This window comes from Monodon monoceros, unplaced genomic scaffold, assembly GCF_005190385.1.
Source record: "Monodon monoceros isolate NGI ecotype Baffin Bay Population unplaced genomic scaffold, NGI_Narwhal_1 Super_Scaffold_11, whole genome shotgun sequence".
Taxonomy (NCBI): Eukaryota; Metazoa; Chordata; class Mammalia; order Artiodactyla; family Monodontidae; genus Monodon; species Monodon monoceros.
Window position 1 is genome coordinate 45,518,239 of NW_021703767.1, and position 72,089 is coordinate 45,590,327.

The window sequence follows — 72,089 nt, forward strand, 5'->3', positions numbered from 1 at the left end:
AAACTCCAAGGACAGGAGAACCTTCATTTTTCATATATCTAAATCAAATTTTATATTTAGTTAGGCATTATTAACTTTGAAGATAAATGTCCTTGTTCTCATTGGTTAAATATGAGCTTTCATGGCAAGCAATATTGATGTGAACATTACTATACAAGTTTTTCTATGTTTATAGATCATCATCCTTAGAACAGTCTTAATTTGCCTTTGTTCTTGAAAGACCAAATATCATTTAACTTTTTGAAATCCTGTTAGATGGAGTGAACAGTGCTAAATCATAAAGATGAATAAACAATACACTTTCAAGATTTTTACCTAATTTAAAATGTCCTCTTCTATTGCTTTTATAATAAATTAAAAGTCTCTCTTCCACATTTAGTAATTTGTAGAATGATATCTATGCATTTAGATAGCAATTGTTTTTCTAAAATTTTCACGTAAACACATCTTCACTCAGAGAGAAGCCAGAATATAATTAATTACATTAGTTCAGTTTTCAAAGTAGTAACTGATGCTCTTTTTAGAATTATTTACCCAGTATTATCATTTTTTAAGTTGTAATGAAGTTTTTACTTAACTGTGCATGTTTTATTTATTGCCACATAGTAATGCTTAAATAAATCTGCTTAAAATTGTTGTCTTTAGAAGCTCTATGACAAAATTAATGACCACTCATTTGATAACAGACTTGTAACTGAACAAGCTATTTTATGTTGATGTGATTGATGTGAGCATTGTTAAAACCAATTTGTTTGAAAATCCATTGGTATTTTATCTAGAGCTATTATTGCAGTATCTTCAAGAGTATCTTTAAAATAATAGTGACAATAATAATATTCGTGGACAATATAAAAATAAACAGTGACTGAGGCTTTTTAAAATTTCTGCACTGCTTGGAAAATAAGGTTTAACTTGCATAAATGTTTGTCATGCAAGTTTTTAATTTGCTTTAATGTGATGTTGTTCTCCCTATGCCATATGTATGTATTTAAAGAAAATTGTATTAATATATTTATACAATGCAAAAATCTCATTTTCTTCTTACAGATATGGAGTTTTGATATAATTTTAGGTGTTTTAGGCCTCCAAGAGAAAAAAATCAAAATGTGAGATGGGAGCATTTTTGTTTTTGGTGGGGCACAATACCTGAGTGTTCCTGACAAACATGAATATGGGTAACACTGGACTTTAAAGATTACTATATGTGCTTTATTTATGATACATTATTAATAATTTTGTTAATCATACTTCATCGTTAGATTGTGTCATTGGAAATTTGAATAACTTTGCACATTTTTCACAAACTATACTTAGGTTTAATTTTGTGTGCAGTATAAACTTTGACAGCTTAATTTTGACTTTTGATGGAATAATTGTTAATTAACAAATCTGTGTTTCCTAAAATGTTAGTTATACCTTCTAAAATAACCTTATTTTTTAAAAAAATCACAGGCAGAGCATGAATGCGAACATGAAAATGGACCAAGTTCCATTAAAACTGAGGAAAAGGCAAAAAGGTAATATAAAGAGGAGTTTGTGTTAAAACTATTAATTACCTCATTAAAAATAACAAAAAATTAATAGAAAACTGTCTGAAAATTATGTCATGTTACTCACTGGTAATTTTGAAGCTAAAATGCATTTTGAGGATGAGAATCTCTAATATAAATAAGTCCACTAATATTTGTTAAAATATGTATTGCTATATAAAATTAGAAAGAAATCTTACCAAAATATCAAAAATTTAAATTTATTTTTTAAAAGTATATTAACAGACTGAATGATCATAATTATTAACATTTCCATACTAATAGTTCTTTTGATTTCCAAGACATATATAATTAAGAATTTGCCTCCCAAAAATTGATTAGACTGTCAAAGCACTTTATACATATCACTCCTATTAATAAAAAGTTTTTCCTTCTGCTTTATTAAATGTAAAAACAGTATATATAAGATGCAGGTAAAAATAATTGAGTTGAAAGGGTAGTCTTTTTGAATCAAGTTATGCTTTTACACAGATACATAAATTTTACACATAGTCTAAAAAATACAGGACCTACATATTAGTTGTACATTATATCTTATGATCTCTAAATGCTTATATTCTTTCAAGGAGATTGCCTTCTCTTTTCAGTTGTTTTAAGTATTAGAAAAAAAAAGGACTGCTTTATATATTTCCATTCAGTCTTTCTAATATTGCTTGTAACCTTCCAATTCTCAGAGAAGTTGCAGCTAAAATCCGTAACATAGTGGTTAGAAATTATTATTTTTGAAGCTACTGCTCTTATCTAATACCGGTCATATATTCCATAAAGTCTTCTGGAAAGAGCAAAATCTTTTACTTTCTCATGAATGGAAATACAAAAAGAAAGTCTTCCATTAGACTTTGTATATTCAAAGTACTGTAGTGAACATATATTTTTACAGTTACTTTTCCACTGTTTACTGTTTATTCAATTTTTAAATTTCACCAAATGGGATACTTCAAACAAAGGTAAAAAGCTATTCCATTTTTGCATCAATTGCTTATTTTCTATGGAGTATCCAAAAATTCCTTTCAGGAAGCAAAACATTCCCTTTCCCACCTCACAACTTTGATCACTCTACCATTAAATGAAATAGTTAGGTGTCTGTATTTTAATATAAAGAATAGCAACAACAAAAAAATTATGATTTGTCCAGTTAAAGCTATTTACACTATGGGGAACAGATATAATAAACAAACAAACACAATTAAATCAAGTGTGTTTGCTAGTCCAAAACTGTATAATTCCTAATTTTAAAAATAGTATATATACATGTATACTGATTTACTTTAAATGTATATTTATCCATAAGTCCATTCATTCATTAACTAATGCTTACTAAACATTATCTTGTACAAGTGTCTTATTCTCAACACAGAGGACACAAAGCGACCAAGACAAGCAAAAGCCCCTGTCTCATGGAATTGACCCTCTAGTGGTAAAGACACACAATGAAGAAGTACTGATAAGTGCTATGCTGAAAATTAAATTAATATTGTTACATAGCATGACTGTGGCTTCTTTATATTAAGTGGTAAAGGAAGTCTTCTCTGAGGATGTGATATTTAAGCCAATGTATGAAAAGCATGAAGGAACCAGTCATGAGAAAATCTGGGGGAATTCCAGGCAGAAGGAATAGTTTAATGTGTGAGACTTTAGAGTGTTCAAGGGTAGAGAGAACAGTGTGCTTGGTACACAGTTGATGAGCCAAAGAGAGGCAAAAATGAGATGGGGGTCAAAGAACATTTATGAGGCTGCTACGGTAGTTTAAGCAAAAAAGAAAAAACAAGGTGGCTTTTGTTAGAGAAGAAGTAGTGAAGATGGAGAGAAGTAGATGGATGTCGGGTATGTTTGAAGACAGGGCTTGCTAATGGATTGGCCCTGAGGGATGAAGAGAGAAAAATTGAAGATAAATTCTACATTTGAAAAATAAGAAATGTAGTCGGTGGTGGTGCAGGAGAAGCAGGTTTGGAGGGAAAAAAATCAGGAGTTTGGTTTTAGCCATGTAATGCCTGAGATACCTGTTAGATATTCAAATGGAGATATTGAGCAGACAGTTGTATATAAGAGTTCCAAGGAGCGATCAGGGCTAGACATCAAGATTTAGAAGCCATCAATATATATATGGTATTTAATGTTTTTAAATCACCTGGGAAAAGCCTGTAAGATAGAGAAGTAGGCATTGATTGAGATCCAAGGCATGTCAATGTAGAAGTTAGGTGGAGAATTAGAAACCAGCAGAGGACCCTGAGGAGTGTAACGTAGAGAACAAAAAACCAATTGGCCATCTGGATTAAATGCTTTAAGAAGCCAAGTTTAAAGTAAAGAAATGGCCATTGGGCTTGGTAACATGGAAGTTACTGACGATTTTGACAAGGGCAGTCTCTATGAAGTAGTGAAGTCAAAGCCTGATTGAAGTGGATTGAGAAGATACTTTAGAAAAGAAGGTGGAGTCAGTATCTATACACAACTCTTTCAAGAAGTTTTACCATACGAAAGCAAGAGGAACAGGGCAGTAGCTGAGTAGTTGGAAGTAGATATGGGGTCAAGAAAGGTGTGTGTGTGTGTGTGTTTAGAGAAAGGATGCTAGGGAATATTTATATATGAATGAGAATGATCTGGTAGAAAGGGGAAAACTGATTATGCAAGAGAGAATTTAATTAGAAAAGGCTTTGAGAAGTAGAAGGGTTAGGATTCATAGCTTAAGTTGGAAGGTTAGTTTTTGACAGGAGGAGACAGAACTACAATGGGAGGGAAGGCAGAGTGTGTAATATGCAGATAGGTTGGTAGATTTATGGTAGAAATGTAAGGATGTTACTGTGTGAGTAGTCTTACTTTACCAAGAGGAAATAAAAGTCAGTATAAGGAGTGGGAAGCAGGTATAGGCTGGAGAGATGTGTAAGTAGTTGGAAAGGGGGAACACACACACACACACATAAACATATATATGTGCATATATAAACATAGTCAATGGGGATTTGTATGTAATACACCACAGGAAAAAGACCTATTGTATAAAATATATTAAAGCCATTTTACTAAATATTTTTGAGACATCTTATTTGGAAGACCTGAAACTGAATCCTGAGCTTTTCCAAGGATGCTGATGACAGAGTCCTCTTTCCATAATGTAGAGATTAAGTGAGGACTTCTCAATGCCATAGATACTTCCCATGTTTTGTTATTTTTGTCTACTACAGTGTAAAACACAGAAACATCTTGTAGCCATTCTAATTCAAAGCTTATGAAAATTAGTTTAATGTTTAAAGATGTGTATTATATATTCAAGCTGTCAATTTTCTCAAAACACTATTTTGAGATGGTTTGAGCCCACATCTGAAATTAAAATAAATAACTAAATAAAGGTAATCAGGCTCTAATCGTTTGGTAAAACAATATTTTATTTTGTTTTGTTTTCATATAAAAACATCTGTCGTTTAGGAGAAACACAAGGGCGATACATATATTTTTTTCATTGTGCCCTCTCTATCCTATAGGAAGGATGTGACTTTTTCATTGTGCTTGGAGCTTTATTTCTGGATAGGCTGTATGTAATTCAGTGTGTTGGAATTTATACGTGCATATTTGTTCTTTGGATTTGATGTAAAATTAGACTGTGAATAATGGAATAAGATTGCTCTCCATTTTTTTCGGTTTTAGCATAGCCAAAAATATAAAGATATATGTGTACATATAAATATGCATTTGATTAAACTCAATATTTAAATGGCCATATCAAGTATTAAATGGTAGATTTGACAGTTGCAGTGTATTCAAAATAGTTACAAAAATCTCTGTAGCACAAATCCTAAAAAGTTTATTTAAATACTAAATAGTACATTTATATTAAATGCCTAGATAACAACTGTCTAGGCTGAGACATTTAGTCCCTCAGAGAGTAATATTTGACTAATGATAAACTGCAGCTGAAAACATTTTTTCTTCCTATGATTTTTAAAATGTATCTCTTTGTAACCTGTCATAAAGTTATTTATCATTAATTATGGATTTAGCACTGTACCCATCTACTCTTGCAAAAAGGGGAAAAGATCTGTTTGTGAGAAGGAAGTGCAGCACTGCATTATTTTTTCTCTTTAGTATTACATCACTATTTACAGCTTCAATATATGCCTTTCACTCAGGTTCCTTACACAGCCTATGTTCTTTTTTCTGGTTGTATCACAATATGGTAGAAAGATAAACACAGTAAGAGGGTGTTTACAACAGAACTGCAATCCTACCTATTATCTACTTCACTATGACAATGAAGTAGTCCAGACTTACTTGAAGGTTGTATTGTTTTCAACTTATAAAATCTACTGTAATATTATGATGTTCCATGTATATTTTCACATGCTGGCATGCTTACAAGTTATAGTGTTATAGAATGCTCAGCTCTCAATGAGGGATTGTTTGCGGTGAATTGCATTACATATGTCATCTATCTATTTGCTGAAAGAATATGGTGTTTAGCAAAACTACCTGCTGAGCAACATAAGATTTTTGTACAAAGTACAAGTTACTAATTATTGTATTTTATTTTTCTATGATTTCCTAAGAGGCATTATCAGGGTCTTACAGATGGAGTAAGCCTGTTTATTAAAATATCTATTAGCAAATAAAAGTTCTAGTGGTTGAATTTGTGACTTTTTTTGTATTGTCGTGTTGATCATATTTAATATAATTTATCTTTTAGTCTATTAAATCTAGATGCTCTTTACATATATTAGTAATTTTGGAGACAAAATCATAGCTGTAATTTTTCACAATAATAGCATTAAGGTCAAGACATAAATTCACATAAGTCACTATAAATAATTAGTACATATTTTTATAGTGATTTTATATCAGCAAAATATTTTGTGAGATTCAAGTGAATTAAATTGTTCATTGCATAGGTAATACTGTATACAAATTGCAGATGACTGACAGATACACATAATGTACAACTGTTCAAACAGCTTTAGACTATCAATATTTATTCCAAAAACATCCAGTAAATTACCAATCATGGATTTTCTATATTTTTTTAAAGTTGCTGGTAAGAAAATATATTAAAAGTATCCTGAATTAATCAGAATAGCACTGTACTCACCATATCTCACTCTTCTCTCTTTTATAATTCTTACCACAGTTCCAAAAGCCAGTATGAAATTTAAACTGGTAATAAAGTACTTGAAACTTTCTTTCCTTATACAGGTATCTTAAGAAGCCTTCATAAAATTAAGAACCATTTTTAAAGCTTCTTATTCTCATAATAAGGAGACCCAAACTAACTTCTTAAATCAAGTGAAACCAATTTTCATGCTGAGCCTTGAGTGTATTGTTGAGAGCTGTTTTGGTTGGCAAAGCACCAAAACAGCAGATTCAACCATATGAAGTATTTACTTTTTTAAAGGTTGTTGGTTTCAAAACTGACATTTTCTAGATTATTGAGTAGATTGTGGGTTTCATGACCACTATTTCATCTCTAATAATAAGAAGCCAACATATCAACTACACTTATCTAACTATTTACTTAGCTAAATTTTTGTAAGAGAATTATGTACCTTAAGATAACTATTCACTTAGCAAACTTTTAAAAAAGAATTATGTTATCTGCTTAAATTGACTGAAAAGTTGGATATCCAGTCTCTCCATTTCATTTCCAGCAGAAAATATCAACTCCAAACAGGAAAAATTGTCTGTACACTAATGTTTCCTGAAACATAAGATTTCTACTTAGCTCTAAGGAAAAAAAAAAAAAGTCAAAATCCGGCTGTAAGTACTTAGCTTCCAACTTTTATCAAAGTGAGTCACAATACCCAGACACACAGAAAAGTAATTAATACCTCACTGTAAATTCAGTGTCAGAAGTTAAAGGACCACATTTAAAAATCTTACCCATATAATAAAAATTGCAGTACAAAGGAAGATAGGAAATTGTTTATTGAACACCTACTGTGTGCCAAACATACACATACCTCTGTTACCTACTTATTCCTCAAAACCACCAGATGAGATATTTAGTGTCTTTTTGAAGGTGAGGAAGCTGAACAATAGAGCAGCGTTAACTGGTCTAAGGCTACACAATAAGGCGGAATATATTCCCATACTCCATTTTTTCAAGGACATTGGTAAGTAAGTTCTTTTGGATACGCAACTATAGGTTTTTTTTGTTTTTGCGTTTTGTTAGTTTTCATCTTTCAACAAGAGTCACTAGCCCAGAACATTTTTTTTCCATTGTAAAAATAACAGAACCGCATTTGAAAATTTGGAAAATAAAATGCATCCCATGATTATGCAAATACAACCTTTCCCCCATTATTACTTTTATATAATTCCTTCTAGTCTCTTTTTTCACTCTGCTAATCCACTTAATAGGCCGAAATTGATAAGCCAAAGAACAGGTAGGGTAGTAAATATAACACTAGGTAGCTGGAGGGGGTAAAGAATCTCATACTCCTGGCTAACAAAGGAGATAAGTCATTTACTATTACTATAATACCCCAGAGCAATTTAAGAGGGTGGCTAACTTTAAGCATTGGGACTACAGATTCCTGACCACCTGCCGATTTGATTCTGGGGACTGTACTCTAATCGCAGGGGATTATGCCTCGTGGAAATCTCTTCAGGAGATCAGACACCTCAGAAACCAGGTTCAGGCAGACTTCCTTTGCCGAATAATGCCTGTGAGTTTATCTCCTCTCCTTGCCCGCACGAACGGTTTTGCTTCTCCAGGACTCCGGGGTCTGAGGCCTAACAGCCTGTTAAAGGGTGGATGCGATGGGCAACCAGGCAATTCTGGCGTACTTCTCGCCCTAGAGCTCATAGTCGGGTCCCGCAGTGGTCGCCACCGCGCTGCGCCCATGCTCGACGTCGACGCAGACTCCTCAGCGCTCTGGGCGCCACAAAGTGCGCCGCTCCCTCTGAGCTGACTTTCCCGAGAGGGCGGAGAGACCTTGCGGCGAGAAAGGCCCGAAGCCAACGCGGACACCGAACACTTCCCAGCAGGCTGTGCGCAAGCCTACAACTCCCATTATGCTCCACCGGGGAACAGCGCGGCTCCTCGCTGGGAGGCGGCAGTTCACCCCTTCAACCTCGCTTACACTTCTTCAGTACTCCTCGATATGCCTCTGGCATTTGGGGGAGCTCTTCAATCCCTTAACAGGAGCACGGCGGCTGACGCGCTGAGACCTGGGGAGGCGTGGCTCCGCACCGGAAAAACCTCCGGTTGCCCGGGGAACGCCACGCACCACGGCGCCTGACCCGCCACTGATGCTTGGGCTGAGCCAGAGGCTACCCCTTCACCCAACTTGCGGAGGCGGCTTTGCTCAGGCCCAGGAATCCTTCCTGTGGAGGCCTAGAGAGGAAGGCTGAGGGACGCCCGCACCATATTCCCATTGCAGAGAGGGATACGAGCGAGTGCGTCCATTCCTGTTCTTCAGCAGCTCCCGGGCCCGCAGGACTAATCTCAAAGACCAGGTATCTCCCCAACCCCAATTTTTGTATCCAGCGCCACCCCCTAGTCCCCTCCGCCACCAATTTTAGAATTGCTCTTCCTCATGTTTTTCACTCCGTGTGGTGGTTTCTAATGTGTGAGAACTAGAAGAGAAGAAGTGGGCTATGGACCCCAGAAAACTCATGGAACTGCTTTGGGTGAATTTTTGTTTGATTGGATGGTTTTAACACTACCCGATTTGGGCCTCTTTCTTTGCTGTGTGGGAAGTATAATTGAAATTTCATCATCAAAAACTGAAAGCTGAATAAAAATATTTATTGGGGGTAGTGAGAGTGTGCTATAATTCACTCTAGAAACATTTTTAAAGTTACAAAGTACCATTCATGGTGTTTTCTTTGCTCGACCACTCCCTCTGTGTAGCCTACCTTCCAAGCTCGTAACTATGGGTAACATCCTAATTCTTCAGGACTTTTCTGGCAACAAGTTAAAAAAAAAAAACTTTAGAAAGCAGATTCTGGGACTTCCCTGGTGGTCCAGTGGTTAAGACTCCTCGCTTCCACTGCAGGGGGCCCGGTTCAATCCCTTGCTGGGGAACTAAGATTCCCTCGTGACGCCTGGAGGGGCCAAAAAAAAGAAAGAAAGAAAAGAAAAGAAAGCCGTTCCTCATATAACAGCCAAGAGAATTTGATTGGCTGGTTTGCAGAGAGAGGAAAACAGTAAAATAAGAAACTGGAAAGGTAGATTGGAGCCAGATTGTGAAAAACTTTAAAAGCTATGCATGGAAGTTTAGACTTTATTCTAAAATCCTGAAGTTCTCAATAGTGACTGTACATCAGAAACACTGTGTAGCTTTTTAAACTACAGATGCCCTGATTCCATCTTCAGAAATACTAATCCAGCTAGCTGATTCCAGTGTGCAGCCAGGGTCGAGAATCATGGCTATAGGAGTAGGTTGCTACAGAAAACTTTCACTGTATCTCCTCCTGTGCACTTAGGACATGGTTAATGAATGTCCAGTGACTTAAGTTATCTTGTTTCCTTATTTCATGCAAGCAAAAAGTAAATTTATAAAGATGTATAATTACTAAGAAATAGAAGCATATATAAGGCTCTATTATAGTTGTTTATAAAGCAACTTCAATAAATGTAATTATATCTCTTAGAACAACTGACTTTATTTTTTATTTTATTATTTTTTTCCATCTTTTTTGGAGTATAATTGCTTTACAATGGTGTGCTAGTTTCTGCTTTATAACAAAGTGAATCAGTTATGCATATACATATGTTCCCATCTGTCTTCCCTCTTACGTCTCCCTCCCTCCCACCCTCCCTATCCCACCCCTCTAGGGCTGATCTCCCTGTGCTATGTGGCTGCTTCCCACTAGCTATCTATTTTATGTTTGGTAGTGTATATATGTCCATGCCACTTCTCTTTTAAATTGCATATCCCACAGTATTTCAATAACAAGCATCAGGTGTTTGATAATCCATGAAAAAGGGGACAGAAAATCACAATCCGATGTTCTATGAAAAAACGAATATTCAAGTATCAAGCTTTTGACAATCAATGCTTTATTGTAGATGCCCAGAGGGGGATGATATGAGAAGTGGTCATATTTTTTAAAATCTATTCAAAATCGTATGGGAATTGGAAAACAAGATATAAACCTATATCAATATGCTTAGTACAATTAATAACAAAGTGAGTAATAGCAAATTTACCTTGAATTAAAATGGTCTGTGTGAATTGTTTCATGATATCCGAAGGCTAACTTAAAGTAGATTCTACAGATGTCTATCCCTAAGCTGAGATTTAAAGGAATGGGTTGAGTGAGATTTGAATCTCCAACACAAGGAGAGAAGTCTATTCAAGCGGCACAAATGGAGTACCTGAAGTCAAACCCATCCCTTGGGTAAGACAACTGTGGCCCCATGTTTGGGTGGGGCGCTTTACCTTCTCTTTTCTGCACATCATTGGAATTCAGTTTTGAAATTTCTGTCCATAATGATCTCTGAAGGGGCCTAAGCAAAATTAACGATGCAGCCACCTTTCAGATGCAGTTGTCTTGGAAGCTTCTTATTTTTTAAGTTGCTGAATCCTCATCCTTCAAGGTATGGTCTTGCCTTTTTGGTGTGGAATAAAAAATACTGAAGGAGCTGTAAGATGACAAGCTTCTGGAACCTTAGATGGAGATGAGAATAAATCAATGAAATGAAACTGATATTTAGAGGGTTTTTTGTTTTGTTTTGTTTTGTTTTTTAAGAGAACTTTGAAAATGGTGGTTTGGAGAGTAATAGGAAATGTTTGGAATACAGGTGTATTGTAGTTACTGCTGTAGCAGTCCCTGCAGCAGTTGAGGGCCGGCAAAAGTGGTATCTCTCTTCTCCCACCACATAATGACGTTTTGGGAGGTGGGGGTGGTGATGGACCCAAAGGAAGAACCTTTGGAAAGTTTCATTTGGAGACCTGAAGTCTAAATCTAACAGTACCTTAGAAGGGTATGAATAGCTATAAAGTTATCACATAGCCAGCAACGTATCATCAGCAGTTTTACCTGACTTCAAAATGCTTGTGTTTGGATTACTGATGGAGTTTTTTTGAAAGTTTGCATTGGAAGGATTTTTTTTCCCAAAGAAAGAATTGATAAACAAATGAACACTTCAGGGACAAGTTAACAAAGAAACTTTTATGGTATTTGAGAAAATGAGATGAAAATGTAAGATTGGTATTTACATTCATATTCTTTACTAGTACACTAGTTAAAATTCTTTTAAAATGATACTTAACAGGATAGTTCATGTAAGTTATAGTTTCAAAGAAACAGGTATTTATTAAGGTTCAAATATTGTGTGTGTTTTATACATAACCTTCTTCCCAAATGGGTTTGTGGTGACTTACAAAGATATACGTAAGGACTAAGGAAAAATTAAGATAAATACATCAGTTAGGATTTTTTGTTTCTTTTGATAGAAGACATAACCTAAACTGGATATAATCAAGCAAAGAAACAAAAATGGTGAATTTAATGTTTATTACTTTGTATTATTGCAAACTACAATGGGGCTGGCTTTAGAAAAAGATTTGACCAGTGGCTCAAATGATGTAGCCAAAATCTCAGTTTTTCTGTTATTCTGGTCTGCCTTCTCACTTTCTAAGCTTCAGCATCAGGCTTCACATGAACGCCATTGCCCATACATTGTTCCAGATTTCCAGAAAAGGCTGCAAATATTCTCAAGTATCACAAATGGCAGACTCCACATGATTCTGAGTTTAACCACATTTTCTTCTTAAGTATTATATGTTACGATGAGAAACGTACAGTTATTTCAAAGGCATTATTCTGTGTTGCCAGGGGTTATTATCTGCCAATCTGCGTTTCAGTTAAGACTCCTTTCTGGTAATCAGCTTAAACTCTGTTTACTAAATGCAAAGCTACGTTGACATGGTTTTCACAATATCACTGTGTCTTTAAATTCTGAAATTTTGGATACATATGCTCATATTTTCTATTCTTAAGGTGCCTGTGGGTAATATATCTTTTTTTTTTTTTCCTGACTTGCAGCTGGTTTGTAAATACTTGACTCACATTATGGGATTGCTAGACAGACTTTCAGGCTTGCTTGGCCTGAGGAAGAAGGAGGTGCATGTTTTGTGCCTTGGGCTGGATAATAGTGGCAAAACAACAATCATTAATAAACTTAAACCTTCAAACGTAAGTATATTTATTAGATACTTTGTGTATTTTCTTTTTTATAAAGGACTGTTTTTATTTATTTTTTATAATCCTTTTTTTTATTTTTGGAGTAAATTTGCTTTACAATGTTGTGTTAGTTTCTGCTGTACAATGAAGTGAATCAGCTATATGTATACCTATATCCCTCCCTCTTGAACCTCCCTCTCCTGCTTCTCCCACCATCTAGGTCATCACAGAGCACCAAGCTGAGCTCCCTGTGCTATACAGCAGGTTCCCACTAGCTATCTATTTTACACGTGGAAGTGTTTTTATGTCAAACCTAATCTCCCAAGTCGTCCCACCCTCCCTTTCCCCCCCGTATCCACATGTCCGTTCTCTACGTCTGCGTCTCTATTCCTGCCCTACAAATAGGTTCATCTATACCATTTTCCGAGATTCCACATATATGCGTTAATACACAATATTTGTTTTTCTCTTTCTGGCTTACTTCACTCCGTATGACAGACTCTTGGTCCATCCACATCACAAAGAACCCAATTTTGTTCCTTTTTATGGCTGAGTAATATTCCATTCAGTATATGTACCACATCTTCTTTATCCATTCATCTGTCATTGGACACTTAGATTGTTTCCATGTCCTGGCTCTTGTAAATAGTGCTGCAGTGAATATTGGGGTGCATGTGTCCTTTTGAATTATGGTTTTCTCTGGGTATATGCCCAGTAGTGGGATTGCTGGGTCATATGGTAGTTCTAGTTTCAGTTTTTTAAGGAACCTCCATACTGTTCTCCATAGTGGCTGTATCAATTAACATTTCCACCCACAGTGCAAGAGGGTTCCCTTTTCTCCACACCTTCTCCAGAATTTACTGTTTGTAGATTTTTTGATGATGGCCATTCTGACCGGTGTGAGGTGATACCTCATTGTAGTATTGATTTGCGTTTCTCTAGTAATTAGTGATGTTGAGCATATTTTCATGTGCCTCTTGGCCATCTGTATGTCTTCTTTCGTGAAGTATCCATTTAGGTCTTCCGCCCATTTTTAATTGGGTTGTTGGTTTTTCTGATATTGAGCTGCATGAGCTGTTTATATATTTTGGAGATTAATCCTTTGTCTATTGTTTCCTTTGCAAATATTTTCTCCCATTCTGAGGGTTGTCTTTCCGTCTTGTTTATGGTTTCCTTTGCTGTGCAAAAGCTTTTAAGTTTAATTAGGTCCCATTTGTTTATTTTTGTTTTTATTTTCATTACTCTAGGAGGTGGGTCAAAAAAGGTCCTGCTGTGGTTTCTGTCAAAGAGTGTGTTTCCTATGTTTTCCTCTAAGAGTTTTATAGTGTCTGGTCTTACATTTAGGTCTTTAATCCATTGGAGTTTATTTTTGTGTATGGTGTTGGGGAATGTTCTAATTTCATTCTTTTACATGTAGCTGTCCAGTTTTCCCAGCACCACTTATTGAAGAGGCTGTCTTTTCTTCATTTTATGTTCTTGCCTCCCTTGTCATAGTTTAGGTGACCATAGGTGTGTGGGTTTATCTCTGGGCTTTCTATCCTGTACCATTGATCTATATTTCTGTTTTTGTGCCAGTACCATACTGTCTTGATTACTGTAGCTTTGTAGTATGGTTTGAAGTTGGGTAGCCTGATACCTCCAGCTCCGTTTTTCTTTCTCAAGATTGCTCTGGCTATTCAGGGTCTTTTGCCTTTCCATACGTATTGTAAAATTTTTGTTCTGTTTCTGTGAAGAATGCCATTGGTAGTTTGATAGGGATTGCATTGAATCCATAGATTGCTTTGGGTAGTATAGTCATTTTCACAATACTGATTCTTCCAATCCAAGAACATGGTATATTTCTCCATCTGTTTATGTCATCTTTGACTTCTGTCATCAATGTTTTATAGTTTTCTAAGTACAAGTCTTTTGCCTCCTTAGGTAGTAGGTTTATTCCTAGGTATTTTATTCTTTTTGTTGCAATGGTAAATGGCATTGTTTCCTTGATTTTTCTTTCTGAATTTTTGTTGTTAGTGTATAGGAATGCCAGAGATTTCTGTGCATTAATTTTGTATCCTGCAACCTTACCAAATTCATTGATTAGTTCTAGTAGTTTTCTGGTGGCATCTTTAGGATTCTCTATGTATACTATCATGTCATCTGCAAACAGTTTTACTTCTTCTTTTCCAATTTGTGTTCGTTTTGTTTCTTTTTCTTCTCTGATTGCCGTGGCTAGAAATTCCAAAACTATGTTGAGTAAGAGTGGCGAGAATGGCCATCCTTGTCTTGTTCCCAGTCTTAGTGGAAATGCTTTCAGTTTTTCACCATTGAGAATGATGTTTGCTGTGGGTTTGTTGTATATGGCCTTTATTACGTTGAGGTAGGTTCCCTCTGTGCCCATTTTCTGGAGGGTTTTTATCATAAATGGGTGTTGAATTTTGTCAAAAGCTTTTTCTGCATCTCTTGAGATGATCATATGGTCTTTATTCCTTAATTTGTTAATATGGTGTATCACATTGATTGATTTGGATATATTGAAGAATCCTTGCGTTCCTGGGATAAATCCCACTTGATCATTATGTATGATCTTTTTAATGTGTTGTTGGATTCTGTTTGCTCCTATTTTGTTGAGGATTTTTGCATCTGTGTTCATTAGTGATACTGGTCTGTTGTTTTTTTGTGTGTGTGTGTGATATCTTTGTCTGGTTTTGGTATCAGGGTGATGGTTGCTTTGCAGAACAAATTTGGGAGTGCTCCTCCCTCTGCAATTTTTTGGAAGATTTTGAGAAGGATTGGTGTTAGCTCTTCTCTAAATGTCTGATAGAATTTGCCTGTGAAGCCACCTGGTCCTGGACTTCTGTTTGTTGGAAGATTTCTAATTACAGTTTCAATTTCATTACTTGTGATAGGTCTGTTTATATTTTCTAATTCTTCCTGGTTCACTCGTGGAAAATTGTACCTTTCCAAGTATTTGTCCATTTTTTCGTGGTTGTCCATTTTATTGGCATAGAGTTGTTTGTAGTAGTCTCTTATAATCCTTTTTTTCTGCGGTGTCAGAAGTGATTTCTCCTTTTTCATTTCTAATTTTACTGATTTGCGTCCTCTTTTTTTCTTGATGAGTCTGGCTAAATGTTTATCAATTTTGTTTATCTTCTCAAAGAACCAACTTTTAGTTTTATTTATCTTTGCTATTGTTTTCTTCATTTCTATTTCATTTATTTCTGCTCTGATCTTCATGATTTCTTTCCTTCTACTGACTTTGGGTTTTCTTTGTTCTTCTTTCTCTAGTTGCTTTACATGTAAGGTTAGATTGTTTGAGATTTTTGTTTCTTGAGGTGAGAATGAATTGCTATAAACTTCCCTCTTAGAACTTCTTTTGCTGCATCCCATAGATTTTGGGTTACGGTGTTTTCGTTGTCATTTGTTTCTATTTTTTTTTAAATTTCTTCTTTGATTTCTTCAGTGATCTCTTGATTATTTAGTAGTGCACTGTTTAGCCTCCATGTATTTGTATTTTTTGCAGTTTTTTTCCTGTAATTGATTTCCAGTCACATAGCGTTGTGGTCAGAAAAGATGCTTGATACGATTTCAGTTTTCTTAAATTTACTGAGGCTTGATTTGTGACCCAAGATGTGAACTATCCTGGAGAATGTTCCATGTGCACTTGAGAAGAAAGTGTATTCTGCCACTTTCAGATGGAATGTCCTATAAATATCAATTAAATCTATCTGGTGTATTGTATCATTTAAAGCTTGTGTTTCCTTATTTATCTTCTGTTTGGATGACCTGTCCACTGGTGTAAGTGGCGTGTTAAAGTCCCGTACTATTATTGTGTTACTGTCGATTTCCCCTTTTATGGTTGTTAGCATTTGCCTTATGTATTGAGGTGCTCCTATGTTGGGTGTATAAATATTTATAATTGTTATACCTTCTTCTTGGATTGATCCCTTGATCATTATGTAATGTCCTTCCTTATCTCATGTAACAGTCTTTATTTAAAAGTCTATTTTATCTGATACGAGTATTGCTACTCCAGCTTTCTTTTGATTTCCATTTACGTGGAATATCTTTTTCCATCCCTTCACTTTCAGTCTGTATGTGTACCTAGGTCTGAAATGGGTCTCTTGTAGACAGCATATTTATGGTCTACTTTGGTATCCATTCAACCAGTCTGTATCTTTTAGTTGGAGCATTTCATCCATTTACATTCAAGGTTATTATCGATATCTGTGTTCCTACTACCATTTTCTTAATTGCTTTGGGTTTGTTTTGGGGGTCTTTTTCTTCTCTTGTGTTTCCCACATAGAGAAGTTCCTTTAGCATTTGCTGTAAAGCTGGTTTGGTGGTGCTGAATTCTGTTAGCTTTTGCTTGTCTGAAAAGCTTTTGATTTTGCCGTTGAGTCTGAGTGAGATCCTTGCTGGGTAGAGTAATCTTGGTTGTAGGTTTTTCTCTTTCATCCCTTTAAGTATATCCTGCCACTCCCTTCTGGCCTGCAGAGTTTCTGCTGAAAAATTAGCTGATAACCTTATGGGGATTCCTTTGTATGTTATTTTTTGCTTTTCCCTTGCTGCTTTTAATATTTTTTCTTTGAATTTAATTTTTGTTGGTTTGATTAATATGTGTCTTGGTGTGTTTCTCCTAGGGTTTATCCTGTATGGCATTCGCTGTACTTCCTGGACTTGGGTGACTATTTCCTTTCCCATGTTAGGGAAGTTTTCCACTGTAATCTCTTCAAATATTTTCTCAGACCCTTTCTTTTTCTCTTCTTCTTCTGAGACCCCTATAATTTGAATGTTGGTGCGTTTAGTGTTGTCCCAGAGGTCTCTAAGATTGTCTTCAATTCTTTTCTTTCTTTCCTCCTTATTCTGTTCCTGGGCAGTTATTTCCACCATTCTCTTCCAGCTCACTTATTTGTTCTTCTGCCTCAGTTATTCTGTTATTGATTCCTTCTAGTGTGTTTTTCATTTCAGTTATTGTGCTGTTCATCTCTGTTTCTTTGTTCTTTAGTTCTTCTAAATCTTTGTTAAACATTTCTTGTATTTTCTCAATCTGTGTCTCCATTCTGTTTCTGAGATTCTGTATCATCTTTACTGTCATTACTCTGAATTCTTTTTAGGTAGGTTGCCTATTTCCTCTTCATTTATTTGGGCTTGTAGATTTTTTACCTTGCTCCTTCATCTGCAACATATTCTTTTCTCTTCTCTTTTTTTTTTTTTTTTGATAGGTGGGATTGTGTTCCTGTTTTACTGGTTGTTTGGTCTGAGGCTTCCAGCACTGGAGTTTGTAGGCTGTTGAGTGGAGCTGGGTCTTGGTGCCGAGATGAGGACCTCTGGGAGACCTCACTCCAATGAATATTCCCTGGGGTCTGAGGTTCTCTGTTAGTCCAGTGGTTTGGACTCGGAGCTCCCACTGCAGGAACTCTGGCCTGACAACCATCTTGTGAACCAAGATCCTGCAAGATGTGTGGGGCGGCAAGAAAAAAGAAAAGAAAAGGAGCAGAATGATAACAAAGAGTAAAAAATAAAATTAGATTAGAAAACTAACAGATTTGTTAGAAAGAATAAAAATATAGTTGAAACAACAACAGAAGGTAAAACAGAGCCACAATAGTAAGGAGAAAAAGAAAAAAAAATCCGGAAAAAGCCTTGGCTGTGGGGGGCAGGGGCGGGTTTCAGGTGGGGGCGGGGCCTATGCTTAGGACCAACAGAGCAGGAAAAGGCCCTGGAGGTGCTGGGTGGGTGGGGCGGTGAGTCTCAGGCTCAATGCAGCAGCAGGAGCCTCAGCAGAAGGGGCCCAGGCAGTGCCTCTGGCCTTGGAGGGTGGAGGACCTGGTCCAGGACCCCAGCAGGCTCACCGGGCCCGAGTGGGCAGGGGAAGTGCTAAGCATATTCCCACCAGTCCTCTGATCCTGGAAGGCCCCTCCCCATTGGCCTCTCTTCTTTTCCCCTCTCCCTCCCTCCTATGCCCCTGGGACCCACACAGCCAGAGGAGATCCCGGAAGGCAGAGGACCAGACCTGGAAGCCCAGCAGGCTTCCTGGGGCCAAGTGGGCGGGGGAAACGCCCACAGTGCCTTCCATGATCCCCTGGCCCCAGATGGTCTGCCTCTCCTCCTCTTCCCCCCTCCTCCCTCCCTCCCATTCTCCTAGGACCCACAAGGCTGGAGGGGCCCTGGAGATCAGAGCACCAGGCCTGGAGCCCAGCAGGCTTCCCGGGGCCCAGGTGGGTTGGGGGGAAACGCCGGCTGCACCTCCCCTGATCCTCCGGCCCCAGAGGGCCCCTCGCTCCCGCCTCTCCTCTTCTCCCCTTGCCTCCCTCCTATGCTGCTAGGACCCACGCTGCCTGGAGGGGGCCTTGGATCCCAGCAAGCTTCCTGCGGCCAAGTGGCCAGGGCAAAGACCTGTTGCACTTCCCTGATCTTCCGGTCTGGAAGGGCTCCTCCCACCTACCTCTCCTCTTCTTCCCCTCACCTCCCTCCTATGGCTCTAGGACCAACGGGGCCTTGGAGGGTGGAGGACCCTGCTGAGGAGCCCTGAGGGCTTCCCAGGGCCCGACTGGGCAAGGGAGATGCTAGGCGTGCTCTCCCTGATCTTCTGAGCCCCCGAAGCTCCCTCCAGGCATGGGAACCCCTCCCCTCTCCCACCCACCCCTCAGGTGCACCAGTCCTGTCTGGCCTCCACTTCTCCTCCCCCCTCAATCCCCCCTCATGCTACCAAGTTGCTTGGGGGTTCCTCCCATCTCCTAGGGCGTTGAGGTCCCCCACCAGTGTCCAGCAGGCACCCTAGTTGTGGAGAAACGCGAACTCTGTGTCCTCTCCTGCCACCATCTTGACTCCGCCCCCTGTATTTTCTGCTAAAGAAAGATAAGGGAGGATTATTTTGTTTGCCATTATAACTTCATTATCATGTTATGAAATCGTGTCAAATTTGTGGTACCTTAAATTAATAAGTATCGGCCAGCCATAATTTGCAGTGTATTTTATGCAGGTAGGTAGGTAAATCTTTATTATTTAAACTGGAATATTTTCCAAATGTCTTTTCTTCTCAGATGATCTTCACAAATTTGTGGAGTTTACTTTCAGGTAGCATTGCCTTCTTTTTGGCTCTCTCTTTATAAGAAGAGCAAAGCAAAGGGAAAGGTGAATCATTTTTATAGGTTCTATGGATAATTAGACAGTTTCCCAGGAGTGTGGTATGCATATCACTAGTAGCAAGCAAGATGACTTTGAGTCATTTAAGTAGTAAGTACTTGAACATATTATTTTAATAACTGAAATATATATAAAGCTAGCACATCCACCACATAATGCATGAGTTACAGTTAGGTTCTGCTACATATAAAGAAAACCCACATAACAGTGGACTAAATAAGATACTTATTTTTCTGTCATCTAAATAAGTCCAGGAGAGGTATTCCAAGGCTGGTGTGGCAGCTGCATGGTCCAGGCATCTTCCATCTTTCTGCTTTGCTATCCTTAGTGCCTGGTTTTCTTCAAGATCCTCAGGATCTCCACGTGGCCACCTTAGTTAACTATCTTATCTATATTCTAAATCACAGGGATGAGAAAAGAACAGGGCAAAAGAATAAGCCTTCTTGCTAAATAAGCCGTCTTTAAAGAGCTTACCTAGAAGCCCCAACTAATGACTCTTTTACCTCATTGGCTGAGGCTGGATTTTTTTTTTTTAGGCAGGGCATATTGCTGCTTCCATTAGTAATAGGGGTCCTGTAAGTATGAAAGAAGAGGAGAGTGGATATTGGGTAGACAGCTAACATTTACAGTTGTAAGTACTTTTATCTAGGTAAAAGCCATTAGTCAATGAAAAATGCTGAGTAAAAATTAATATAGACTGCATACAGACAGAACAAAAATTAGGAAGCTGGTACTCTTAATGACTGAATGGCTGGAGAGTGGGAAGCGTTGCTTCTAAATACGGTAATTGAAGGTGGACTTCAGTGCCTCCAAACAGTGCTTCAGGTTGAGCAGAATGAGAAGCCTTACTGCCTTTTTTTTTTTTCTTTCTCCCAACGGCTTCAGTTATACTTCTGTTTAGTTCGAGATTGCTTTGGAATTACAAAAATGCCATTATTTGTTTTCTTCTGGTCATCATTCCCTTCTTCTATGTGAGTGAGTTTGCCATGTGAAAACAACTAACTGCTGGTGTATTTTCAGGTGGGAGTTTGTTTGAGGCAGCCGTGATAAGAAGTTGAAAATGGATTTGCAAAGCAATTTAGGTGTTTTAAGGGGCTCCCCAGCCAAGCTGGAAATCAGCTGAGATATACATGCTGAAGTCAGGCAGAGATAAAAACTAGCAGTTTTATTGAAAAAGGTGATTTTGGAGGGCAAGGTTTAGGTCTGGCCAGAGGACTTGCTAACACTCTAAGTTATGATTCGTGTCCCAAAATTCAAGCTTTCCTACTCAGGAAAGATCCTGCTCATCTAGGTTTACTGCATGCTTAAGAACAGGTGAGAATACATGGTTTCAAGAAGGATGTGGCTCTCAAAGAGACAGAGACAAAGGGAGAGGCAGAACCAAGGATGTCGGTTTCCATTTCATAAACTGAGAAGTCAAAGAAGTCTCTTTTTTTTTTCCCCTATGAAGAGGAATAAATTTGGAGAGGGGAGACAGAGTAACTAGAAGTATTATTTTGATGGATTTCTCTCTATACAGAAGCAGAGAAAAAGAGATTCTTCCCCAATAAGGAAAAGAACAGGTCAAAAAGTCCATATACATTGGAGTCTGTCTCCTGACCTAGGTGATTATGAGAGATTTCTTAAACAGTCCTTGAGAGGAAGATATAGCATCCTAGCTAATTGAATGGGGTCTGAATTGAATTTAGAGAATGATGGATGCATGGTAAAAATAGAACCACGTGCAGCTGTGCTTGGGTCCATAATTAGTTCCATGGATCAGCTATCAGCAGATCAACCTGGGCTAATAGTTAAACTTAGTGGCTGGTGACCTGCACTTCTGCAGGTAAGGCTGTGAGCAAGATTATAAGGAAATTCTTTAGGTAAGGTCCTTTAGGTCCTATCCTATAGGAGATATTTCCATTTTTCTCCACATGAAGGAATATCCTCAAAAGTAATTTTTTTGTAAAAGTAGTCTCAAATAAGTACAAAATGATTGAAACCAGAGCCACAGTTAATAGCCCCAAAGTGGACCAGCCCCCCCAGTGCCTACCGTACTCAAATTGGCAGAAATGTCATTCAAAGAACAAAACAGAAATTACATTATCTTTTTCCATCATCCCCAACAGTATAGTGATCTTCTGTGCCAAGACATGGTTATTACCATAGGGATAGTCTTTGATATGGATGGGAACAGCTTTCTTCTCTAAACATTATTGGTCATTTGTTTGGGGCAGAAGGGGAAGGAGGCAACATGAGCTCAGTCTATCATCTTGAAATATTCTAATATCCCAATTTCAGACTACTCTTGTGAAAGTTCTACTAACCCTGCCTAAAACACCACATTAGTCAGGGAGAGTCCTCAGGAAAACCTGGGCTTGCAGCCAATAAGGAAGGCTTTTTAATTCATCTTCTTTTGCTTTCCAACATACCTATCTCTGTGCTACCTCTGATGAATTATGGAACTAGCCTAGACTATCTCCAGGGCTATTTTTAAGGAGATAGCCTAATTTCTGACACCATTTCCTGAGCCTTAATCTTTAGGCAACTATCCTGTCTCCTGAGAACAATTGACCTCTACATCCTGAGAGCAGAGTAAGTTGCTTTACTTTAAAAAAATTTAAGAAACAACTTGGTGACAATAGCCAAGAGGACACTTGAAATGGGACTTCTTAAAAACCCCAAAACCTCTGTCATTCAGGCACAAATGTAACACTTGCTTCCTCCCTACCTTTGAACTCAAGAAAAGTCTCTTGTGAGCTTACATCCACTTTGAGAAACTCATTTTTTTTTTTACATCTTTATTGGAGTATAATTGCTTTACAATGGTGTGCTAGTTTCTGTTTTATAACAAAGTGAATCAGTTATACATATACATATGTATTCATCTCTTTTCCCTCTTGCATCTCTGTCCCTCCCACCCTCCCTATCCCACCCCTCTCTAGGTGGTCACAAAGCACCTGGCTGATCTCCCTGTGCTATGCGGCTGCTTCCCACTAGCTATCTCTTTTACGTTTGGTACTGTATATATGTCCATGCCACTCTCTCGCTTTGTCACAGCTTACCCTTCACCCTCCCCATATCCTCAAGTCCATTCTCTAGTAGGTCTGTGTCTTTATTCCTGTCTTACCCCTAGGTTCTTCATGACATTTTTTTTCTTAAATTCCATATATATGTGTTAGCATACGGTATTTGTCTTTCTATTTCGGACTTACTTCACTCTGTATGACAGACTCTAGGGCCATCCACCTCATTACAAATAGGTCAATTTCGTTCCTTTTTGTGCCTGAGTAATATTCCATTGTATATATGTGCCACATCTTCTTTATCCATTCATCCGATGATGGACACTTAGGTTGTTTCCATCTCCTGGCTATAGTAAATACAGCTGCAATGAACATTTTGGTACATGACTCTTTTTGAATTATGGTTTTCTCAGGGTATATGCCCAGTCGTGGGATTGCTGGGTCATATGGTAGTTCTATTTGTAGTTTTTTAAGGAACCTCCATACTGTTCTCCATAGTGGCTGTACCAATTCACATTCCCACCAGCAGTGCAAGAGTGTTCCCTTTTCTCTACGCCCTCTCCAGCATTTATTGTTTCTAGATTTTTTGATGATGGCCATTCTCACTGGTGTGAGGTGATACCTCATTGTAGTTTTGATTTGCATTTCTCTAATGATTAATGATATTGAGCATTCTTTCATGTGTTTGTTGGCAGTCTGTATATCTTCTTTGGAGAAATTTCTGTTTAGCTCTTCTGCCCATTTTGGAATTGGGTTGTTTGTTGTTTTGTTACTGAGCTGCATGAGCTGCTTGTAAATTTTGGAGATGAATCCTTTGTCTGTTGCTTCATTTGCAAATATTTTCTCCCATTCTGAGGGTTGTCTTTTCGTCTTGTTTATGGTTTCCTTTGCTGTGCAAAACCTTTGAAGTTTCAGTAGGTCCCATTTGTTTGTTTTTATTTCCATTTCCCTGGGAGGTAGGTCAAAAAGGATCTTGCTGTGATTTATGTCATAGAGTGTTCTGCCTATGTTTTCCACTAAGAGTTTGATAGTTTCTGGCCTTACATTTAGGTCTTTAATCGATTTTGAGCTTATTTTTGTGTATGGTGTTAGGGAGTGATCTAATCTCATACTTTTACATGTACCTGTCCAGTTTTCCCAGCACCACTTATTGAAGAGGCTGTCCTTTCTCCACTGTACATTCCTGCCTCCTTTATCAAAGATAAGGTGACCATATGTGCATGGATTTATCTCTGGGCTTTCTATCCTGTTCCATTGCTCTATATTTCTGTTTTTGTGCCAGTACCATACTGTCTTGATTACTGTGACTTTGTAGTATAGTCTGAAGTCAGGGAGCCTGATTCCTCCAGCTCCATTTTTCGTTCTCAAGATTGCTTTGGCTATTCGGGGTCTTTTGTGTTTCCATGCAAATTGTGAAATTTTTTGTTCTAGTTCTGTGAAAAATGCCAGTGGTAGTTTGATAGGGATTGCATTGAATCTGTAGATTGCTTTGGGTACTATAGTCATTTTCACAATATTGATTCTTCCAATCCAAGAACACGGTATATCTCTCCATCTATTTGCATCTTTAATTTCTTTCATCAGTGTCTTATAATTTTCTGCATACAGGTCTTTTGGCTCCTTAGGTAGGTTTATTCCTAGATATTTTATTCTTTTTGTTGCAGTGGTACATGGGAGTGTTTTCTTGATTTCACTTTCAGATTTTTCATCATTAGTGTATAGGAATGCCAGAGATTTCTGTGCATTAATTTTGTATCCTGCTACTTTACCAAATTCATTGATTAGCTCTAGTAGCTTTCTAGTAGCATCTTTAGGATTCTGTATGTATAGTATCATGTCATCTGCAAACAGTGACAGCTTTACTTCTTCTTTTCCGATTTGGATTCCTTTTATTTCCTTTTCTTCTCTGATTGCTGCGGCTAAAAATTCCAAAACTATGTTGAATAATAGTGGTGAGAGTGGGCAACCTTGTCTTGTTCCTGATCTTACTGGAAATGCTTTCAGTGTTTCACCATTGAGGACGATGTTGGCTGTGGGTTTGTCATATATGGCCTTTATTATGTTGAGGAAAGTTCCCCCTATGCCTACTTTCTGCAGGGTTTTTATCATAAATGGGTGTTGAATTTTGTCAAAAGCTTTCTCTGCATCTATTGAGATGATCATATGGTTTTTCTCCTTCAATTTGTTAATATGGTGTATCACGTTGATTCATTTGCCTTTATTGAAGAATCCTTGCATTCCTGGAATAAACCCCACTTGATCATGGTGTATGATCCGTTTAATGTGCTGTTGGATTCTGTTTCCTACTATTTTGTTGAGGATTTTTGCATCTATGTTCATCAGTGGTATTGGCCTGTAGTTTTCTTTCTTTGTGACATCCGTGTCTGCTTTTGGTATCAGGGTGATGGTGGCCTCGTAGAATGAGTTTGGGAGTGTTCCTCCCTCTGCTATATTTTGGAAGAGTATGAGAAGGATAGGTGTTAGCTCTTCTCTAAATGTTTGATAGAATTCGCCTGTGAAGCCATCTGGTCCTGGGTTTTTGTTTGTTGGAAGATTTTTCATCACAGTTTCAATTTCAGTGCTTGTGATTGGTCTGTTCATATTTTCTATTTCTTCCTGATTCAGTCTTGGTAGGTTGTGCATTTCTAAGAATTTGTCCATTTCTTCCAGGTTGTCCATTTTATTGGCATAGATTTGCTTGTAGTAATCTCTCATGATCTTTTGTATTTCTGCAGTGTCAGTTGTTACTTCTCCTTTTTCATTTCTAACTCTATTGATTTGAGTCTGCTCCCTTTTTTTCTTGATGAGTCTGGCTAATGGTTTATCAATTTTGTTTATCTTCTCAAAGAACCAGCTTTTAGTTTTATTGATCTTTGCTGTCATTTCCTTCATTTCTTTTTTTATTTATTTTTGATCTGATCTTTATTATTTCCTTCCTTCTGCTAACTTTGGTTTTTTTGTTCTTCTTTCTCTAATTGCTTTAGGTGCAAGGTTAGGTTGTTTATTAGAGATGTTTCCTGTTTCTTGAGGTAGGATTGTATTGCTATAAACTTCCCTCTTAGAACTGCTTTTGCTGCATCCCATAGGTTTTTGGTTGTCGTGTCTCCATTGTCATTTGTTTCTAGGTATTTTTTTATTTCCTCTTTGATTTCTTCAGTGATTACTTCAGTATTAAGTAGTGTATTGTTTAGCCTCCATGTGTTTGTATTTTTTACAGATCTTTTCCTGTAATTGATATCTAGTCTCATAGTGTTGTGGTCGGAAAAGATACTTGATACAACTTCAATTTTCTAAAATTTACCAAGGCTTGATTTGTGACCCAAGATATGCTCTATCCTGGAGCATGTTCCATGAGCACTTGATAAAAATGTGTATTCTGTTGTTTTTGGATGGAATATCCTATAAATATCAATTAAGTCCATCTTGTTTAATGTATCATTTAAAGCTTGTGTTTCCTTATTTATTTTCATTTTGGATGATCTGTCCATGGGTGAAAGTGGGGTGTTAACGTCCCCTACTAATGAATGTGTTACTGTCGATTTCCCCTTTTATGGCTGTTAGTATTTGCCTTATGTATTGAGGTGCTCCTATGTTGGGTGCATAAATATTTACAATTGTTATATCTTCTTCTTGGATCGATCCATTGATCATTATGTAGTGTCCTTCTTTGTCACTTCTAATAGTCTTTATTTTAAAGTCTATTTTGTCTGATATGAGAATTGCTACTCCAGCTTTCTTTTGGTTTCCATTTACATGGAATATCTTTTTCCATCCCCTCACTTTCAGTCTGTATGTGTCCCTAGGTCTGATGTGGGTCTTTTGTAGACAGCATATATGTGGGTCTTGTTCTTGTATCAATTCAGCCAGTCTGTGTCTTTTGGTGGGAGCATTTAATCCATTTACATTTAAGGTACTTATCGATATGTATGTTCCTATTCCCATTTTCTTAATTGTTTTGGGTTTGTTATTGTAGGTCTTTCCTTCCCTTGTGTTTCTTGCCTAGAGAAGGTCCTTTAGCATTTGTTGTAAAGCTGGTTTGGTGGTGCTGAACTCTCTCAGCTTTTGCTTGTCTGTAAACGTTTTAATTTCTCCATCAAATCTGAATGAGATCCCTGCTGGGTAGAGTAATCTTGGTTGTAGGATTTTCTCCTTCATCACTTTAAATATGTCCTGTCAGTCCCTTCTGGCTTGCAGAGTTTCTGCTGAAAGATCAGCTGTTAACCTTATGGGGATTCCCTTGTGTGTTATTTGTTGTTTTTCCCTTGTTGCTTTTAATATGTTTTCTTTGTATTTAATTTTTGACAGTTTGATTAATATGTGTCTTGGTGTGTTTCTCCTTGTATTTATCCTGTATGGGACTCTCTGTGCTTCCTGGACTTGATTAACTATTTCCTTTCCCATATTAGGGAAGTTTTCAACTATAATCTCTTCAAATATTTTCTCAGTCCCTTTCTTTTTCTCTTCTTCTGGAACCCCTATAATTCGAATGTTGGTGCGTTTAATGTTGTTCCAGAGGTCTCTGAGACTGTCCTCAGTTCTTTTCATTCTTTTTTCTTTATTCTGCTCTGCAGTAGTTATTTCCACTATTTTATCGTCCAGGTCAGTTATCTGTTCTTCTGCCGTAGTTATTCTGCTCTTGATCCCTTCTAGAGTATTTTTAATTTCATTTATCGTGTTGTTCATCGTTGCTTGTTTCATCTTTATTTCTTCTAGGTCCTTGTTAACTGTTTCTTGCATTTTCTGTATTCTATTTCCAAGATTTTGGATCATCTTTACTATAATTATTCTGAATTCTTTTTCAGGTAGACTGCCTATTTCCTCTTCATTTTTTAGGTTTGGTGGGTTTTTATCTTGCTCCTTCATCTGCTGTGTTTTTTTCTGTCTTCTCATTTTGCTTATCTTACTGTGTTTGGGGTCTCCTTTTTGCAGGCTGCAGGTTTGTAGTTCCTGTTGTTTTTGGTGTCCGTCCCCAGTGGCTAAAGTTGTTTCAGTGGGTTGTGTAGGCTTCCTGATTGAAGGGATTAGTGCCTGTGTTCTGGTGGATGAGGCTGGATCTTGTCTTTCTGGTGGGGAGGTCCACGTCTGGTGGTGTGTTTTGGGGTGTCTGTGGGCTTATTATGATTTTAGGCAGCCTCTCTGCTAATGAGTGGGCTTGTGTTCCTGTCTTGCTAGTTGTTTGGCATAGGGTGTCCAACACTGTAGTTTGCTGGTCGTTGAGTGGAGCTGGGTGTTGGTGTTGAGATGGAGGTCTCTAGGAGATTTTTGCCATTTGATACTATGTGGAGCTGGGAGGTCTCTTGTGGACCAGTGTCCTGAAGTTGGCTCTCCGTCCTCAGAGGCACAGCACTGAGTCCTGGCTGCAGCACCAAGAGCCTTTCATCCACACGGCTCAGAATAAAAGGGAGAAAACGTAGGGAGGAAGGGAGGGAGGGATGAAAGGAAGGAGAGGAGGAAGGAAGACAAAAAGAAAAGAAAGAAAGAAAGAGGAAAGAGGATAAAATAAAGTAAGATAAAATACAATAAAGTTATTAAAATAAAAAATAATTATTAAGAAAAAAAATTTTTTTAAAGAAAAAAAAAGAAATGGATAGAACCCTGGGACAAATGGTGACAGCAAAGCTATACAGACAAAATCTCACACAGAAGCATACACATACACACTCACAAAAAGAGGAAAAGGGGGAAAAATAATAAATCTTGCTCTCAAAGTCCACCTCCTCAATTTGGGATGATTCGTTGTCTGTTCAAGTATTCCACAGATGCAGGGTACATCAAGTTGATTGTGGAGCTTTAATCCGCTGCTTCTGAGGCTGCTGGGAGAGATTTCCCTTTCTCTTCTTTGTTCGCACAGCTCCCAGGGGCTCAGCTTTGGATTTGGCCCCGCCTCTGTGTGTAGGTTGCCGGAGGGCATCTGTTCTTCGCTCAGACAGGACGGGGTTAAAGGAGCAGCTGCTTCGGGGACTCTGGCTCACTGAAGCAGCGGGTAGGGAGGGGTGCGGATGCGGGGCGAGCCTGCAGCGGCAGAGGCCAGCGGGACGTTGCACCAGCCTGTGGGGCGCCGTGCGTTCTCCCGGGGAAGTTGTCCCTGGATCCCGGGACCCTGGCAGTGGCGGGCTGCACAGGCTCCCCAGAAGGGAGGTGTGGAGAGTGACCTGTGCTCGCACACAGGCTTCTTGGTGGCAGCAGCAGCAGCCTTAGTGTCTCATGCCCGTCTCTGGGGTCCGCGCTGTTAGCCGCGGCTCACGCCCGTCTCTGGAGCTCCTTAAAGCGGAGCTCTTAATCCCCTCTCCTAGCGCACCAGGAAACAAAGAGGGAAGAAAAAGTCTATTGCCTCTTCGGCAGGTCCAGACTTTTCCCCGGACTCCCTCCCGGCCAGCCGTGGTGCACTAACCCCCTCCTGCAGGCAGTGTTCACGCTGCCAACCCCAGTCCTCTCCCTGGGATCTGACCGAAGCCCGAGCCGCAGCTCCCAGCCCCCCCACCCCGGCGGGTGAGCACACAAGCCTCTCAGGCTGGTGAGTGCCAGTCGGCACCGATCCTTTGTGCGGGAATCTCTCCGCTTTGCCCTCCACACCCCTGTTGCTGCGCTCTTCCCCGCAGCTTCGAAGCTTCCCCCTTCGCCACCCACAGTCTCCGCCCGCGAAGGGGCTTCCTAGTGTGTGGAAACTTTTCCTCCTTCACAGCTCCCTCCCACTGGTGCAGGTCCCGTCCCTATTCTTTTGTCTCTGTTTATTCTTTTTTCTTTTGCCCTACCCAGGTACGTGGGGAGTTTCTTGCCTTTTGGGAGGTCTGAGGTCTTCTGCCAGCGTTCAGTAGGTGTTCTGTAGGAGTTGTTCCACGTGTAGCTGTATTTCTGGTGTATCTGTGGGGAGGAAGGTGATCTCCGTGTCTTACTCTTCCCCATCTTCCCTGAACCCCCCAGAAATTCATTATTTTTAATGAATTAAGGTGAATAATAGAAATCTACAATGCTCTATTAGGAAATGTCTTGCAAAAGAAATCGCAAATCTCATTTTATAGTATCTTATTTTGGGGGGATAAAATCAGTTTCTAGATAACAAGATACTTCCTGAACCCAAACTAGGTTTTAATATTAAGCTGTCCTAATGTTCATTTATTGTTAATATACTGAGGTTGCTGATCTAGGTTTTCTAAACTGATGAATAGAGAGAGAGGAGGTACATTTTAACTTGATAACTTTCCAAGAACCTGATCTTAGCTGTCATTTTCTTGAGATGTGCTCTGTAAACACCTTTCTACTAAAATTCCCACTTTTGCCCCACTCCCCAGCATAAATGCTCTCATTCTATCACATCATCCAGTTTTATATTCTTAACATTTAAAACAATCTGAAATTACCTTGCATATACAGTTGTTGTTTATTAAATTTTTCCTCATTGTAAAATTAAATTCCATAAGAGTATAGATCTTGTATTGTTCAATACTGAATCCCAGACACCTAGAATATTGCTTAGTAGTTAAATGTATTTTTGGACAAATGGACTGATGGGTGATTTTTTTAATTTTTATTTTTGGGCAGGGAGTAATGATCAATAGCACCGAGGATATCATTTTTAGCAGTCTTAATAAAGCTAACCAAATAGGGTCTCTCTTAGAAATCTTGTTGTACTCTTATTGATGTTGGTCTATTCCTGGGCTGTCTCAGATAGCCTAGTCCACTTAGGTACTAATTCCTGTGCCCTTTGCTTGCTTTGTAAGCATTCCCTGTCCAATTTAGGGAATTACCAAATGTATTTGTTCCTGGATAGAGCAGAGGAAAGTCAATCGGTGGAGACTATTTCGGAATTGTTTAGAGGAAAATCTGGAAGTACCAGCCCACATATCTTGTCCTATCCTGATTAATTTGCGGAGTTTCTTCTTTCTAATTATCTTCCAATAGAACTTTAGAAGTGAGGGGAAGAAAAGAAAGTTGATTAATTTTATCCCGATTAAAACAGCAAGTTAAAGGGTAGCTTGTCTGGAAACATAAGGAGTTTGTGAAGAAACTGGGTGATTGTGAAGAGGCTAGGCCAATTTCTAATTACAGCTCACTGAAGACAAAGCTACTCATTTGAGGTATATTTTCTGAGATTTCTTTAAACTTTTAACCTTTTTTATTATTATGTTTTTCCTAATAATAATAGCTGATGATTTTATCACATGATTGGCACATGAAAAATCCATAAAATCGAAACAGTGTTGCATTTTGGGACAACAAAAATTAGGAAACTCTTTATTCCAAAGTTTGTTGTGCAATGAAAGACCCCTAAGGTATGAGGCAGGAATCTGAGTAGCAGGAAATAAAATCTGTCTAACATAAACAAAAAGAGATATTTTTGGAAGAATACTAGGCAGCTCAGAGGATGAAAGGAAAAGCTGAATAAACAAATCTCAGAAAGCCAAAACCAGGGCAGCTCTGGGAGGTCTTTTCACTAGCACATTACTATTAAGGTGACGAAGCTACAGTGACTTTTCACCTTCTGTCTTTCGATTTGAATTTTAAATTTTCAGGAGTAGACTACCAAAGTGAACATAATGATGTGGAGCAACAATTTCCCCTCTACTTCTCCTGTTTTTACGTAAAAGCAACAAGATGAACTGAAAGGAAATTTTTTTAAGTTACACTTTGGGCAGATGGAGAAAATTGGGGAATGAAACTGAAATCAGTGAGAGTGTAATTCTAATAATAGCAAACATTTGTTGAGCGTTTACTATGGACCAGACACTATGTTGAGTATTTTGCATCCATTAACTTATTTAATTCTCATGATAACACTATGAGTTAAGGATAGTAATAATATATTTTACATTTGGGAAAATTAAGGCTTAGAGCAGCGGTCCCCAAGCTTTTTGGCACCAGGGACCAGTTTCATGGAAGACAGTTTTTCCACAGGGAGGGTGCAGGGGGGTTGGGGGGATGGTTCAGGCGGTAATGCGAGCGATGGGGAGTGATGGGGAGCGGTATATGAAGCTTTGCTGGCTCACCCACCACTCACCTCCTAATGTGCGGCCCGGATCCTAACAGGCTGCGGACCGCTACCAGTCCAAGGCCCGGGACTGGGGACCCCTGGCTTAGAGAAGTTAAGTAACTTGTTTAGGTAGTATATTAGCAATTAGGAGTAATCAGGAGGCTGTCGTAGTAATTTGAAGCAAGAAACGATAACGGCCTGAGCTAAGTTAGTGAGATAGAACCAATAAAGCTTAGAGAACGGTTGTATAGGATATGTAAAAAGGGGAGGAGTTGGGGGCTTCCCTGGTGGCGCAGTGGTTGGGAGTCCGCCTGCCGATGCGGGGGGCGCGGGTTCGTGCTCTGGTTCGGGAGGATCCCACGTGCCGCGGAGCGGCTGGGGCCGTGAGCCATGGCCGCTGAGCCTGCGCGTCTGGAGCCTGTGCTCCGCAGCGGGGGAGGCCGCGGCACTGAGAGGCCCGCGTACCGCAAAAAAAAAAAAAGGGGGGGAGGAGTTGAGAATAAATCCTAGGCATCTGGGTCAGAAAGTGAATGGATTTTTATTCAAAAGGAGAAAGTTTTGATTGATAGAAGTATTATGATGCATTTGATGAGCTAACTTGTCCATTTAAGGCCTTTTACTTGCCTGTGGGATGTGTCAGCAGGTCTCCCACTATACTCTTGCCCCCTTGCAATCTCTTTTCCACACAGTTCCCACCATGGCCTTCAAGGCCCTACCTATCTTACTTGGTTACATACAGCTCTTTCCCTCACTAAATATACTTTAGACATACAGGCCTTCTACTTTTTCTGAGTGGTGGTGAGTTCCTCCCCGCCTTGAGGTCATGCCCTGGCTAATTCCTTTGACTGGAATGTTCTTTGCCAATATCTTGTCATAGCTTTTCCCCTTCTTAACATTCACTCCTGGGTGAGATGTCCCCTCATCAGAGAGGCTCTTCTATACTAACCCTCCTCTGCCCCATTGCCTCCCACCCTCAATCGCCTTTCATTGCACTGAGCACTGCTCAAAATTGTGTTCACTTGTAACTCAGTTGTTTATTGCTGTTTACCTCCTCCAGATTATAAATTCCATGAGAGCAGGGACCATGTATATTCACCATCTACACATGAGCACAGTCCTCTGCAGCATATATAAACTCAATAAGTATGAAAGATTAGAAAGTCCTATATGTGAGCTGAAGGAGACTTATGAAACCACTTTAAGTCCGTGGTAACTTGCAGCAAGCCACAAAATGTGAAGACACACATGCAGATTTATAATTAGTAAACCTTAAACTTTATAAAGAATTCACATGCAGTGATCTCATTGCAAACTTTATAATTTTGTTTAATCCTGTCATCTCCTTAGTGGCAGATTTTAGAACTGGAAAATCTGGGTGCTTTTTTTTTTTAACCTGAGGAAAAATTCATCTTTGGTAATTGCAATTTTCTAAACTTTGTCTTCTCTCTTAAAGGCTCAATCTCAGGATATAGTTCCAACGATAGGATTCAGCATAGAGAAATTCAAATCGTCCAGGTAATTCATTTTATTAAACTTGTGATTAAGAAGTTGTGAGTGAAAAATGATATTAGATCTACATAGTTATTCCTCCTACTCTTAGAAAAAAGTAAGTTGCTATTTCAGAAGCCCATAGATATTAAAATACTTGTACCACTACCTCTGGATTATTCTAAAGAATTTAGAGTTTAGATAAACTCTGACAACCTCACTAGCAAAGGAAATATCTTTTTTATGTGTTACTAATTGTAAAATCATATTTATGTTCAAAAAAATTCATTCTATGGCACTTGTACTTGAAAGCTGGCCCAAGTTGAATATTGTATATTAAGGGTGGTTTCTTTGATTGAAAACAATTTAAAATTTTAAGTAAAAGTTAGACTTTTACTACCTTATAATGTAGTCATGTTTTTTCATTTTGTTTGTTTTGTTTTATAGTTTGTCTTTTACAGTGTTTGACATGTCAGGTCAAGGAAGATACAGAAATCTCTGGGAACACTATTATAAGTAAGTATGTTTGTGAATGTTGGTAAACTAGATGGTTATATTTTAATAACCAGTAATGATTAGAAATCCAAATGATTACATGGGCTAGGTTGCAATGTTTATTCTTCATATAATTTAAATATACTTCCTAATTTTAAAAAAAAGTATAATCATACTTCACATTATTTCTCAAATGCTTCAGGTTCTTCCTGACCTTGCATATGTTGTTCTGTCTGTTTTTAATGTCCTATTCTACCCTACTTCTCTGCAACTTAAGGTTAATATATTTGTTCTTTAAGGACTAGCTCAAAAGTTACCTCCTCTATGAAGGATTCCACTGTTTTGCCCAGTTATTCTGTCCCCCATGTTGACACGGTACTTCGTCCATTCGTATCTCTTGAATCGTACTTATTACATCTTAAACTCATGTACCATAGCTGCCTCCCTAGTGGGATTATGAACTCCTCAAGGGCAGGGATTTTTTTTTTTATTCCGTATTTCTTCAAGACCAAGTATGATTCTGGCCAGATAGATCAGTAAATACTTACCGTATAAATTTAGTTAAAATAACAGCACTAATAGTTGATCCATGTGTTCTACAAGCAATTCTAAACAAGATATTTTTAGCATGTGCAAATCAAGTGCTCACCAATTTCTTCAGATTAATAGCTGTCAAGTTGCTAGGATCCAAGTGTGTTATACCTTCTCAAGATTTGCATGCGATGTTAAAATAAATTCATTAAACTTGTAATATTACTAGGACTTCTTCATTTAAGATGAGTGTAACTCACTTTTGGAGTCTGAAATTTATAAACAGTATCTCTTCACTAAATGCACTTTTGTTCTTATGAACTCTTGTCTTGAAATGGTGTGTGATGACTGCCAGATCAGATTTTAATTTTCATTGGCTAATTCTTTCATGCCAATGTGGGGACAAATGTTGTATTCCTTGGGTAGGAACCAAAGGAGATTTATTCCAGATATTCTTTCAATATTGAGGGTCTATTTAAATCATATAGAGCCAGAGGACCTCTGAGGTAGAAAGAGAAGAATGCTTCAGATTTGAGGGTCAGTTTGGAAAAGGAAGGGTGGAATGTTTGTGGTATCCTACAATAAATTCTCTGGGGGAAATGTGAGGTGTTTTTGTTTTTAAGGAAACCTCAGTTTTCAGTATAGGATTTTTTTATTCTTCTTCCAATTAGTAGGAAAACAATTCTTTTTTCTAAAAAAAAAAAATGTAGTTACTTTAAAAAAATGTAACATTTATTTTAATTACGGAAAACAATACTGCATAAAAAATAGTACTCTAAAAAGGAAGCTTTTTTTCTGATTTTAACTTCTTTTTCTTCAAAATCTTTTTGGAAGAAGTTAATGAATTCAGGAGTATTATAGGTACATTGTAGGTGGAATGCTGAATATGGTTACTGTTGAGAAGTCTACAGTAATAGTAAATTTATTTCCTCTATCTCTATACTTTTCTAATTGTGAAAGAACAAGTGCATTTTAATCTATTAGACTGAAAGAGGTTAAAAAGATTAATTAAGTCTACTGTTGGCAAAATAAGCCACTCTTGTAGTGAGAATGTAACATCTTTCTTAGGATAATTTATCAATATCTGTTAAAATGAAAAATGTTCATGCCCTGCAGCCATAATTTTTGCTTTCAGAAAAGTACAGTATGACTAGGACTACTGGGCAAAGATACACAGAGAAGAATGTGTGTTGAGAATTATTTATAATGACATTTTTTCATATCAATTATATGAAGAAAAAAATTATTTTTAATAAAAGTATGTGCTTAATATATATGGAGAGAGAAGAAAATTCTTAGTGGAATATACCGTACCATTAATAGCATTTGTTTTGGGAATAAGATTATAAAGGAAGTTTAGTTTGTCATTTGTATGACTCTGTAATGTTAATTATTGTATAATTTTTGCATATTACTCTTAGAATATAAAAAAAGTAATAAAGCATAAAATATAAAGAGTGCATATTTGGAAAGGAGTTAATATTTGGAAAATATAGAAAAGCATATTTAAACATTGTTTCCTGTAAATCTCACTAATAAATTTACCATTGTTAATCTTTTGGGTATGTTTCTTCTATTTTGAAATATATAATATACACTTTACATAATTGAGAAAGTAGCCTTCTAAAGTATGTACCATGTACTATATAGTTTTTCAGTTAACATTTTATGATAAGGGTGAATCAGGAAAAACATAGAAAGGATGTAACTCTCATGGCAGCCTAATATTTTTTCATATTCCTGTGCCCAAATTTGCTTAATCAGTTCTCTATTTTTGGACATAAAGACTGTTCTCAGTTTTTGAAGATTATAAGCAGTTCTTCAGTTAACATATTACTGTATAAATCTCTGTCATACTTCATGTTTCCTTAGTATAAATTCCAGAAATGAAATTACTGGCTCAAAGTGAACATTTTTAAAGCTCTTGATAGGTATTTCCAATTATATCAGTTTCCATATCCACTAGTAATATGTGACTGTGATAATCTGCATTCATTTTTTAAATGATAGGAGAAAATGGTATTAAAAATTTGTTTTATTTTTATATGCATGTGGTTACTAATGGCATTGAACTTTAAAATCTTAATTTATGATTACACTGAGTCACAAAACATATATAAATGTCCAATAAATATATGAAAATATATTGAACTTAACGAGCAATTAACAAAATACAAAGTAAAATAATATGCTGTTAGGATGGTAAAAAATTGAAAAGAATGATAAGAGCCATGCTGGCAAGGGAGTGGGAAAAGTGCTGGTAGTAGTATAAATTGATATAACATTTCCAGAGGATAATTTATCAATGTTTATCTAAAACTTTAAATTTTGTATGTATTCCTGGAAATTTTATTCCTAAGAACAGGTCTTAAAGTATCAAGAAATTTTTAAAATGTATTTAGGAGGATGTTTATCCCAAAGTTTTTCATAGTAATGAAAATTGGAAGTAACCTATGAAGTCCAAAAATAGAAGTTTGGTACAATATTTAATGACACGTCCATTATACTTTATAATCATTAAAAGAAAGAGGCGAAGGAAATCAGTGATTTTTTTGAAGTGCCGCTGTGATCTATAAGTGAATCCTTATACCATTTCAGTGGCTGGTTATCAGCTTAAAAGTCAAATAGAATAAAATAAAAGCTCTTTGTAAGTATTGTCTCAGGAGACTATTTCAAATATATTTACATATACTTATGTGTCTAACTGCATCTTAATGTAAAATGTATTTCTCACTATGGTTATGGTAAAAAATATTTGAGAAACACTGGTGTAGAGCTTTAATGTTTCATATAAAAGTAGTTCAAACTATACTGCAAAAAAAGATCAGGGAAATGTACATATATTTCAGAAAGGCAGTATAAAACAGCAGGATTCCATTTAAATACAGATGTAGATATTCATATATGAATATACACAAAGGAAATGTTGAAAATGATTTACATGAAAATATTAATGGTTGTATCTGTGTAATAGGATTATGGTTTTACTTGTTATTTTTTAAAATTATGAAATGCCACTAAATTTACCATATTATGATCCAAATGAAAAGAAATTATTTTACATGAAATATGACTAACATGGTTAATATATTAGTTACTCATATAAACTAATAAGAAATAGCACCAAAGCCTGTAATGTATAAATGGACATAGGACATGAAGACATAATACACAGGTTAGGAATTGCAAATGGATAGTAAACATAGAAAAATGTTCAAGTTTATCTTTAATATTTCTCATTCTTTATATTATACAGAGAAGGACAAGCCATTATTTTTGTCATTGATAGTAGTGATAGATTAAGAATGGTTGTGGCCAAAGAAGAACTTGATACTCTTCTGAATCATCCAGGTACATCTGTGTGTCTTTCAGTCTGTGATGTCTGTGCTTTGGGGTCTGTTTATGTATGATGTTTTGTTCTTTGGTGTAAGCAAAACGTGTTGTTTACGCTGTGTGATCTTTTCTTTAAAATTTTTGAATTTTAAAACATATTAATTATGCAGAATTAACAATATCTTTACTTGCAGTACCATATATTTTTTAAATTTCAAAGCTTTTTGCAATGTTTTTATTTCCCTGAAAATGAAAATGCCCTTTTTTTCTGATTATATAAGTAATGTGTCAATAGCAAAATATGTGGATGGAAAAAGAATAAGGAAGAAAGTAAAAATCGATCTTTCAACACATTAAAAATTTTTTGGTTACCATCTTTTTACGTGTGTGTGTGTGTGTGTGTGTGTGTGTGTGTGTGTGTGTGAGTGATCACAGCATTTCTTAGATATTTATTGTGGGAATTCTTTTAAAACAGATCTTTCTGTTTCTAAACTACTCCCAGCCCTCTTTGAAGATATCAGTATTAACAATTTGTTACTTTTTCTTTCATACCTTTATCTATATTTCATATCATATATACATACACAAACATATACAGGTACCAAAGATATATATAGCCGCCCTTGGTACCTATGGGAGATTGGTTCTAGGATCCCCAAGGATACCAAAAACTGTGGTTGCTCAAGTCCCTTATATAAAATGGTGTAGTATTTGCATAGAATCTATGCGCATCCTCTCACATACTTTAAATAATCTCTAGATTGCTTATAATACCTAAGAAAATATAAATACTATGTAAATAATGCCAGTGCATGGTAAATTCAAGTTTTGCTTTTGGGAACTTTCTGTAATTTTTTCCTGGCGTATTTTCCATTCACAGTTGGTCGAACTTCTGGGTGTGGAGTCCACGGATACAGAGGGCAAACTGTACAGGGTTGGGCGCTATGAGAACTGTCATCGTTATTTACTAGACAGGATCATTTTCTGTACACTCTTCTGCATGTTCCTCTTCTCAAATAACACTGCATGATGGAAATCCTTTCAAGTCAAATTGCATATATATAATTATTCTTTTTAATGATGCCTAATATGCCATACTGTGAATGTACCACAGTTTATTCAGTCATTCACCTGTTGCTAGATATTCTTTTTTTTCCCACAGTAAGTTTTCCAGTAGTATTGTGAAATTCTGCATTTTTAGCCTTACTCATGGAAAAACATTTTAAGTGGCTTTTGTACCTTTAGAAAAGGACTTCTAACAGTTCTTGCTGCTTAACCATAATATCTTTGGTATTTTTATTGGACAACCTCAAGTTTATGCAAGTATTTGGGGGGAAATTATCCAGCCTGTACTTTTTATGTGACTTTTTCACTTTTAAAAACTTAGTCTTTTATCTGGGTTGAGAAGGCACTTGATTCTACATTCCCTTTTTTGTTAATATTTCCACTTTCTCCCCCAAAAGTGTTTTGACGTTGACCAAAAAATGAAATAGTTCCTACAAAATCTGCTTTAAATACCGTGGGAACCTTGGTTTCCTCAACTGAAGCCTTGTCCATGTATCTTTATGTACTTACTGATGCATTTATTTTACCGTTAGATTCCCAAAGGAGGGATTTCTCAGCTGAAACGTATATGAAGGTTTTTTTTAAATTGAAGTATAAGTTGTAATACAGTGAAATGCTCAGATCTTAAGTATATAGTTCTATAATTTTGACAAATGCATACACTCATGTAACTACATTCCCAATCAAGAAACAGAACTTTTTCATCACCTCAAAAAGTTCCTTCATGCCCCTTTCCAATCAACACCCCACACCTGGAAACAGAGGAACTACTAATCTGATTTTGATCCCCAGAGTTTTGCCTATTCTACAATTTCATATAAATGAGGGGAAAGGGGCATACATTTTTGTGCCTAGGTTTTTTCATTCAGCATAATGTTTTGGGGAGTCACCCATGTTGTTGTATCACTTGTTTACTCCTTTTACTTGCTTTGTAATATTCTATTATATGAATATACCACAGTTTGCTTATCCAGTCTCTTGTTGATTAATATCTGGGCTGTTTCTAGTTCAGGGCAATTTTGAATAAAGCTGGTGTGAACATATTTTTGAGATATAATTCACATATAATATTATATCAGTTTCAGTTATTCAGCATAATGATTTGATATTTGTATATACAGTTAGCCCCTTGAACAACTGGGGTTTGAACTGCACAGGTTCGCTTATATGCAGATTTTTTTCAAATAATGCTACCGTAGTACTACATGATTCGAAGTTGATTGAATCCACGAATGTGGAACCGCAGATACAGAGGGTCGGCAACGAAGTTATTCACAGATTTTTGACTGTGCAGGGTTCGGAGCCCCACCTCCACATTGTGCCAGGGTCAACTGTATTATGAAATGATCACTATAATAAGTCTAGTTAACATTTTTTTTTTTTTTTTTTACAACACATAGAGTTTTTTTCATGGGATGAGAGCTTTTAAGATCTATTCTTAGCAACTTTCAAATACACAATACAGTATTACTAACTGTAGTCACCATGCTATACATTACATCTCATGAATTATTTGATGACTGGAAGTTTGTGTTTTTTGGCCCCTTTCACCCATCTCAAGCTCCCTCCACCCCAGCCGCCTCTGACAACAGCCAGTTTCTTCTCTGCATCTATCGGTTTGTTGTGTTTTGTTTTCTTCAGATTCCACATGTGAGATCATATGATATTTGTCTTTCTCTGACTTATATCACTTAGCATAATGCGTTCCATTTTGTCATTTCCTATCTTGCAGTGGCCCCCCCTGATTTTGTATTAGGGCTGTAGAGACCTCATAAAATGACTTGAAGAGTATTTACTCCTCCTCTATTTTTTTATCGTTTGGATTTGTGTAGAATTGATATTATTTCTTACTTAAACATTAAAATAGAATCTACCAATGAAGCCATCTGGGTCAGGATTTTGTGTGTATGTTGGGGGCATGAATTATAAATTCAGTTTCTTTAAATGATGTAAGGCTATTAAAGTTCTGTATTTCTTCTTGGGTCACTTTCGGTAATTTGTGACTGAATTTGTTAATTTGTTAATTTATCTAAGTTGTGAAATTTATTGGCATAAAATTGTTTGTAACATCCTCTCATTATCATTTTAATGTCTGTAAGACCTGTATGATATACATATCTTCTTTCATTTCTAATACCCATTTTTCTTGCTCCATCTTTTAAAGAGTTTATGGTTTTATTAATTTTCCAAGAACCAGCTTTAGGTTTTGGTACTTTCCTCTGTGGGTGTGTCTTTTTTAAACTGCATTAATTTCTGCTCTTTTTTTATTAAGAACTTTTGTTTTTATTATGAACTTTCTGTATTTAAATTGAATCTTTTTCAGATGTAAGTGGAAATTGTTGATTTTACACCTTTCTTTTCTAATAAAGCATTTTACACCTTTGTTTTATAATAAAAACATTTAAAGCAATACATATTTTCTGAGTATTTAGCTATATCTCACAAATTTTGATATATTTCTTTTCTTTATTATTTGGCTCCAAGTATTTTCCAGGCTTAACCTTGTAAATTCTTCTTTGATGCTTGGATTATTTAGTAGTGTATTATTATTTAATTTCCCAAATATTTGGGAATTTTCTAGGTATATTTTTGTGATTGATTTCTGATTTAATTCCATGTGATCAAAGAATCTATTCTGCATGATTTTTATTCTTAGAAATATATGACCTAACATATACGTTTGAGTGTGGTGAATGTTCCATCTGCAATAACGTAGAATGTATATCTTCCTGTTCTTGGCTGAAGAGTTCTATAAATGTCAGTTGATAGTGTTATTCACTTCTTCCACATCCTTTCTTTATTGAGGTATAGTTGATGTGTTAATACAATATCATATAAGTTTCAGGTGTACAGCATAGTGATTCACAATATTTTAAAGTTATGTTCCATTTATAGTTAATATAAAATATTGGCTATATTCCCTGTGTTGTACAATATATTCTTGTAGCTCATTTATTTTATACATAGTAGTTTGAACCTCTTAATCTCCTACCCCTACCTTGCTCCTCCACCGTTCCCTCTCCTGAGTGGTGACCACTAGTTTGTGCCCTACATCTGCGCGTCTGTTCCTTTTATGTTATATTCACTAGCTTGTCGTATATTTTAGATTCCACATATAAGTGATATCATACAGTATTTGCCTTTCTCTGTCTGACTTATTTCACTCAGCATAATACCCTTCAAGTCCATCCATGTTGCAAATGGTGATGTTTAATTCTTTTTCATGGCTGAGTAGTATGCCATTGTATATACGTACCACATCTTCTTTATCCATTCATCTGCTGATGGACACATAGTTTGCTTTCATATCTTGACAACTATGAACACTAGGGTGCATATATCATTTCGAATTAGTGTTTGGGGTTTTTTTTTGATAAATACCCAAGAGTGGAATTGCTGACTCATATGACAGTTCTATTTTTAGTTTTCTGAAAAACCTCCATACTGTTTTCCATAGTGGCTGCACCAATTTACAGTCCAACCGGCAGTGTACAAGGGTTTCCTTTCCTGTACATCCACACCAACATTTGTTATTTGTGTTCTTTTTGATGATAGCCATTCTGACAGGTGTGAGGTGATATCTCATTGCAGTTTTAATTTGCATTTCTCAGATGATTAACGATGTTGAGCATCTTTTCATGTGCCTGTTGGTGAGCTGTATATCTTCTTTGGAAAAATGTCTGTTCAATCTTCTGACCATTTTTTAATTGGGTTGTTTGTTATTTTGATGTTGAGTTGTATGAGCTGTTCATATAGTTTGGATATTAACCCCTATTGGTCATATCATTTGCAAATAAGTTCTGCCATTCAGTAGGCTGTCTTTTCATTTTTGTCAGTGGTTTCCTTTGTTGTGCAAAGCTCTTAACTTTAATTAGGTCCCACTTGTTTAGTTTTGCTTTTATTTCCTTTGATTTAGGAGACAGATCCAAAAAAATATTGCTACAATTTATGTCAAAGAGTGTTCTGCCTGTTTTCTCTTCTAAGAGTTTTATGATTTCAGGTAGGCTTTAATCAATTTTGAGTTTATTTTTAGATACAGTGTTAGAGAATGTTCTAATTTCATTCTTTTACATGTAGCTGTCCAGTTTTCCCAGAACCACTTATTGAACAGACTTTCTTTTCTCCGTTGTATTTTCTTGCCTCCTGTGTTTTAGATTAAATGACCATAAGTGCATATGCTTATTTCTGGGCACTCTATCCTAATGTGGTGTATCACAAGGATCAGTGGATCCTTCCACTGATCCATGTGTCTGTTTTTTTGCCAGTACTATACTGTTCTGATTATTGTATCTTTGCAGTATAGTCTGAAATCAGGGATCATGACTCCTCCAGTTCTGTTCTTCTTTCCCAAGATTGTTTTGACTCTTCAGGGTCTTCTGTGTTTCCATACAAATTTTTAAATTATTTGTTCTAGTTCTGTGAAAAATGCCATTGGTATTTTGACAGGGATTGCACTGAATCTGTATTTTGTCTTGGGTAGTATTGTCACTTTAACAATATATTAATTCTTGCAATCCATGAATACAGTGTATCTTTTCACCTGTTTATGTTATCTTCAGTTTCTTTCATCAGCGTGTTATAGTTTTCTGAGTATAGGTCTTTTACCTCCTTAGGTAGGTTTATTCATAGATATTTTATTCTTTTTGATGCAATTGTAAATGGAATTGTTTCCTTATTTTCTCTTTCTGATAGTTCATTGTTAGTGTATAGAAATGCAACAGATTTCTTTATATTAATTTTGTATCCTGAAAATTTACTGAATTCACTGATGAGCTCTAGTAGTTTTGGGGGTGCATCTTTGGGATTTTCTATGTATAGAATCATGCCATCTGCAAACAGATCCTTGTGATAGTTTTACTTCTTCCTTTCCAATTTGGATTCCTTTTATTTCTTTTTCTTGTCTGACTACTGTTGCTAGGACTTCCAAAACTGTTTTGTATGAAATTGGTGAGAGTGGGCATCCTTGTCTTGTTCTTGATCTTAGAGGAAATGCTGTCAGCTTTTCACCATTGAGTATGATGTTAGCTGTGGACTTGTCATATGTGGCCTTTATTATGTTGAGGTATGTTCCCTCTGTACCCACCCTCTAGAGAGTTTTATAATCATTAATGAATACTGAATTTATTTCAAAGCTTTTTTTTGCATCTATTGAGATGATCATATGGTTTTTATTCTTGAACTTGTTAATGTGGTGTATCACAATGATTGATTTGTTGGTATTGAAAAATCCTTTCATCCCTGGGTTGAATCCCACTTGATCATGATTCTTTTGATGTATTGTTGCATTAGTTTGCTAATATTTTGTTGAGGACTTTTGCATGTATGTTCATCAGTGATATTGGCCTGTAATTTTGTGTGTGTGTGTGTGTGTGTGTGCACACGTGTGTGTGATATCTTTGTCTGGTTTTGGTATTAGGGTGGTGCTAACCTCATAGAATGAGTTTGGAAGTGTTCCTTCCTCTGCACATTTTGAAATAGTTTGAGAAAGATTGGTGTTAATTCATCTCTAAATATTTGATAAAGTTCACCTGTGAAGCCACCTGGTCCTAGATTTATATTTGTTGGGATTTTTTTTTTTTTTTTTACTACTGACTCAATTTTATTACTGGTAATTGGTCTGTTTATATTTTCTGTTTCTTCTTGGCTTAGTCTTGGGAGACTGTACATTTCTAGAAATTTGTCCAGTTTTTCCAGGTTATTCATTTTATTGGCATATAGTTGCTCATGGTAGTCTCTTATGATCCTTTGTATTTCTATGGTGTTGGTTTTAACTTCTCCTTTTTCATTTCTTATTTTATTGATTTGGGCCCTCTTCATTTTTTTCTTAATGCATCTGGCTAAAGGTGAATCAATTTTGTTTATCTTTCAAAGAACTAACTTTTAGTTTCATTGATCTTTTCTGCTGCCTTTTTAGTCTCTATTTCATTTATGTCTGCTCTGATCTTTACTATTTCCTTCCTTCTGCTAACTTTCAGCTTTGTTCTTCTTTTTCTAATTCTTTTAGGTGGTAGGTTAGGTTGTTTATTTGAGATTTTTCTTGTTTCCTGAGGTAAGCTTGTATCAATGTAAACTTACCTGTTAGAACTGCTTTTGTTGTGTCACGTAGATTTTGGATCCTTGTGTTTTCATTTTCATTTGTCTCCAGGTATTTTTTGATTTCCTCTTTGATTCCTTCAGTGATCCATCAGTTGGTTGGTAGCATATTGTTTAGCCTCCACGTGTTTCTGTTTTTTGCAATTTTTTTTTCTTGTAGAGATTTCTAGTCTCATAACATTGTAGTTGGAAAATATGCTAGATATGATTTAAGTTTTCATAAATTTACTGAGGCCTAACATGTGATTTATCCTGGAGAATGTTTCTTGTGTACTTGAAAAGAATGTGTATTCTCCTGCTTTTGGGTGGAATGTCGTGTATATATCTATTAAGTGCATTGATCTAATGTGTCTTTTAAGGCTAGTGTTTCCGTATTGACTTTCTTTCTGAATGATCTGTCCATTGATGGAAGGGGCACTTAAAGACCCCTACTATTATTGTGTTACTGTCAGTTTCTATATTTACATCTGTCAATATTTGCTTTATGTATTTAACTGCTTCTATGTCGGGTGCATACATATTTACAATTGTTATATCTCCTTGGATTGATTCCTTGGTCATTATGTAATGTCCTTCTTTGTCTCTTATAACAGTCTTCATTTTGAAGTCTATTTTGTCTGATATAAATGTTGCTTTCCTTGCTTTGTTTTGATTTCCATTTTTGTATGGAATACCTTTTTCCATTCCCTCACTTTCAGCCTGTGTGTGCCTTTAGATCTGAAGTAAGTCTCTTGTAGGCAGCATATGTACAGGTCTTCTTTTTGTATCCATTCAGCCATTCTATGTCTTTTGAGTGGAGCACTTAAGTCATTTGCATTTAAAGTAATTATTGATAATATATGTTCTTATTGACATTTTATTCATTGTTTTAGGTTATTTTCATATCTCTTTTTTGTTCCTTTCTTCTTTTGTTCTCTTCTCTTGTCATTTGATGACTCTCTTTAGTGTTATATTTAGACTCCTTTTCTTTTTTTGGGTGTATATCTATTATAGATTTTTGGTTTGTGGTTATCATGAGATATATATGTATGTATGTATATACATATATGTATATTTGTTTTAAGTTGCTGATATCTTACTTGCAAATGCATTTTAACAAGCCTGCATTTGTACTCTCCTCCCCTCGTGATTACTGTTGTTGATATCATATTTTGCATCTAATTGTTTTGTGTATCCCTTAACTGCTTATTGAGGATATAGATGATTTTACTACTTTTGTCTTTTAACCTTCTACTACCTTTGTGCATAGATGGTTTCTTATCTTTGCTATACATTTGCCTTTACTGATGAGCTTTTTCCATTCATGCTTTTCATCTTTCTCATTGTGTCTTTTTCTTGTTCACTTAGGGAAGTTCCTTTAATATTTCTTGTAAAGCTGTTTTGGTGGTGCTGAACTCTTTTAGCTTTTGCTTGTTTGTGAAACTTTTGATTTCTCCATCAGATCTGAATGAGAACTTTACAGGGTGGAATATTCTTGGTTGTAGGTCTTTCACCTTATCACTTTAAATATATCCTGCCACTCCTTTCTAGCCTTCAGAGTTTCTGCTGAAAAGTTAGCTGATGGCCCTATGGGACTTCTGCTGTATGTTACTCATTGCTTGTCTCTTGCTGCTTTTAATATTCTCTCTTTATCTTTAATTTTTGCCATTTTAATTACAATGTCTTGGTGTGCTCTTCTTTGAGTTAGTCATGTATGGAACTTTGTATTTCCTGGACTTGAATGTCCTTTCCCAGGTTTGAGTTAGTCATGTATGGAACTTTGTATTTCCTGGACTTGAATGTCCTTTCCCTTCTTTGAGTTAGTCATGTATGGAACTTTGTATTTCCTGGACTTGAATGTCCTTTCCCAGGTTAGGGAAGTTTTTCAGCTATTAGGCCTTCAAATATGTTCTCAGACCTTTTCTCTATCTCTTCTTTTTCTGGTACCCTCATAATGCAAATATTAGTGTGCTTGATGTTGTCACAGAGGTCTCTTAAACTGTTCTCATGTTTTTTCATTCTGTTTTCTTTTTTCTGTTCCACATCAGTGGTTTCCACTACTCTATCTTCCAGGCTGCTGATCTGTTCCTCTGTATCATTTAGTCTACCGTTGATTCCTTCTAGTGTATTTTTCATTTCAGTTATTGTATTCTTCATCTCTGGTTGTTCTTTATATTTTGTAACTCTTTGTTAAAAACTTCTGATTTCTCTCTCTGTGCATCCGTTCTTCTCCTGAGTTCTTTGATCATCTTTATAATCACTACCCTAAGCTCCTTCTCAAGTAGACTTCCTTGCTCCACTTCACTTAGTTCTTCTTTTGCAGTTTTATTTTGTTCTTTTGTTTGGAACATGTTGTTCTGTCACTTCATTTTCCCTAACTTTCTGTTTTTATTTTTGTGTATCTGATAGGTTGGTTATATTCACCAACCTTGAAGAAGTGGCCTTTTGTAAGAGATGTCTCATGTCTCAACAGTACACTCCTCTCTTGTCACCAGAGCTGTATGCTCTAGGGGATCCCCCCCATGAGGCTGTGTGGGTCCTTCTGTTGTGTCGGGCTAACTGTGTGGGTAGTTTCATAGGCCTGGTTGGCTCCTGGTTCATTGGTTGCCAGGTCCTGCTTTGTGTGGAGGCTGATGGCCACTGGTTGGCAGGATCAGCTCTCGAGGTAGCTGACTGCATAAACTCAAGAGGCCCTAGGGCTACAGCTGGTTTACTGGTGGGCGGAGTCAGGGTCCAGGAGATCCTGGGGCTGTTGCCTGCCCACTGGTGGCTGAAGCCACGTCCTGGAGCTAGTGCTGGCCTACTGATAGGCAGAGCCAAGTCCTGGGTTCTGGTTGCAGGGCCCAGGGGTCCCATAGCAGGTGTTGAGTCGCTGGTGGGTGGGGCCGGTTCCTGACACAGTTGGGTATGGGGCCCAGGGGTCCCATAGCAGGTGTTGAATCGCTGGTGGGTGGGGCTGGTTCCTGACACAGTTGGGTATGGGGCCCAGGGTGTCTTGAAGCTTGTGTTCACCCGCTAGTGGGCAGGGCCAGGGCCCAGCCAGTCCCAGAGCAGGGGTCTGGCCAGGGCAAGGCTGGGATAAGCTATAGAAGGATTCCAAAATGAGCTTACTGGTACCAGTGTCCACGTGGTACAACGAGTTCCCCAAAATGGCTGCCTCCGGTGTCTTTGTCCCCAGGGTGAGCTTTACCTCTCCAAGATCAGCAAGTAGGTCTGACCCAGGTTCCTATCAAATTACTGCTTCTGCCCAGAGTCCTGAAGCCCATGAGAGTTTGTGTGCACCCTTTAAGAGTAAAGTCTCTATTTCCCCCAGTTCTCTGGGTCTCCCAAAAGTGAGCCCTGCTGGCCTCCAAAGACAAATGCTCTGGGGATTCATCTTCCCAGTGCAGGACCCCTGGGCTCAGGTGCCTAGCATGGGGCTCAGATCTGTCCCTCCTTTGGGAGAACCTCTGCAGTTATAATTATTCACTCATTTGTGGCTCGCCTACCCAGGGGTATGGGATTTGACTATATCTCTACTCCACCCCTCCTACCCATCGCATTGTGATTCCTTCTTTATGTATTTAGTTGTAGAATATCCTTTCTGATATATTCTGGTCTTTTTCATTGATGGCTATTCTGCAAACAGTTGTGATTTTGGTGTGCCCATGAGAGGAAGTGAACTCCATTTTGCACCTGAGAGAGTAGAGAATAAACTGCCTTGGGACAGTCCGGGAAATGAAGGCTCTGTGCTGCGGTTTAACATAATCATCTGGGACAAGCAGCAGCACAGCCAGGCATCAGATGTCAGGGGATGTGGACAGGGAGCCTTTTCCTCCCACAGACGCCACCCAAAGTTGCTTCCTCATTCAGTCCTGTGGAAAACAATCACACATCTCCCACAATCTTACTGATTTTTTTTTTGTCTACTTGTCTATCAATTTCTAAAAGAGGGGTGTTGAAGTGTCCACTATGATTGTGAATTTATTTGATTTCCCTTTAATTTTCTCAAATTTTGCTTTATGTATTTGGAAGCTTGTCTCTTAGATACACACTTAAAATTGTTTTGTTTTCTTGATTGATTCACCTTTTTATAATTTTTAGATGCCTTTCTTTTTCTTTGCTAATACCCTTTGTATATTGAATACTACTTTGTCTGATATTGGTGTAGCCATGCCAGCTCTCTTACACCTAAGCATATGCATAATATGTTTTGCAAGCCTTTTACTTTCAACTTGTTTGTGTCCTTATGTTCAAAGTGTGCTTCTTGTAAACTTCATATCTTACTTCGTATCTTACTTTTTTATCTACTCTGAAATTCTCTGCTCCAGGATAAATTCCAGCTAGACTAAATATTTAAATATAAAAATTACACTATTACAGCAGTGGAAGAAACTATGGGAGAATTTTTAAATTAGAAATTTACATATCCTTTGACCCAGCAACTCCACTTCTCAAATTTATCCTATAGATGTTCTGGCCCCTGTACAAATTTTTGTATGTACAAGTTTATTCATTATAACATTGCTTATAGTTGTAAATATTGGCAACAACACAAATATATCTCAGTTGGGTACTAGATACATAAATTATGGTACGTAGTACTGAAAGACAGGACATTCACAACTGTTAAAATAATGATGAAACTGCCCTCTGTATGTACTGATATGGGATAATCTCCAAGCTATGAAATTAAGTGAAAAGCAAAAGGTGTAAAATAATGAGAATAGTCTGCTGTAAGAATAATATATAATAATTGTTTTCAAATATGTAAAATATTCATAAAAAGATGCCAGGATGCCAAGAAACAGATGATGATATGGGTTGCCTCTTGTAGGGAGGACAGGTGTATGGACTAGGACAAAGGTGGGAGGGAGGAGATTCTTTTGCTGCATACAGTTTTGTCTCTTCTGAATTTTGAACTATTTAAATGTATTATGTATTCAAAAGTAAAAAAAAATGCTCCCCAAATTGTAACAAGGTAAAAACATCTTGTTCAAGTATCTAGGTTACTTATAATGCTGCAACTAAAATATAAAACCAGGATCCATTTTATACTCCTACTTCTGTTTGAAGTTGACCTCTTTTTTTGTTGACAGTAAAAATGAAACCCAAAATGTTTGACCCTTTTCTAGGTGCTGTTCAGTAACTGTTTAATGAGCCCCCCACTCCCACCTCATCCATCTTTAGTTTACAGTTCCAACCAGAGGGCAGATAATCTTAAGAAGAGGTATTTTTAAAATTCTCCTGTCAGTCAAATACATGCTTCACAGTATATGTCTTTAAATGTTTATGTATGTGTGATATGGGAAGAAGTGATTGGAAAACAATTTCATTGGATTACAGTTTCAAGGATTTGGGAGAAAATAACCCAAAAAGCTGGAAATGTGATGATAGCCTTATTTTCTCTTTTAGATATTAAGCACCGCCGAATACCAATTTTATTCTTTGCGAACAAAATGGATCTTAGAGATGCAGTGACATCTGTAAAAGTGTCTCAATTGCTGTGTTTAGAGAACATCAAAGATAAACCATGGCATATTTGGTAAAGTTTTATATTTACTTTTCATTTTATCATTCTGAAAAAAATCTCCAAACTTTAAGGGTTTTTTCCAAGCTCACTTTATAAGTGGTAAGATGTAAGGTAAAGATTTTGTTTTATAGAATCATGGCTTGCAGGTATTCATTAATATATTACTGTTAAAACCTTTTCAAATCTTTTCAGGGATAGACAAATAAAAACAACTCTTTAAAAGAACAACTTAAACAACCCACTTACTCACCCAAGTTCAGCCACACTGATATCCTTCTGCACATTGAATCAGCCAACCACAGTCCCACCTCAAGGTGTTTGTACTTGTTACTCGCATTGTCGGAATCATTCTTTAAAATAATTTTCCTGCTTGTTATTGCAGTTCCTTCAGGAAAGAGACCTCTCTTAATAACTCTGAAACATCACTATACCTTACCCCCATCTCTTGTTTTTTCCTTACTTTGCTTTACTTTTGTATTTCCATATGACCCCTTCTTCTTTTATTTTTTGTTTTATAGTCTGTCTTCCTACACTAGTGCATTAGTACCATGAGAGCTGGGATTTCATTGATTTTGTTTACTCTGTAACCCCCAGAATAGTAATGGTACCTGCTACTTAGTAGATACACAATAAGTATTTGTTGATATGAATAAATAGAAATGCAAAAATTAATATTATTTGGACATACTAATAAGGTTGAACTCTTAAATAATTAGTGTCTGAAATTATTATACATTGTTTATTTGGAAAGCAGTTTCTTACTAATATATTTAACTCCAGTGTGCCTTTCTACCGAAATATTCCAACGAGGATAACCAGAAGTTATATATTAGTATTTTAAAGCCTACCACTACCTTATGTTAAATTAACCTTCCTTCTATCCACCTGCTTACCTCTCCGTGCTGAAGGATATCCTTCTCTTGCCATTTTTCCCCTTTTTATAAGAAGATATCTATAGAGCAAGGCTGAACACAAAACAAGGAAGTGGTAGAACTCAGAGAAGAACTTTAAGAGCTAACCTTGGTGCTGAAAAGAGAAGAGCTTGAGAAAGCCCTTGAAACTTTTCTGTACCCAAGGCTTCATATCTCAAGTAAAACCCTCCTTACTTTGGAAATCAGAGGAAAAGTCAGTGTTTACTAAATGATTCTTGAGTTGGAATTTGAGGTTTTGTGGTATTTGGTTGGTGAAGAAAGGAGGGACTTGGGGTAGAGAAATATCTTGAGATAGAACCTTTGTATTTTTGTATATCATACTTAAATTGATAACATCTGAAGTAGAATAATTTTTAATTTTTGCATTAAGTGTTGTGATTGCTTGGATAGAAAGTACAACATTCAAAACATAGGTCTAATTAGTAAAAGATGCAGTCCTCTTAATTTCGAAGTAGAAATTAATTTTACAAATGGAAAAATCTCTTTCTACTTAAAATAATTAGTAATTGAATTTTAACAGATTTATTGTGACACCTGAATATTTTTTAGTGAGAGAAAAAAGTAATACCTGATGCTAAAAGGATATGGACTTATAACATATTGCCAGTTTCTATATTACACAACTTATAGAAGAATACCAAGTTTTTCTTTTGAATTTATCTAAAATTTTGACTTCTCCTTAATTCAAACTGGACATCTCACTAAGTTCCAATTAGTGTTTCACTTGTTAAGTTTGTTTTTATCTTTTGCAATGTTTTTAAAGCATGTATGAAATTAAAAATACATTTATCTGTTAATTTTAGAGAAAGAAAGTAGCACTCAGTGATGCAGAGATAAAATATTGCATCTCTCTTGTCTTAGGTACAAGTAAATTTGGTCGGTAAAGAAGAGCTCATAGAGAAATATAGTCTGGAAAATTAAAGGAAAAATTTTGGGGTTTATTTTTGACCAGTGTACTAAACATATAGTCAACTCTGATTTTCAGGTCTGATTGTGTTATTGTTCTTTCAGTGTGTTCTTTGACTAAGTCCCTGGTGTGATATATGTACGTATTTGCTTTTTTACTATCTTGTGAGGGAGACAGATAATAAAACAGGTAAATAGATGTATAAAATGTCAGTCGGGAGGATGAAAAAAAATGAAGTAGAATAGTAAGAGAAAGAATAATGGATGTGGTCCCTCTCTGAGATCTAATTGAAGTCAGGGAGCAGTTCACACAAAGGTTTAGAGGAATAACTTTCCAGATAGAGAGGCCAGCAAGTGAAAAGCCTCTTGGATGAGAATGTGCCCGGTGTTTTCTAGGAACAGCAAGAAGTCCATGCTGGCTGGAACAGAGATCTAGGGGGAAATTGTAGATGAGGCCACTGAGAAATAACCAGGGGCCATGTCACATAGGGCCTTGTAGGAAATGGTAAAGACTTTGGCTTTTATTCCAAGTACAAGTCTTACGATTTATTTGAAAGGAAAGGTAGAATTTAAACATTTGGGAATTATTAGGAAAAGATGCAGGGTTTTTAGTAGGGTAGTGTCACCTCCACCAACGGGGAAGGATTTCTTCATGGTACTGTACTCTTGTTTGGGACTAGAAGTTTGTGATAAAATCAATACATTGATCTTACTTGATATAAGTATTTCAGTTACTGATGTTTTGCCATTAATATAGGTAATCCATAGTTTGCTTTGAATAATTGTGTATCTTATGCTGTTTGTTTCTGTCTTCCTATTTTAAAATAATTTTATGATAAGTCATATTCTTAGTCTAACAAGTAATTCCTTGTTAATTTCTGTTTTGATTAGAATCCAATTAACAACTTTAAGGTAATTGAGTACATTTTAAAATCATGCTTCAGCACACTAAAAGGAACCCTAATCATTCAGAAAATCTAATTATGTATACTAATTGTTATTATACGATTATATTTTGAAAGGAAATAACTATATCAGTAACATGTTATGAGAAGCTATTAGTCTGTGTCTTTGAAAAGGATTATTTGATACCCTAAAAATCTTCTGCATTTTATTATTTTAGTTTATATAAGTTTTTATTATTTATAAAATAATGTCACAGTAAGGATTTAGGTTTACTCTCAAGAATGGAAAGACAATGAAAAGACCCTGTGTTCAGTGTTTTATATCCATATCTCAAATATTTAATTCTTACAATAATCACCTGAGGCCAATGGTGATATTCCCCCAGTTTACAGAGGCAGAAACTGAAGGCAGAAGAGTTAAACAACCTATCCAGGTTTTTGAAGCCAATAAATAAAAAACTATGGTTGAAATCTCCTGGAATTTTTTTATTCTACTAGTTTACCAAAGTTACAATTACAGGTTTATGCCTTTTATATATCAAACTTCATGTCAAATAAAGTCACTCCATCCTATGGCTAAATTACAACGGAAGTATAGCATTTCTAATAAATAAATGCCGTTGAATCATTGGGGCTGGTAGGGTGGTGTATTCCATAACACTTTTCCGCTACTGGGACAATAACTCAAAGTGTATGTTTCATTAATGCCAGTCTGAGTAATATTCCTAGAATAGTAACTTTTTAGTGATACACTTTTCCAAATGTCCATATAAATTATGAAAAATTTTCTCATGTCTTGCTCCTGAACACTTAGACTTTTATATCCTATATATATTCAGTTTCAGTGCTTAGCCAGTTTTGCTCAGATATGTTAGTAGAATATATTAATTTGCTATATGGCAAAATTGTAAGTATTTATTCTTGTAGTTTTATGATGTAATGAAATGGATTTTTTTTATGGATTTTATTGCAGTGCTAGTGATGCCATAAAAGGAGAAGGATTGCAAGAAGGTGTAGACTGGCTTCAAGGTACATCACAAAATACTGTGCATCTTCAGCATTTATTTCCCTTCCATTCACGTTCTCTTTCCTTCTTTACATTTTATTTTTATTATATCACTGCCTTTCTTCCTCTTGTTTCCGTTTATTTCTGCTATCAGAAAAAACAATACGGTAAGTATCCAATACTTTGCTCCATTTACTTCAATTACATTTTTGTAAAGGATTTATTTAAATAAAGTGCTTACATCAACATGCATGACATCTCTAGAAAATAATTTTAATTTATGGCAACAAATTTCTGTCAGATCTAGTAATAGAAGCACATTTGAAGTTTGGGACAAATTTTAGACCTTACTGTCAATAACTAAAAATAAATCTTCATGGCATGTATCGTTCAAGAATCATGCTATACACCATATGTGGCTCCATTTATTCATGGCATGTTTTTACAACTTTTAATACTCATATTTAGTATTATATATGCTGGTATTCTATTAATGTTTTGTAATCACAGTTCTATTTGTTATTCGTCACAATAGCTATCATAAATTAAGATATATCATTTTTCCTAAGGTTACATTGTCTACTAGACACAGGAATGGATTGAAGCACAATGACCCACAGAGAGCAACAAAATGTGAATGTGAATGAAACCAAGTTCTATAGGTCCTTCTTATTACAGGACCCTTGAAGATCAGGCCAAAAAATTTCCATTTTTGAGCAAGACAATTGAGGATGATTTCTATTAGAATCTCCCTGCCCTGAACAAGGGTGAAATAACAAGAGATTATAAATTCTAGCCGTAGTCTTGTGGCTATAAATTTAATTTCTTCTACACAACCCTCTTAATTCCAGTTATTTGTGGTTTTTTTTCTCTTCTGTAGGTCATAGTGGATCTAAGAGTAGCCTGCTTGTCCATACATAAAGAGACATAGTATTTCTTTGGTTCAAAGTACTAAATGTACATCTGATAAATATTTCTATGTGTTATTAGTAAAATGTGGTGTTTTAGGTAACTGCACAGAACATTGTATTTTTTTCTCTTTCGTGTTGTCATCATGACATTTACCATTAAACTGCAAAGAACCTTCTAGTTTATTTTACAATTAAGTGAAACTTAACTGAGAACCTCTAGTAGTTCTCAGACGAGCTAGTGGGATTTTTCTGTGAACACACCAACTTCATTTCCTAGACTGTGCAAAGAAGTGGTCAAAGTGACCACTCTGGGACTGATTCCCACATAAAACAGATAGGTTACAGAGGAACATTACAGAGAAGACACTAGAAGCATAATTTCAACCTTTACTTCTTATTTTACAAGTGCTTATTATTGTTCACAGTGGAGATACAGCATGGATGGAAACGCCACAATTGCTCATAATATAGTAATTCAAAGCACAGTAACTTACTGAAAATAGGTTGATGGTCATCTGAATTTTAAATTGTAGATCTCTTTTTTTTTGGGGGGGGGGTATTTTGTCTGTAACAATGAGGCCACTAGGTGTCAGTAACGATCCAACATCACAGTGCCACTTGCCAACTCTGGTCTTACCTAATTTTTGTGTCTTTGACTTTTCTGATCCATTATCTTTGCATCTTACCTCCCAAGTCTTTGTAAGAAGGATACTTTATAGGAAAAATTTTTGTGCCCTTGAGTTACCATATTATTTTATGTAACCTTTACAACAATTCTCTGCAAAGTAAGTAGTAGTATCCCCATTTTATGTGGGCAGCGTGGAATAGTAGTAAAAAGCACTTGGGCTTTCAAGTCTAGCAGATTTATTCCACTACTTATTAATTATTAACTAATGTCTCTAATTATCTTATAAAAATAAGTTTCTTCATCTGTAAAATTAAAAAATAAAATTTCAAAAATTGCCATACAGATTAAATGAAATACTGTATGTGTTAAAGTGCCTACCATAAGAAAGCACTCAAAAAATGTTAAATTTACCCTTTTACCTAACTTCTCCATTTAGTAGAGGAGGAAACTTAGTATGTAGATTTAAAAGTATATCAGTTTGGTTTTGAGTAGGAGATCCTTTGTTCATAATTTCTATGTAACAGTAAATAGTTTACATTTTTGATGCTCCTAACTGTCTCTCTGGATTTGAAAAGAGGGGAAAACCTATACTGCAAAATAGGTAGCAATAAATATAGGAGACTAGTCTGTGCCTATAACTGTTAACTTATTAGCCAAAAGTTTTTCTGTAAATCTGTGAAGGATGTTCTGAACTTATATCTCTTCATTTTCCTTGCAAAATTCTGAAATTTCCTAGCATGATAAACCAGAAGGCCTGTGGTTCATTGTGGACCAATTTAATCTTATTATTTTAAGTTTACGGTTGAAAAATTGTGGGTAAAACATTAAATGACAGATTTTGTGCCATGATTCCATTCTCTTTTGGAAGGATTCTCAATAATTACCTATGCACTACAGCCAAAGACAAGAACCAATGAATAGACTATGAAATATTTTTTAAAACCACCAGAGAATATACAGAAACCATTGCAGAGGTAAAGAGAGATATTTATAAAATGAAATCCTCTCATGTGACTAATGAAACTTATTCATTGTATGACTTTATCTGTATGTGAAAAGTTAATAATGCTTCCAGGTTTTAATATAAGAATTTTATAAACTATGCATATGAGTATTCCAATGAAAGACTGAGGATTGAACACACACTTAGTTTCATCCCCTCTTCAGATCTCACTGACAGTAAAGAGACTTTTGTTTAAAGCCATTTAACCCAAAAAGAATGGGAGCGACAAAAATGGCAACCAAATTTTGGAAGCCAAATATCTGATGAATGTTGAATAACTTAACAGACCTGAGAAAGCGGAATTCTAAGCTAGCACTGGAGAAAGCTGGAAAGCATCCTAATTTACATTGCAGATCCCCTCAAAGGCTCAGAAATTGATGGAAATTGGAAATAAGGATGAAGTGAGACAGAAAGGAGAAGACAGTTATACATCCTTGCCCCAAAAGAAGATTGAAGTTTCATTCTTTGCAGAGAGTCAAATAGTATCCCTGGACTGGAGAACACCAAGCACAACTGTATGTTGGCATGCTGACCTGAAAATGAGGAGTAACTGAAAGTTTCATACTGAAGGTTATAACCGTCTTCTGCCTTCTCCTATTTCTCCTAGAAGACACTGGCAATAGGTAGGAGATAGCAAGTCAACTTTGAGGAGTCAGACCAGACTAAGAGAAAAGACCTAAAGGTATTAACATCAGAAATTCTCAAGGAAACGGCTTAGCTAGATACACTAGACTGAAGATCACTTTTGACAAGCCTCACACATGTAACAAAATTCCAATCAGCTTTATAGTGTTCACCCATACATATGAGAAGATAGCAAAAGATCACCAAGTATTTGAAGATCAAAACATTAGACTTATGGAACATAAACAAAAAAAGCAGATTAGAAGAAGACTATTTAGGGAGAACATTTCAAAAAACTATTAGAGTAGCTTCAAAGAGATAAGAGCGAATGTATTACTTTCATGAATATGACAAGAATACTACTTGAAAAAGAACAAAGAACAAAAAAAATGAGTTCTTGGAAAATAATAGTAGAAATGGAAAACTCAATAAAAAGATAAAAAAGAGACAATCTCTCAGAAGGTACAAAAAAGACAAAGAATGGAAAGAAAAGATAAAGTAAGGAGTCATTTTAGGAGGCTCAGTAACCTAATAAGAAGTTCTAAAAGAGAGAACAGAGAAAAGAGAGGGGAGAAAGTCATCAAATAAATCATCAAACAGTATTTTCCAGAACCAAATGATTTTTTAGTTGCAAGGCCCCTTGAGAGCCCAATGCAGTGGATGAAAATATTCCCACACCAAGGTGCATCATTATTAAAATCTACACTGTAAGACAGAGGAAGATTCTACAAGTTTCCTGAGAAGAAAATAAGAGGTTTCATCTAGAGGATAAGGAAACAAAGTAGCAACAGACTTCTCACCAGCAACACTTGGAAGCAATGCCTGGAATAATCTAAGGAGAAAATAATATTTGCCGGCGGTATCAGTGTATTATAATTGTATAATTAAGACATCTTCAGCCATGTAAAGTCTGAAGAGTTCACTTTCTATACCATTTACTAAGGTAGCCACTGAGGTGTACTGATCAAAAACAAAAGAATAAACCAACAAGAAAAAAAAATAAGGGAAATAGGAAAATCTGCACAAGAGAGTTGGGAAGGAATCCCTAGGATGATAGTGGAGATCCTAGAGTGATAATGAAAGATCTCATATGAAAATAACTGGGCAAACATGGAGAACAACTGGTTCAGATTAGTTTTGCACAAGACTAAGGGAGAGTTCTTCAAGAAAGTGAAATTGTATATTATGCTTCATAATAGTAAAGGTTGAAACAGGGTGAGAGTAGTGGGATTGAATTAATGTTAAGTACATTAAAAAAAAAAGCTAAAGCAGGGTTGGGGATGAATAACAATTAATAACTGCAGGGAAAACAAAATGTAGTAGAAAGGAAAAGTAACTGGGGTATATCACTCGTTTCAGCTGTGAATAGCATTCATATAGTCATCCTATTGATGACTACATCACTGTGTTAGGGAAATGGGGGTATTGGTTACATGATGAGCGTGGCAGAAGAACAGTGTACAAGTGTGTGAGAACCGAAGCCCCTTATTACATTGAAGGAACTGATATTTCAAGAAGTAATAATAAAAGCATATTATTTAGAGATACACAGGTAATCACCTAAAAGGGAGTTGAAAGTAGTTGCCTGTGAAAGGAGAAAGAGGGGATGAGGCAAGGAACTGCTTTTTTTAATACAAGCCTTGTAGAACTAGTTGATTTTAATTAGGTGCATGTACAATGACAAAAATACAAACTATAGTGTGAATTGTGCTTTTAAAAAGAAAAAAGCGTACACATAGGTTTCTACCATGTTCTTATGGATATGTCTTGGATTACTTTAGAGAATGGGTTTTGCCCTGTAGAGACTGATAATTTTTTATTTGGTTTTTATTATCAGATCAAATCCAGGCTGTGAAGACATGAAAAGATAGTATTCGGAAACCTCAACAATTTTCAATTCAAGGAATATATATTAAGGCAAACTGAATACTTTAAATTTTTTGAAAGTTTTTACATCTAAGAATACTTGATAATCTTCTGCTTGCATTTATGGACTCTGAATGAGGTTTTTAAGAACATAAGACTTCAGGTATGCTAATCTGGCCATTAATTATATAAAAACTAAATGTTTCCTGAAGGGCTCCCTCCCCAGAATTATCAACTTCTTGAAAGGTCTACATTTGATTGTAATTAGAATGTGTAAAGTCAGAGTTATCTCAGTATCTCATCTTGATTTATGATATCTTTAATGCATTTTATTTTTTTAATTGTCTTCTAAAAACTTAGCTTATGATATGACTTTGTAGTATGATTATGCTTGTGAAAAAGAACTTTTAAATGTTTATAAGGGACCATGGGTAATTAATATATATTAAAGTTTTGCTATATGTCACCATCAATAAAACATAAAATGTAATATACAAACTAGTGTGCTTTATATGCTGAAAAGAATAATGCTGTGTTAATATGGTGTTTGGTGTTTTACTGTCAAACATTTGTAAACTACCTGAGACCAAGTTAAGCTGAATTTATTTATTCAGTGAATAAAACACTGAATAAATAAATGAAACATCTCTGTACCTATACTACTTTGGCATTGTCCTAGGCAATGGTGATACAAGGTAAAAAAAACATATTCCTTATCCTCAGAGAACTTAAAATTTAATGAGGGAGAATTTGAGAATCTTTTCATACAGAGTATCTAATTTTATTTCATTGGCTGACTGAAAATATTGCATTTTAAGATTAAGAGGTATAAAAATGAATTAATGTGATTCTTCATAATTATTACAACTGACTTATTCTTTCTTCCTTTAAAATGTCTCCAGTTAACTGCAGTACTTTGTTAAAATAGACTGCGACTCACCAACTGTGTTTTTCCTGGGCATAAACTACTACAAAAATGTTTTTTAGAATTTTAAACATATCTCTGCCATCTACTGTATGCAAACTGTGTTACTTCTCACAACTTAGAGACTGCTTATAATTGTAAACTCTAAATAGAAGCTTTCATTTTTAATTAATCACTGGGAAACAGTAGATAGAGCAATGGTGTAAATCCTGAAAAATATTACATATAAAGAAAAACTGTAATATATAATGTGTAACACCATAAATATCCTTAGCTGTGAAAATGATAAAAACAGAAGACAAAAGGTAAGTGAGTAATAAAGATGTATTATGATAACTACAGTAGTGGTATGTTTCACAGAGATTTGAATAAAATAATTTTAAAACTTCAGTAAAAGTTCTATAATTCAGTTTCTCTTAGTCCAGAAATCCCAGTGCTTTCGAATTTGGCACATTGAAAGTCATCCAGAATATTCCAGTGATCCAGCATTTTAGCTAGCTTGCCAGCCTCTCAAATTGTTTTGATGAAGATACAAAGTGAGTCTCATTAATCTAGAGCTGCCTCAAATATAAAAAAGACATGAAGATGAAAACACCGTAATTCAACAAAAAAAACCTAATATGCTATAACTATTTTAGGAGGATGGAGAAAGGGATGTTTTAAGAGAATTCAAATCCTCATCTACCGTAAGGTAACAATAACAATAATAAAAGTTATCACTATATTTTGAGCAAGATATTATTACATGTATGGGATTTTGCATCATATAATCCTCATAATAGCCTTATGTAGTAGATTCTAGTGTTTGTTTTATAGACAAGGAAACTGAGGCCTAAAAAAGGATGTTTATGGTCACAGAGCTAGTAAATGGTGGTGCTGGGATTCAGAACCAAACAGTCTGTTTAAAATGGATGATTCAAGAGCTAAGAGTATTACTGATTTTAGAAATATAGAGATATCTGCCATAAGAATAGCTAAAAGATTGGGAAAAATCTCTCACTGGGGTGGGAGACCAGGATTGGGGTGCTGGAGGTCAGGGACAAGGGACTACTGTTTTTTTCTTTTTGCTTGTTTTAAGTCTATTAACACTTCAAAATTTAAACTCTGGGCAGGAATGACTATGATAAAAATAATTCTTGAAATTATGTTGATTTGTTGATTCTAAATTAGTATTCCACAAACTACAGTAATTTACACCTATGAAAATATGTAGAAGAGAGTACTAAATGGCTTCCTTTGTTTTCATGATCTCCAGATCTAGTTTATAGTCTATAAACATCCATTCGTACTCTACATTTTCATGTAAAGATTATGTAGAAGCAAGTTGGGCTACAGTGGTCACAGCATGCCATGTGTGTATACACTGAGGTTATTGCATTTGTATTTAACATATTATGCAATTAAAATTTATTGTATTAAAGCTCAAGCAAGTGTTATTTTATGTTTAGACATCCCTGTGTTAACAAAGTTTAATTCATTAAGCACATTTCAATGTGACATCTCATAAAATATTCAAAAGTTAGCCTATTGTATGTTTTGCATTTAAATATTTATAATGTGGCCCTATTCAGCCTGTGACTTATAAATCACAAAAGAGCTGAGTTGTATATATTTTTCATTTATAGGTTGTCTGCTAAAAATTATGAATTGCCTTCTGATTACTTAAATTATTCTTTTCCCACCATATTGTGATTTCCATAAATATATGTAGTTACTCTAGAGAAAACTTAAGGCAAATACATCCTGCATGTAGCTCTGGTACATTAAAATACTGTAGCATTTTAACTGACTTGCTTTCTGATTTTTCCTTCTTGCTTCTTAGTTAAAAAATAAATAAAACCTTACATTTAGGTCTTTAATCCATTCTGAGCTTACCTTTGTGTACAGTGTCAGGGAGGATCTAATCTCATACTTTTACATGTACCTGTCCAGTTTTCCCAGCACCACTTATTGAAGAGGCTGTCCTTTCTCCACTGTACCTTCCTGCCTCCTTTATCAAAGATAAGGTGACCATATATGCTTGGGTTTATCTCTGGGCTTTCTATCCTGTTCCATTGATCTATCTTTCTGTTTTTGTGCCAGTACCATACTTGATTACTGTAGCTTTGTAGTATAGTCTGAAGTCAGGGAGCCTGATTCCTCCAGCTCCATTTTTCGTTCTCAAGATTGCTTTGGCTATTCGGGGTCTTTTGTGTTTCCATACAAATTGTGAAATTTTTTGATCTAGTTCTGTGAAAAATGCCAGTGGTAGTTTGATAGGGATTGCATTGAATCTGTATATTGCTTTATGTAGTAGACTCATTTTCACAATGTTCATTCTTCCAATCCAAGAACATGGTATATCTCTCCATCTATTTGTATCATCTTTAATATCTTTCATCAGTGTTTTATAATTTTCTGCATACAGGTCTTTTGTCTCCTTAGGTAGGTTTATTCCTAGATATTTTATCCTTTTTGTTGCAATGGTAAATAGGAGTGTTTTCTTGATTTCACTTTCAGATTTTTCATCCTTAGTGTATAGGAATGCCAGAGATTTCTGTGCATGAATTTTGTATCCTGCTACTTTACGAAATTCATTGATTAGCTCTAGTAGTTTTCTGGTAGCATCTTTAGGATTCTCTATGTATAGTATCATGTCATCTGCAAACAGTGACAGCTTTACTTTTTCTTTTCCGATTTGGATTCCTTTTATTTCCTTTTCTTCTCTGATTGCTGTGGCTAAAACTTCCAAAACTATGTTGAATAAGAGTGGTGAGAGTGGGCAACCTTGTCTTATTCCTGATCTTAGTGGAAATGCTTTCAGTTTTTCACCATTGAGGACGATGTTGGCTGTGGATTTGTCATATATGGCCTTTATTACGTTGAGGAAAGTTCCCTCTATGCCTACTTTCTGGAGGGTTTTTATCATAAATGGGTGTTGAATTTTGTCAAAAGCTTTCTCTGCATCTATTGAGATGATCGTATGGTTTTTCTCCTTCAATTTGTTAATATGGAGGAAAACATAGGCAGGACACTCTATGACATAAATCACAGCAAGATCCTTTTTCACCCACCTACTAAAGAAATGGAAATAAAAACAAAAATAAACAAATGGGACCTAATGAAACTTCAAAGCTTTTGCACAGCAAAGGGAACCATAAACAAGACAAAAAGACAACCCTCAGAATGGGAGAAAATATTTGCAAATGAAGCAACTGACAAAGGATTAATCTCCAAAATTTATAAGCAGCTCATGCAGCTTAATAACAAAAAAACAAACAACCCAATCCAAAAATCGGCAGAAGACCTAAATAGACATTTCTCCAAAGAAGATATACAGACTGCCAACAAACACATGAAAGAATGCTCAACATCACTAATCATTAGAGAAATGCAAATCAAAACTACAATGAGATATCATCTCACACCAGTGAGAATGGCCATCATCAAAAAATCTAGAAACAATAAATGCTGGAGAGGGTGTGGAGAAAAGGGAACCCTCTTGCACTGTTGGTGGGAATGTAAATTGATACAGCCACTGTGGAGAACGGTATGGAGGTTCCTTAAAAAAACTACAAATAGAACTACCATATGACCCAGCAATCCCACTACTGGGCCTATACCCTGAGAAAACCATAATTCAAAAAGAGTCATGTACCACAATGTTCATTGCAGTTCTATTTACAATAGCCCAGAGATGGAAACAACCTAAGTGTCCATCATCGGATGAATGGATAAAGAAGATGTGGCACATATATACAATGGAATATTACTCAGCCTTAAAAAGAAACAAAATTGAGCTATTTGTAATGAGGTGGATAGACCTAGAGTCTGTCATACAGAGAGAAGTAAGTCAGAAAGTGAGAGACAAATACCGTATGCTAACGCATATATATGGAATTTAAGAAAAAAAAAACTGTCATGAAGAACCTAGTGGTAAGACAGGAATAAAGACCCAGACCTACTAGAGAATGGACTTGAGGATATGGGGAGGGTGAAAGGTAAGCTGTGACAAAGCGAGAGTGGCATGGACATATATACACTACCAAACGTAAGGTAGATAGCTAGTGGGAAGCAGCCGCATAGCGCAGGGAGATCAGCTCGGTGCTTTGTGACCACCTGGAGGGGTGGGATAGGGAGGGTGGGAGGGAGGGAGACACGAGGGAAGAGATATGGGAACATATGTATATGTATAACTGATTCACTTTGCTATAAAGCAGAAACTAACACACCATTGTAAAGCAATTATACTCCAATAAAGATGTTAAAAAAATAAAACGATGTTTATATTATAAAATAAAACCAATATTAAATGCTCACTTAAATGGATGTTAAAATAGATTTGTTCATTTCTGTGACTGGAAGAAAATACTTTGACTGAGAAATGGTTATTGTGTTTAATTAAATGTTTCAAGTAACTTATTTATTACATTTTTATTGTGAATCTTTCTCATTAAGGATGTTCCTTCTGGGGTTTGCAAGGAACTGCCTCAGGACCATTACTGATTCTTCCCTCTGATCATTCGATTTTAATGCCACAATTGGCAGCTTCATGAACATATAGTATTAAGCTTTTCTCTGGTGATTTAGAATAAACCAAAAAGGACAAATTTAATTCTTCACCAAATTTCAAGTCACCAAGTAATGCTAGAATTCATAGAGGAATAGGAGGTACTTTGAAAATAAAATTTGGTTAGAAATATAGTAGTAATAATAAACATTTTTGTGGTTTTTACTATGTGCCAGGCACTTTCTAAGCATTTTATATATGTATATTACTTCATTTAATCATCATAACATAATATGTATAAAATGGATAACTAATAAGAACCTGCTGTATAAAAATATAAATTCAAAAAAAATCATCATAACAACTCTACGAGGTAGGCGCTATTATCTCTATTATGTAGGTCACGGGTCAGCAAACTACTAATCTGTCTTTGTATGGCCCTTGAGCTAATAATGGTTTTACATTTTTAAAGCGTTATTTAAAAAAAAAAAAAAAAGGCAACAGATACAGTATGTGGCCCACAGAGCATGAAATTATTTACTGTCTGGGGCTTTACATAAAAACTTTGCCGACCCCTATCGTAGATGATGGAAGTGAGGCAAAGGAGGTTAAGTAACTTGCCTACGGCCCCATTGCAAATAAACAGAAGACCCCAGATTTTGAGTCTAGACTATCTGGCTCCAGAATTTGTGTTCTTAACCTCTACAAGGTTTCTTGAAAAGCTAAAGAGCATTCTAAAATGGAATAGAACAATTTGAAATTACTTCTTTCTTAAATAATTATATTAAAGATGAAAAATTAGATGCAAATAGCTGAAAAGTAATGCTCATTGAAATCCTTTTTTCCCCCCCAGTTATATTGATGTCTTGGCCCTCTGATGTCTTTTTCCTTCCTTTTCTTTAAATGGGTGGCAACAGATGGGGCTGATTCTGAAACATCAGACATGTTAATGTTTCAAAGTTTAATCACACACAGATTATCCCCAAGCATCTGGCGTGGTCTTCCAGATTTCTCAGTGACTTTTACCAATATTTTGAGTTAACTGATAACTAGTGTTGACAGTCTTCAAACGTGGTAAAATGTAGGCGCATTAATAATCCAATTTGTGGATATGCATTTTAAGTTGTGACCCCAAGTAACAACTATAGCTAAAAATATTTTCTTAATTGTAAATATTTTATGACTTTGCCTCAGTGTTCTAAATTTTTGTCATTTGACTATTGGAATAGCATATATCCATAAAGGCCTAGGCCCAGAAATCAGTGTGTGTGTGTGTGTGTGTGTGTGTGTCTGTGTGACTGTGTGTCTGTGTGTCTCATTCTCTTCTGGAAAACTTTATAAACTCTTCCAATTATTTAATGAAATGTTATAATGTTACAGTAAAATATTACTGAGATAGGTTTACATTGCCTCTAATTGAGAGTAATCATTAATGGAGGAGTTAAAGCCAATTTCACATTAAGCTCTATTTTCTTAGACTCAATGTGTGCGTGTGTGTGTATATCAGAATGCACCATCCTAAGGTCATAGGAAGCTCTCACTTCACTCATTTTAGTGATTACTAACTATTTCCCCAGGGCTTTCTTGGGAAGGTTTATAGATATATCTTACAGATATGTTATTCTTTCTGTGTTGTAGGGTTTTTTATTTTGTTTGTTTTTGTGATGCTCTTAAATGTGATATGTCAGTTCTTGCCAGTTCTGGAAACTTTATTATCTACTTGATAGAGTTTTTACTGCATTTTTTAGATGCTGGATTATTAGTGTATTAAGTACTATGCACTAATTCCGTGAGCTTAATTTATAGATTCACAAAATATCACATCCCTTTTTACATTGTGAAACCCCCATACTGTGACTAATTTTATTTCATTTATACATAGCAGGACAAAATTTCTTAAGAAAAAATAAAATGATTTCCAAGACCCTGTATCAACATGGTATCTTGTTAATGTTAAAATCTGTTTTTCTAATTTGAAATACATCTAACACAGAACTATTTTTTAAATATTAATGCTATGTTTGCTGATTAAAAAGTGTGTTGGTCTCTATAAAGGCAAGAGGCAGTATTTTTCTACTAATTAGACCTTCAGATGTAACAAGCAGATATATCAATACTTATCACAGAACTTGTCTATGTGGGAAATGGGTATAAACTTAAGAAATAGACTATAGTTCTTTCTTAAAGAGATCAGGACAATTCTGAGGCTTCGCCTGCATATCAGGAGGTCTTAGTCTTTTTTAGGAATAGGAATAGGGCTTGCCCTACTGTAGAATAGGATTTGAGCAGCAACTTTGTCTAGGAAGCCTACAATTGTACTTCCTTTTAATATAAGAGAATTACTAGTGCCACAAAGAAGACTTTATTTACATTTAAAGATTATACAGTACTCTGTATTTAACTTAATACATCCTTATTTTTATTAGATTTATTTAAATATCTGTCTTATCCTACCTTATCCTACCTTCCAGAAGGAGACTGAGGAAGAGTATCTACATCCTAAGGTCATTTCATAATAAAATGAAAAACCGTAATGCTAAGTGTCTTATTCTAAGGAAACTTAGAGGTTATTCACCTAACTCATGGTTAGTTTTTATTTTTTTCATCCTTTTTTCTTTAGCCTTATACTTCAAATTGTTCTTCAAAAGGCATAAGTTAATATCGATATATATGCATTTGTTAAGACAATCCTTTAATCAACTACAATCAGAAAAAAATTTCATAGTGTAACTTAAGTGTAAACTCTCTAATTATAAAGGAGGTACCCAAATCCTTACCTTCTCTTCCTTCTTACAGAAAATAGTATGGAGTGGGAGGGTTCAGTGGTGCCCTGGATAAAACTCAGATCTGGGCTAACTCACAGAAAAATCATGTTTTCAGATTGCTTCCAAGTCCTTGTAGCTGTCACTGAGTAGATGGCTCTCTAAAATTGATAGCACATTTGCTTATTCCAGTAAACCCAGGTCACAGCCTGGAAGCCAGAATGTGAACACATTAGGGATTGACATGGCTCTGCGTAATAATGTAAATCACTTCACAGACTATATTATATTTAGAAAACTTCTTTCCCTCAAAATTATTCTAGAATTTGACTCACTACTTATTTTAGAGACGTGTTTTGCACGTCAGTAATTTGCAAGGGCAATAATTGTGTCTCGAATGTTTGAGTCTTTACCATAATCCTTTATTGAGGAAGATGATGCATTTCATCCTCCTTTTTTACACATCCTAGTCACTCTTGTTTTGAATATCCACTCACCACCTAAGATCCTTTTCTCTGCTGGTTACAGTCTTAAGTGTTTTCTAAGCAAGTATATCAGTTCCTAGGGTTCGCTATGGAAAGTCTTAACATATTCTATTTAATTGAACCATATGGCATTGCCATTTTGTAGGCCCAAAGCAGCTGAATGATAGCACTTTCATATGATTCAGTTAAGGTCACCTGGAAACTTCTGAACAGCTTAATTTTTCAGTAAGTGTCAAAGAAATCAATACCTAAGCAGCCACAACCTAGCCTGGCCCAAAAAAGACCTATGATTTTTTTGGCCACAATACTTGGTAAGTTCCATGCCTCAAACCAAGCCAGTAATCTGAGGGATTTCTTAATTTTTAAGGTATATATCATTTCAGACACATTTTATGAGCCATTTCAGATTCTCTCAGACTCACCATCTCTTGTTTCAGCTACCACTGCTTTTAGGCTCCAGCCGACTATATGTAGGTGCAGAGCACCCTATTTTTGTTCCCATGCCCCTACCCCTACCATTCCAAAACACACATAACCCAGCAGGGGAACCATTGACAAGTGGAAGACAAGAACTAGTGAATAAATTCTCCCCTCTTTCTATTGTTCCCATCAATCATGGACAGTCTAGAGACTCACCATATATAGCTTCTGGGATGATTACTGTGACTCTAACAATTAGTCACACTCAGCAGCGGCCAGCTCAGAGACACCTCACATGGCCACTCTCCTAACCTGCTTCATTCTCCTTTCCCATAACTTTACTTCCTAATAATACAGAATCTCTCTGCCTCAACAATGCTTTCTGAGGAACCCAGGCTATATCCAACAATATTCTCAAATTTGCATCAGAGTCACTTATGGTAGAATACATGCTGAAGTTTGAGAAGTATTCCCCTAGGACTTTTCTTTCTTCATTTTTATGTTTTAAATGTTTTTAATATTTATTTCATATTGGAGTAGAGTTGATTAACAATGTTGTGTTAGTTTCAGGTGTACAGCAAAGTGATTCAGTTATACATATACAAACATCTATTCTTTTTCAAATTCTTTTCCGATTCAGGTTATTACAGTATATTGAGCAGAGTTTCCTGTGCTATACAGTAGGTCCTTGTTGGTTATCTGTTTTAAATATAGCAGTGTGTACATGACAATACCAAACTCCCAATCTGTCCCTTTCTCCCCCGGATGACCATATGTTCATTTTCTAAGTCTGTGAGTCTGTTTCTGTTTTGTAAATAAGTTCATTTGTATCACTTTTCTTTTTTTAGATTCTACATATAAGTGATATCATATATTTGTCTTTCTCTGACTTACTTCACTTAGTATGTTCATATCCAGGTCCATCCATGTTGCTGCAAAGGACATTATATCATTCTTTTTAATTGCTGAGTAATATTCCATTGTGTGTGTGTGTGTATATATATATATATACCACAACTTTCTTTATCCATTCATCTGTCGATGGACATTTAGGTTGCTTCCATGTCTTGGCTATTGTAAACAGCACTTCAGTGAACAGGGGTGCATGTATACTTTTGAACGATGTTTTTCTCTGGATATATGCCCAGGAGTGGGATTGCTAGATCATATGGTAGCTCTCTTTAAAGTTTTTTAAGGAACCTCCATACAGTTCTCCATAGTGGCTGTATCAATTTACATTCCCACCAACAGAGTAGGAGGGTTCTCTTTTCTCCACACCCTCTCCAGCATTTATTATTTGTAGACTTTTTGATGATGGTACTTCTGACTGGTGTGAGGTGATATCTCATGGTAGTTTTGATTTGCATTTCTCTAATAATTAGTGATGTTGAGCATCTTTTCATGTGCCTCTTGGCCATCTGTTTGTCTTCTTTGGAGAGATGTCTATTTAGGCCTTCTGCTAATTTTTTGATTGGGTTGTTGGTTTTTTTGGTATTGAGCCACATGAGCTGTTTGTAAATTTTGGAGATTAATCCCTTGTTGGTCACATCATTTGCAAATATTTTCTCCCATTCTCTAGGTTGTCTTTTCGTTTTGTTTATGGTTTCTTTTGCTGTGCAAAAACTTTTGAGTTTAATTAGGTCCCATTTGGGTTTTTTGTTTGTTCTTATTTCCATTACTCTAGGAGACGGCTTGAAGAAGATATTGCCGCGATTTATGTCAAAGAGTATTCTGCCTATGTTGTCCTCTAAGAGTTTTATAGTATCTGATCTTTCATTTAGGTCTTTATCCCATTTTGAGTTTATTTTTTTATATGGTGTTAAAGAATGTTCTAATTTCATTTTTTTTACGTATAACTGTCCAGTTTTTTTCCCTGGGTCCTGGTGCACACAAGACCTTGTGTGTGCCCTCCAAGAGTGGAGTTTCTGTTTCCCCCAGTCCTGTGGAAGAATTCCTGTGATCAAACCCCTCTGGCCTTCAAAGCCAAGTTCTCTGGGGCTCTTCCGCCCGTTTCCAAGCCCCCAGCTAGGGAGCCTGATGTAGGGCTCAGAACTTTCACTTCTATGGGAGAACTTCTGTGGTATAATTACTTTCTAGTTTGTGGGTCACCCACCCGGCAGGTATGGGATTTGATTTTATCACGATTGTGCCCCTTCTACTGTCTCATTGTGGTTTCTTCTTTGTCTTTGGTTGTAGGGTATCTTTTTTGGTGGTTCCAGCATTTTTCTGTCAATGGTTGTTCAGCAATTAGTTGATTTTGATGTTTCCATAAGAAGATGTGAGCTCATGTCCTACTCTGCCATCTTGTCACCAGGATCATCATTTCTTAAATAGACTTTATTTTTAGAGCAAATTTAAGTTCACAGCAAAACTGAGCAGAAGATACAGAGATTTCCTACATACTACTGCCCCCACATAACGCATATACCCTCCCACACTGTCCACATCCTGAAGCCCTAGGATTTTGAAGCACGTAAAAGTCACCCTCAAGTGAGCATAGTGATAAACAGTTGATCAAAAGCTACCTTGGAAGTTCTGCCTCTGGGTAAGTTAGAGTAAGTACACTCCATCCTATCCCCACCAAATGCAACCATAAAACCTGCATAGACCAGGTATTTGAATGCATGGTCCAGCTACTTGAGGACTCAGAGTGGCAGTCAGATTGAAGAAGACCAGAATTTAACATACCACAAGACCAACAGTGAGTTTACCCATATTTTCCCCTTTGGTAGCCCCTCTACTTGGGCTTAAGGCTGCTTAAAACCCAGAATTGGGATTCTGTGCAGACAGAGCTCCAGAGAAAACCTAATTTTGGCTCAAAGAGTGGGAAGGGAGTCTCCTAATGACCAGCAAATATTAAGAAAATACTCCATTTTCTTTTTCTATGTTTTCTTGCACACCAGCTCTCAAACAACCTGAGGGTGTCAGCAGCAACAACAGTGGCAGTGGCAAACCCACAGACACCTAAAATTCTGAGGAAAGGGAACCTTCGTGTACAATCAGAGGAGCTGTGGTCCCAAGAGGATGTGGTAAATCCCATTGCTTTTGTTCTCTCTGTCTTCCCACTGCTTGGCCCCAGACGGGCATATTCATAGAAAGTGTGTGGTAGAGCAGGGCACATAAAGCCTCAGCTTTCTAGCTGGGAGGTTAAAAAAAAAAAAAAAAAGTAGAGGGAGGCCCTGGAACTAAAGTACAGAGGAGATTGGGAGAGGGAAGAGATCAGCAAAGTAACCCCATAAAGTTGCTTATGAAATCTCAGTCTTGCCCTCAGTGTGGGTCTGAGTCCAAACAGCATACACAGACTTGGAGAAGTAAACTATGACCCAAATCCAAGATTAGCCACTGGGTGGCTCACACATGGCCTAGATATGAATAAAACTCTGGAGGTTTTTGAAAACAGAAATAACATTGAAATATGGCTCCCACAAGGCTGGTTGGAACTTTTGACCTGAATCTAACCAGAATGAAGGCCTGCTAAAGAAAAATTATCAATAATCTCCATAGAATTTAAAAAAGAGGGACTTCCCTGGTGGTGCAGTGGTTAAGAATCCGCCTGCCAATGCAGGGGACACTGGTTCGATCCCTCGTCTGGGAAGATCCCACATGCGGCAGAACAACTAAGCCCATGCGCCAGAACTACTGAGCCTGTACTCTAGAGCCCACAAGCCACAACTACTGAAGCCCACGAGCCACAACTACTGAGGCCTCTGTGCCTAGACCCCATGCTCCACAACAAGAGAAGCCACCGCAATGAGAAGCCCACGCACCACAACGAAGAGTAGCCCCCGCTCGCCACAACTAGAGAAAGCCCGCGTGCAGCAACAGACCCAATGTAGCCAAAAATAAATAAATTTATTAAAAAACTAAAACTAAAAATAAGTAAATAATTAAGACTTAGACTCTCATTACATAATACTCAAAATGCCCAGGACAATCCGAAATTACTAAGTATACAAAAC

At 36.4% G+C, this 72,089-nt stretch overlaps 1 protein-coding gene across 1 annotated transcript; it reads left to right on the forward strand.

Annotated features, from left to right (window-relative positions):
* The first annotated feature begins 8,637 nt into the window (after positions 1-8,637).
* ARL6 (ADP ribosylation factor like GTPase 6) lies at positions 8,638-59,169 on the forward strand. The gene is made up of 8 exons (XM_029215561.1): positions 8,638-8,993; positions 12,534-12,683; positions 33,226-33,287; positions 33,708-33,776; positions 37,543-37,637; positions 50,151-50,280; positions 53,985-54,040; positions 59,021-59,169. Exons 2-8 carry the CDS (start codon positions 12,561-12,563, stop codon positions 59,044-59,046), a joined length of 561 nt encoding a protein of 186 aa, XP_029071394.1. The 5' UTR covers positions 8,638-8,993; positions 12,534-12,560; the 3' UTR covers positions 59,047-59,169.
* The last annotated feature ends 12,920 nt before the right edge of the window (positions 59,170-72,089 follow it).

What these genes read in the sequence shown, in the direction of transcription:
- ARL6 (XM_029215561.1), top strand. Translation starts at nt 12,561, where the DNA reads ATGGGATTGCTAGACAGACTTTCAGGCTTGCTTGGCCTGAGGAAGAAG. An exon ending in CTCTGGGAACACTATTATAA is followed by an intron (nt 33,777 to 37,542) that starts GTAAGTATGTTT and finishes TATATTATACAG; the next exon opens with AGAAGGACAAGCCATTATTT. An exon ending in GATAAACCATGGCATATTTG is followed by an intron (nt 50,281 to 53,984) that starts GTAAAGTTTTAT and finishes ATTTTATTGCAG; the next exon opens with TGCTAGTGATGCCATAAAAG.